The sequence below is a fragment of the Podarcis bocagei genome, assembly GCF_964188305.1.
Source record: "Podarcis bocagei genome assembly, chromosome: 8".
Lineage (NCBI taxonomy): Eukaryota > Metazoa > Chordata > Lepidosauria > Squamata > Lacertidae > Podarcis > Podarcis bocagei.
The window spans coordinates 55,453,200-55,525,288 of NC_138133.1; the positions used below are offsets into that span (position 1 = coordinate 55,453,200).

At 41.5% G+C, this 72,089-nt stretch overlaps 1 pseudogene across 1 annotated transcript; it reads right to left on the reverse strand.

Annotated features, from left to right (window-relative positions):
* Positions 1-9,254: 9,254 nt before the first annotated feature.
* Positions 9,255-9,946, reverse strand: LOC308593626 (V-type proton ATPase 21 kDa proteolipid subunit c'' pseudogene; annotated as a pseudogene). Its single transcript has one exon. The product of its transcript is annotated as a V-type proton ATPase 21 kDa proteolipid subunit c'' pseudogene (transcript).
* Between the last annotated feature and the right edge of the window lie 62,143 nt (positions 9,947-72,089).

Sequence of the window (72,089 nt, forward strand, 5' to 3'; positions counted from 1 at the left end):
TTTTGTATGGAACTCTTGGCTTCAGAAAGACTTCACTAGTCATATGTGGCAGTGGCATAGGGTGGGGGGTCTGGGGGGGCATGGACCTGGGTGTAGAATCTGGGGGGTGGCACAAACCAGGTGCCCACCAACTGATGCACTGGGGAGGGGCAGGGTGCCCACTCTTCACCCAGGCAAAGGTGAGGACTGTGGTATTGCACTGGGGGGGCACACTTGGGGGGCATGCACACACCCCACATACCCTGAGCATTACCGGATAGTGCTGCTCCTGATTTGTGATGGGAAAGCATATTGCTTGGGTGGAGAACGTCAGGTCCCTGAAATTCCCCTCAGGAGAGACTCCCTCTTTCCAGGCCACCTCTCTCACTAGCCCTGCTTCACACTATGGATGGTTTTGCCTGGCTGTAATGCACCCTCGAAAACTGATATAATGCCTCTTGGTTGCCTGGATGGGGAATAGAGAGGGGTGCAAAAGTGTGTGCAGAAACTAGGCTGGTGTGAAATATATATTAATTGCTCCACCTTTGCCTGTGCCTCTGCCAGAGATACCAGCTTGCATCGCAGATTGCGGAGGCGGTGGCTGTGCATGCACACATGACATCACACATATGCCACATGATGTGCGCACATGATATCACAAGCACGACAGCAGCCAGAGACTCCTTCCACAGCAGCAGCAGCAACTGGCCACAGAAGCCACACTGAGCTCAGCTCCACGTTCGGTCTCCTCCACCCCCTGACTGGAACATTGGGCCTCTACCCCAAATGTTGCGGGGCCAACATAGCTCAGCGCCCATGAGACAGCACCCCTGGACTTTGCTCACCCCTGCCATATGTTGACCATCTGAGAACGCAGCCTTCAAACTGAGAAATCATGTCCTCCCTAAAAGAGGGCATGTGTCGCGGTGAGACCTGAGGACTGACCTCCTGGTTGTGGGTGGGTCTATTGGGACAGCCACAACACCCAATTGGTAGGTCCCTCGTTGCTGGGTTTAATCTGGCCAATGGGGTGCAGTCTAAACGAACCAAGGGACCTATATATACCTAAGCATGTGACCCAGAGCTTCCTCTTTTGGCTCGTGCATCAGAACACCCGCCCATTTCTCCCTATATTTAGGGCATTTTGCTATTGACCTTGCTATGCCGTCATGTGTCGTCTGTCGTTGGGACAGGGGCACGGCAGGAATTTTCCCCACTTGGCTGATTGGCTGTTGCCATTTGGGTTTCGCCTGCCGCGTAGCAAATCGTCACAACTTGTAAGGTTGCAGATAGGCACTGGTTCAGGAGATAGGGATGGGAGAATGGTCTCGCCATCCCTATGTGAAGGGTATTCCGTTAAAGGAATCCAGGGACTCAACTTGGTTTGGTCAACCCCCAAGAGGGGGTTGTGCCTGTGCCTGAGTCCAGGGGAGCATCTGGAGAGTGGACATAGTCCATTCCCAGGCTTTCCACCTACCTCAGGTGTGTCGGAATCTCTGCTCGGCCAAGCCGATAAAGCCTCATCTTCCTCCAAGCCGAGCCTTCAGAATTGCCTCCGACGTGTTTAATGACCTGAGCCTTTGATAATGCCTCAGGCACATTCTATCCAGCAGAGTTCCCAGCACAGGGAAGAGACGAGAGGTTTGGCTACATGTGGCACTGTGGGTTAAACCACAGAGCCTAGGACTTGCTGATCAAAAGGTCGGCGGTTCGAATCCCTGTGACGGGGTGAGCTCCTGTTGCTCGGTCCCTGCTCCTGCCAACCTAGCAGTTTGAAAGCATGTCAAAGTGCAAGTAGATAAATAGGTACCACTCCAGCGGGAAGGTAAACGGCGTTTCCGTGTGCTGCTCTGGCTCGCCAGAAGCGGCTTAGTCATGCTGGCCACATGACCCGGAAGCTGTACGCCAGCTCCCTTGGCCAATAAAGCAAGATGAGCGCTGCAACCCCAGAGTCGGTCACGACTGGACCTAATGGTCCCAGGGGTCCCCTTTACCCTTATGCTTTATTTCTAAGCTACGCAGTCAGCAAATAAAAATACATCCTCTCTCTATGGAAGCAGAGAGCAACTGAACAAAGGAACAAAGGAAACAGGAAACCACTAACGTCACATCCTATCTCCTTTCCCGTGAGACTCCAATAGTATGGAATCTCAGGAATGTAAACAGAGTCCTGTGACTCCAAGCAGCTGCTCAATGATAAGAACAGAAACTAACAAGGTGTTCACCCTTGGCTCACCTATGATAGAGCTCTGGGTCAGCGCTACCTGTAAGGGTGCAGGGAGCTAGTCGAACCAGAGCCTATGCAACTACTCACTTTTCTGTAATCAATAAATTTGTGGCCTAAATTCTGCCAAAAACCAAAACTAAAATTTGAGTCAAATGTGTCTTTATTTAGGGGGGAGGTCTCTGGGTCTGAATACACAAAGGTGCATCACCCTGCGTATGGTATATGACTCTACAGCCTTCCTACTCTGTGGAAGATGCTTTTGTCTTTCTGCCCTAGCTTGAAGCAATATTCAGGGACATTCTTTCCTGGATAACTATTTGGCAATTGACATTTACTTCTTTTACTTCTACTCCAGCTGCTAATTGCATATTTACAATCCTTCAATCAAGAGGCAAAAGAGAAATAGATTAGAATTTTTTTTTTTAGTCTGTCACTGGAATGATAAAACATAATGAAACATCCAGTCATTAAACAGAGAGAACTTTTATAACGTTAATAGTATTATAAAGTGCACCAAGGTATTATTAATTTTGAAGGGATGCAAGACTGGGAAAACACTAAGTCATTTTGACAGTTGCTATGAAGTCTATTACCAAATATTATGTTTACTTGTCTAGGCTCCATTTATAATAGAATAACTATTTAAAATGGGGTGGGGGGACCTAGCACCTAATCAATTGAGGTTTTTTTCTATTAGAAAGACTGGCCAATGGACTAAGATGCTGGTACATTGACTAATGATTGACTCTGGAATGTGGATTTTTTAAAACAACAACAACAACACCAGAATAATTAGCAACTTGGGTTTATGACTGCACAGAAAAAGAAAAACCCGCATCCAAGAAGTAAAAGTGTAGCAGGAGATTTTAATGAGACTATTAAATGCTTCTTTTTATGTTAATGTAGGCTAAGAAGCAAGTCTTTTTCAATATGTGATTACCTTTTTGGAAGCTATTGGCAAAGGTATTTGTTTATCATGCAAATTGAAGCACAATAGTTGTCTTAATTTCTCCACTGTAATCACCAATTAAATCCTTCCTCTCACACAGGATTTTAATTCAGGAAAGCACACAAAACATTGTTCAGCTTTTGTCTTTGTTGGTTTCGATCCTGGATGCAATCAAGCGAGTTGACAATATATGATTATATATGATCTCTCGCTGCAGGAAGCTGCTCCAATATTATATTTGCACCTTTCCATTCATTATTAGCAAGCATGTGCCTGTGAACTTATATTGCATTGTTGCAACTGGCATTTTGAAATACTGTAATTCTTTCCTTCACAGAGTCAGATCTGGGATTCATGATAGGATTAATGCACCCTGGGCTATTTTATTCAATACATGTTCATAACGCCAACATTTTGGGGAGTTATGTGTGCATACTGAAAGGCGACTAACGCTTGTAGTGTGCTGATGAAAATATAATATTACTATGAGATGTGAAGGAAGCAAAATAGGAACAGAAATGCTGCTACAGCAAGCAAAAACTACACACACAGACACACACACACATTCATTGCAGTCCTGGTGCTGAGAGCTTAATTTGAAAGTGGAGCTAGATATCAGGCCTCTCAGAATTTTGCAGTGTTGCCACTTACAAAAAAAGAGGAAAGAAAAGTATATATTTGCATAAAATATGCATATTCTAATTTATACATAAAGATTCAGGTTTTAAAATAACTATAATAATTTAAATAGAAATACAATTCACCTCACCAAAGCAGGGAGAACTGTCACCACTGCCTGCTCAGGTGCAGGGCCAGATTAAGACCTTCAGAAGCCCTAAACACTTGGAATATTTTGGTGCCCCCATTTATATCTTTTAAAATATAAACAATAATAAACCGTAAAATAAAATTTTATTTATTGAAATTTTTATAAAACTTACAATAAGATGGAATATAATGTATGCAATATATGTATGTATTGTATTTTATTTTTCATTTTTGTGGCACCTGGTTCAGCTGCGCCATATGGTCTGTGGTAAATCCAGCAAAGGAAAAATTGAGTGGTGCCCCCTTTCCCTTGATGCCCTAATCATGTGCTTATTTTGCTTAGCCCTGCTCATGTGTCAAGGTGGTAACAGTAGATAGGCTGCTTCAAGGCCCCCGTTCTCCTTTCATTCTTTATCTTTCAACTAGACTTGGACAGACAGGCCCTCAGAGAAAGGATACCTTCAAACAGAGGACTTCCTTCTTCAAAGTAAGACACATGGTTAGCCTTTGTCTTCTGACCCCTGAAGTCTTACATAGTAACCCCAGGTTGGTGGTTAAAACAGAATGTGCTACGTACATGCTCAGAGGGACCCTAATCATGAATGATTAAGCTGCTGAATTTCACCTTCTTAGGCTGGATCTTAAACATGCACCCCATTCATAATAGAAAATTACCTGTCTAATGAAAGCTACAATGAAAGTTCCCTGAGAAGAGGGACTTATTGTTAAACTGAAGTTCTGTGATAAGAATAAGATGTCAACTTGTATAACCTGGAACCTGTTTTTAGCTCAAACATGTATTTGGGGGTCCCACTTCCTCCTTTTTCAGCCTTCTATTTGCACAGTGCTAGTGCTGCCGGTACACCTCAAAGTAACTCCATTTATGCACCACTTGTGGGTTCCAGTCCACCATTGGAAGACTGATGCTCTTGCGGCTCCCGGGCTGGTTTCAAACGGCCCCCCAGGCAATTTTGAAAAAGCTATCTCTTGCGACCCCTGAGCGCCTGCCCACCAAAGCCAATTCCTTTTTGCGGGCTTGTCACAAGCTCGCCCCTCTGCACGGTGGGGGGGGGGAGGGCCACAGCTAATCCCAGTGCCATTAGGGAGTCCCCAGCTGCGTCACTCCCTGGATTGACCAATCTGGTCGGCCGGGGGTCGGGCGTGTGGCTAAATAAATAAATACTACAGTACACGTTTGGGACGTTGATGCTGCAGCGATGGTGGTGGCAGAGGGGCGGCCACCGCCTTGACCCAGTGCTGGATTTATGTATAGGCTAAGTAGGCAGAGTGCTTGGTATCTGGTGGGCAGACCAAAGCACTCATCAGGAGAGCTATGAGATTCAGGTGAGGGTCAGGTGCCTTGTCAATCCCAGCAGGTATATAACAGGAAGAACCGGCCTGCCCTGGCCTGCGGCCTGCCCATCATTACATGTTAAGAGTTTAAGTCTTTGCAACTGTTGAATCAGTTTCAGAATCAACAGTAAACACTTCCACAGACATTTTCTTTTTTAAAAATGTTGAAATTCAAAATTTATAGTAACTAATGTGGAGTTAGATCGCCTGCTGAGCTTTTGACATCACTGGTACTTGCACTGAGTGAAGGTGAACAATCTGTTCAATCCTTTAATTTTTTTGAATTCACTTGTTAGAAACTCAGGTTTAGGATCCCCTCTGCTTTTTTCCCACTGAACATATTGGGGTTTTTTTTGCATGAACAGATTGCAAGGAGGAGAAATTGAATGGCATATTCTGATATACTCTCTGTTTCAGAACATCCTTCCAGTTGTCAGCATCTGCACCCTCTAGAAGTATGGTTTCAATTTTACTTTTGAAATCCAAGTCAAGCATTGTTGCCAACACATATATTTCCCTGTCAAAACATTTCACTTATTCCTAGGTCTGCAGACAGCTTTTGGGTTACATCTTTCCCTTGGTTTTATTGAAACAGGATCTTCATTCCTTTTGAAATCATTTTTCATTAGTGTGGAAGCAGAAGTAGATTCTATACCTGATAAGTGGCAGCACCTGGTTTATAGATGTGCTATCAGTTCTTGTTTTCTGTGTGATCATTTCTGATAATTAGACGATGAAAAAAACAAAGTAGCAGTCACATTCAAATCAGGGTAGGAGAATATGCAACCTCCTCCCTTCATCTTCCCTCACACACTGCCTACATATATATACATAACAGCTGTTTGATGCCCTGGGGCATAGAGATGGGTGGAATACAGAGTAAGTTGACATCATAACACACATTTTCAGCAAGAGAGGTTTTGTGCATTATCTGATCATCATGAAACATGAAATGATTTGTGGCATGGGTTGCCAACATCCTTGGGCCCATGGGCACATTTGCAATCTGGAGAAAATATTATGGACACCACATACACTCTAAATTTTGTTGTGCAGTTCTCACGTGAAGTAATGTATACAAAAATGCACACACTGCGATAGGGTGTGCATAAAAATGCATATACTAGTGAAAGCAACATACCAAAATGCATTCAACTTGGGGGAAATTACCGTGTTTGCAAAAATGTGTATATTAGGCAGAATTGCAGAGGGATGTATATATTAGGAAACATTAAACAAATAATTCTTATGAAGACTTAAAAAAAATCACAAACTGGTGTGAAAATGTGGGGAACTGAACTTATAATTGCAAAAGGGAGAAACTGAAACTGTCATATTTGACTATCTTTAACAACAAGTAATACATCTGGTCTCCTACCACACCTGTAGATATATATATCTATTGAAAGGTCCCCTGCTATCCCACTCAAAGGGGACAAACTTTTATAGCCTTTTTGCAAAATCAGCTAATATGAGGATCCTATGATAATAATAATGATAACAATTAATAAATACTAAAGATTTAGTGTGTATGGAAGTGGAGGGGGAAAGCAACAAGTTTGTTAAAATGCAACAAAGAACAGAATGGAAATATAATAAAATGTCATTTCTGCGAATCAATCATTCGCATCTGGAATACTTCTTTCAGAACTGGTAACCTCATCTCAAAAAAGGATATTGCAGAATTGAAGAGGTTTCAAACAAGGCCAATAAGAAAGATCAAGGATATATTGAAACTCTCAAACAAATAGAAATTGGAAAATTGGAATTGTTTATCTTGAAAGAGAGACAAATAAGACAGGACAAAATATGATCATATAAAATATCGAATAGTATTTAGAAGGCATATCAAGATTATAGTTATTTATACTGTATAGCTCAAGAATAGGGGGACAATAAATGAAACTGATAGCAATACATTTGAGACCGATAGAAGAACATGAAATGAGGGTCTCTGCCAAAATATGTAATTAGGGACATTTCTGCTGAATATTATTACCCAGCTGAAACAAATGGCATACAGTGGTACCCCAGGTTACAGACACTTCAGGTTACAGACTCCGCTAACCCAGAAATAGTACCTTGGGTTAAGAACTTTGCTTCAGGATGAGAACAGAAATTGCGTGGTGGTGGTGCAGTGGCAGCAGGAGGTCCCATTAGCTAAAGTGGTACCTCAGGTTAAGAACAGTTTAAGGTTAAGGACGGACCTCCAGAACGAATTAGGTTCTTAACCTGAGGTACCACTGTATTTAGCTTGGACCATAGGAGCGAAATCCTAGGAGTTCGGGTCCCTTTGCCCCCCCCCCATAAAATATTTGAAGGGGTCAGGTCCCCCCAAATTTGATGGGCATTGCCGTTCAAATGGTGTGCATGCACTGTATCTTGGCTTGGACTATTTCCCCATATTTTCTCACAGAACCAAGCCTTTTTAGGATTCAGTTTTCATGCATACCTTCCTTTAGGGGTGCTTTAATGGCTCCAGTCCTCTGGGAAAGGCATACCATGTTGTGAGCATTAGCCACAACACAGGGCAAGTGGTGACGTATTAACTTCCTCCTCTCTCAGCTGGCTTCCAGAAGACGCTGCTCCAATTGCTTTGATACGCCCCACTTGGTGGAAGATATTACAATAAACTGTAACAGAGAAAGGAAGAGAATGGATTCACAGGGGCAACCATCCACTTTGCTAAGAAGTCAGGCTTCTCCCTCTCTCCACCGTCATTGGCAGCAGTCATTGCATCCGGCTACAATAGACCGATGGAGGAGGGATGCAGGGTCACTCCATTGAAACAACTGAGAGACCTCCTCTTCTTGAACTTTTCCACCCCAGGCAGCAATTGCAACAATTCTCAAAAACATGAATATTTCCTCTTCCCTCCCAATCAGTTTTCCTTTTGTGTCATTTCCCCCCTCTGTAAGCCTGAGGGCAGAGACTGTCCTTTTTTAGTGATATGTATGCTGCTCTTAGAGCCTTTTATTTTGGCTGAAGAGCAAGATTTGTAAAATCTCTAAGGGGGACTTTTGTTATCCCTGTTTTTATAGGGAATAAAGACCCTTTGGGCTGACTGCATCAACAATATATCCTATGAATGTACTACAACTGTGTGTTACCTTTCTTTCCTCTTTCAACACACAGAAAATAAAATGTGGAGACAATTCAAAAGCACCCGAAGATAAGAAATGGCACATTCCAAGATTGAGAACACTAATAATCAAGAAATGGATGGGTAGTTGATTTGATTTGATTTCAATTGGATGACACATATCCAAGTTTGCATCATAAATGCACATACATATTTTTTGCAATTTATACTGTAAAACAATTTTCTTAATGTATTTCTTCTTTCTTTCTTTTTTGTAGAACTCAAGGAAAGATTTTGGTCAGCATGAGAAAACAGCTGATTGCCTGCAGATCATGCTGAGAATGTAACCTGGAGTTTAACATGTGTACAGTACACTGATATATTGTATATTTAAGGAAAAACACTTGTTTTTTGTACAAATCCCCAAAAGGACTCCTGCCCTTGAGTTGGAAATGTGCCAGACCTATGCTTTTTGTTAAAGAGCAGCAATATAAAATGTATCCATTTTTAAGGCCAACTGGCATGCAATATTTACCAAAATCTGAACCACATGTTTGCAAAAGTTTAAATCGTAGAAGGTGGCTCACATCTGGAAGTGTCCATTTCTCAGAGGAAGGCTTTGGTAAATATATATGAAATGCACTGTCTCTGAACCCTGAGTTGTACGGGCAGGAATAACGCACTCCTCCATACTCTCCACACTGATGTAATCAAGTGCTCTGACACACCATTCATAGGCTTTCCCACTTCTTTGGGGATAATAGCTAGGGCTAGTTCACAGATGCATGTTCATCTAGTGAAGATTTGGATGTGCAAAGGAGCTAGAGATCGGACAGAGAGAACTCTAAAATCACCTCCTATCACCTCAAAAACAGTGCCTTTTGGTGGTTTGGGGTTTACATATTCTGCTGAGAGTTACCCAGAAGGCAAATAATCAATATGTACAGAGTCTGCAGCTGGCAGACAGACATGTTGCCCATTTTCACTTTAGACACCTGCAGGGTAGCCACGATGACTCCAAAGAGTCTGATGGCACTGCCAAAGATTTCCACAATGAGGATCTTGACAAAGAGGCTGGCATTCTGGGCATCTGTCAATGCTGCACCATTGCCCACAATGCCCACACATATACCACAAAAGAGATTGGACAGGCCCACAGTCAAGCCCGCCCCAAACATGGAGTAACCTGCATGGTAGTTCCGGGAGCCAATCTCCTTAGGAGTGCTGCCAGAAGATTGCTCAGCCATGTTGGTGATGACGATGGCTATGATAATCCCATAGACAACCACAGCTTCACAAAAGATGATGCTAACCAGATTTTTTGTTTTGATCCTAGGTGCTTTGACACCACTGCCAAGGATGCTGGATCCGGTAATGTTAATGCCCCAGGCAGCACCCACCACTGACAGTGAGATGGCCAGCCCCCTCCCTGCTCAGGATGGACCACAAGTACTGTGAGGTCTCCATCAGGAACCATGCTACATCGAAACGGAAGTCAAGGTCAAATATTGTGTAGCAGATCAGCCGTGGTCAGCCCCAGCCCTGAGTACAGCAGCGAGAGCCCGGCAGCACAAGAAAGAGCAGACATGCACTCCTAAGGAGGGATTGACAAATAAGGTTTCTCTCAATTTATGCATTATTTTTATTTTTGACTCTTGTACATTGCATTGGTGGTTTTCAGGAAAGCAATGACACACACACACACACGTTAGAATAAATATTTTTTCCTAGAAAGTGCAAAGTCATACTTTTAATAAATGACATGATAGTTTGGGTGTGGGAGTGCATTCCTTTCTCATAAAGTTTGTGATGGGTTAGTGGAATTCCCACAGCCCAAATTGTTACCCTTTGTGCATAGCTTTTCTAGCTTTGTCCTGCAAGTAAAAAAATATTCCTCCCAACATGCATAGGCCACTTTCCCACCACAAGGCCCCCCAAACAGGTATGGTCATGCATTAGCATTTAAGCCAAACTATTATATTTCCGTGCGCTGCTCTAGTTCGCCAGAAGCGGCTTAGTCATGCTGGCCACATGACCCGGAAGCTGTATGCCGGCTCCCTCAGCCAATAAAGCGAGATGAGCGCCGCAACCCCAGAGTCATCCGCAACTGGACTTAACAGTCAGGGGTCCCTTTACCTTTACCTCTTACAACATTGTGTCCTTTCTTGATTTTCAAAAACTTCTTTGGGGTGACTTAAGAAGTAGAGGAAACAGAGTTCAATCTTCTAATGCCAACACTCTACCTTGACTAAGCTACTTTATTCCCCAATGAATATTTTTGTGCAACCATCTTCTTGACACGTTCTTCACCTGTTCTTAGTTACATTTTTTTGAAATCCCAGCTCTTGGCTCTGATCTTTCACCACCATCTATTCCTTTAAGTGAGTTTTTTAAAAAAATAAAAATAAATAAAAACCAACATGGAAGCAGAATGGACCATTTATGCATAATCTCACAGTTCATATCTGTAGAGCAATAACTCATTCAGGCACCTTAATGTGGAAAGTACAGTAGCAAACGTAATCACCAGAGTTTAAACTTTGTAAATGCAAAGGAGGTATATCAAATTCCACAAAGTGATCCCATATTTTTACAGAGTGCTGACAAAATCTACAAGAGGCAGCAGGTCATCTGAAGGTTGCTCACACTCTCGGCAGCATTACAGTCACTTTCATTACACAAGCTGGAACCTTTAGCAACGTGGAATTTTTAGACTAAGCACTGGAATCCGCAAGCTCCCATAAATTCAGATTGATGTGCAAGAACTCTGTGAAGAAAATGACTTCCCAAATTTTACTACTGTTGAAAAATAAAATTCTTACCAAAAGAATTATTAACCAGGAAATGCTTTTAAATTAATTGTGTGCATCTTTCAAGTACATGCATTTTTTTCCTGCAGCATATCAAGTACTATCAACTTATTCTGGAAATATTGCTGTATGCTGAAGGAAGGACACTGAAAAAGCACTCTTAATTTTGTTTTAAAGAATATAATTATATTTGTCTTCTAAAGCCATCTTATTGATAAATAAAAACCCAGAAGCTGGACAACTTAATTTTGATGCTCCAGTAGGCTGCCATTCAGCTAGGAATCTTCCTGTCTTTAAATAAAGGACAAATGCACATCTAGCTCGAAAGAAAGCTATGCTTTCAATTAATAATCTTGAAAACATCTTTCTTTACATGCTGTCAGAAAGAAGAAATTTCAAACCCTGTGTTGTATGCTCACTTAATTTCTAACATCTAGTACTGATCTACTGTGGTGGATGGAAATATGGAGGCCTATAGTACCAAAATACACTGAGAATCATGGGGAAAGATTTTTACTCTGTATATCTTACCATCCACAAGGAACTGAAGAGCAGTATCTGTCCCAAACCTGATTTGGAAACCTGGTTGAATTGGGTGGCCTATGTTCATTACCCTAAATGTATTCTTCTCATCACTGTGCCAAGGAGGTTATGGAAGTACTGAACAATTGTTTGACCACAGTGATTTATTGGATGTGGACTAATAAATAGATGCCTGGTCCTGACAAGATTGAGGTTCTGTTGGTTGGTCAGTAAAGACACTAATCAGGGACTGGGGGCACAGTTTGTTCTGGATGGAGTTACATTCCCTTTAAAGAACCAGGTTTGTCGTTGGGGGGAGGGGCGTTCTGGATCTGGCATTACTCCTGGAGGGCCGGGTGTCTCATCCAAGAGTGCCTTTTACAGCTTTCCTGGAAAAGGTGGATTTGGCCCCAGTGATCCATGCCTTAATCACCTCCTGCTTAAGCTACTGAAGTCTGTTGTCTGTGGAGCTACCGTTGAGGAGCGATAGGAAACTTTAGATAGTGCAAAATGTGGCAGTCAGATTATTGCAGATTGTAGAACACTGGTCTTATATCAACTGCACTGGCTTTCTGTTCGTTTCCAAGCAAAATTCTTACACAGAGCAGACACTACAATAAACCTGCATACATGCAGAGTACTGATCACACCACAAGCACCCATCTTGAAGCACTCTAAAACAGGAAAAAAACCCAGTATTAAAACCAGAGAGCAGAATTAAAAACCCATCAAAAGCCAGGGGAAACAAACTAAGAGTTACAGCCTGCCTCAAAGATGCAGCCTAAGGAGGGAGTTACACAACTGGGACGATGCTACAAAAAAGACTACAAAAAAGACTCTGTCCTGGGTATTCACCAGCCTAGCTGTTATTGGGGAAGGGATATATAGCAGGGCTTCTGATAGAAATTATAAACACTGATAAGGTTCATATGGGAGATAGCGGTATTTCAGGTATCTTGGCCTAAAACCATTTGTCATCAGAATGTCAGTCACTATTGTCCCCTGTTTAATCCAGATCTACGCTTTCCAGTGAAAGCACCCTTAATTGGGCCTTCTCGGTAGTGGCGCCCAAGCTGTGGAACACCCTCTCATCCAATGCAAGGAAATAAACATCTATATGGCTTTTAGAAGACACCTGAAGGCAGCCCACAGGAAAGTTGTTAATATTTTTTGTGTTTTAATACTTTGCTTGAAGCCGCACCGAGTGGTTGTTGTTGTTGTTACTACTACTACTATCTACATTGTTGTTTTAATATTGTGTATTGTTTGTTTCTATATTACATACTACTCTGTGGGCCCTTGTAGGCAGAAAGATAATTAAGAAATACTTTTAATAATTCTATCATAATCAGTATCATCTGTAAGTGATGGTCTAGAAACACACAGAAGCTGTTTTGATCTAAAACATATTGGATCTAAAACCAGTGGTTACTCTGTAGGTCATTTAATAAGCAGGGAGAATCTTAGACATGAAAGTCAAGCAATGATCACTGACTGTCAGAAAAGCAATCCATAATGCAGATCACACACAAAACAATAAGTACCCAGTATTTCTTCTGTAAATAGGACTAATATTTAATCAATACTGTCTTCAACAGCAATGTGCGTTCTAATGAAAGCACTTCAACTTCTCAGGTTTTGACAAATATCATTGATTAAGCTGGTATGGGAGGGAAATCCAAACTACATTTCAAATTAAGTGCTAGCATCAAGCATTGAAAATTGTGTTTATGGTAAGTTTCAAATGTTATTAGGACATATTAGCGAAATCCAATGTTTGAAAGTATTGTCAGTGGTCAAAACCAATTGATTCCATGTTCAGAAATGGCCACCAGTCATTCAAGCATAGTATCGGATGCAAGCACCATTTGTTGTTGTTGTTTTGTTGTTGTTGTTGTTGCTGCTGCTGCTTATCTGTTTTAGAATTTGTTTAGAACCTTTTGCACTGGAATGGTACCCCCTGCAAAACAAAAAACCCACTTTGTTCTTATTTCACAAATTCAGGGCCAGTCCAACCAGTGGGCAGAATGAAGCAGCTGCCTCAGGCAAGATATGGTGGGAGGGCAGTGGCAGCAGCTCTCCAACCATTCCTCCTATGCTCCCTAGCAATCCTCCTCTGTTGGAGGACAAATCTAGGAAATAGATTTTTACAGGATGATTTGTTGCATTCCTCTAGAATAAAATAAAATAACAATCAACTCAATATAGTTGTCTATATATCTTTGGTATTATTTTGCTCCAGAGGGGAGAAGAGAGACAGAGCTGCTTTTTTCTACTTTTAAATGGGAAACAGCATTGCTGCAGCCACGAAGCATCAAATTTCCAGGCACAAAAACAGTCATTTTAATTGGGTCAGCCTATTGAATCTTTAAATCAAATTCTGTACTCATTAGGATCAGAATTCCGCATCATTTTTGGACATCATAGCATAAATGAAAACAGGCAAATTTAGCAATTACACCCTTCTAAGAGCCACAGAGAGAATTCTTTTTATTAGATATACCATAGGAATATCAAAAATAATTTACCTATAGACATGGTTTGGGGGTTTTTGGTTTTTTTTACAATTTGTTTGAGATCCCTTTGCAAATCATCTAATTAAAGCCATTTTGAAATGTGGACATTTTTGTGTTTGTTGCGCACTGGCATTTGCAGATACCTGCTCCTCCTGATCTGAAATAATGCACATTCCAAGTTCATTCCAACTGCAATCCAAAAGGGATAGATGACACTATGTCATTTAGCCTAGCACTTTGTTAAGTTCTGTGTGGGGTTTTTTTGCCATTAAAAACTGGGGGCTCATGAAGCCCCCATCTAGTCTTCAGATTCATTAAGTATATATATTTCCATTTATAGTGAAACCTCCATCTTCGGAAACAGTATACCTCTGATTAAAAATGCTGGTAACAAACATCAGAGGGTGAGGTTCTTTCTCTGTTTTTTTTGTATATGAATTTCCCAGGGCACCCGGTGAGCTGCTAATACAGGCATCCCCAACCTGCAGCCCTCCAGATGTTTTGGCCTACAACTCCCATGATCCCTAGCTAACAGGACCAGTGGTCAGGGATGATGGGAATTGTAGTCCAAAACATCTGGAGGGGTGAAGGTTGGGGGTGCCTGGGCTAATACAGTGGTACCTCGGGTTAAGTACTTAATTCGTTCCAGAGGTCCGTTCTTAACCTGAAACTGTTCTTAACCTGAAGCACCACTCTAGCTAATGGGGCCTCCTGCTGCCGCCGCGCCGCCGGAGTACGATTTCTGGTCTCATCCTGAAGCAAAGTTCTTAACCTGAGGTACTATTTCTGGGTTAGCGGAGTCTGTAACCTGAAGCGTATGTGTCAGGGGTACAGGGACAGAGGCACAGGGAAGGCAGGAAATGGAGAGCGATGGAAAGGAATCCCAGGACAGCGAGGAAGAGGATGGCAATGACGCAGGGGATTCTATGAGTCTCTCCAGCGAATCAGAGGATTCCCAGAAGGGGGCGCCCGTGGTCAGGGCAAGGGGAGCCCCAGGGGGAGAGTGTCAGGAGCGGGGGGCCAGCAGGGGACCCCAAGACGGCAGCTGGGAATCAGGGCCAGTTTCCCCACAAGAGCGCAGCGAAGGGGGGGGGGAGGTTCCAATGTGCCAGGGGAAACAGCTCCGGCAGCACAGAAAGAGGAGGGGTCAGAGCAAGCCATCATCCCGGAAGGGGAGGAGGGCAGCGAAGGGAGTAGTATAACTGTCAAAAGGAAAGTTAGAGGTTGGGCGCGCGCGCCAAGTTCAAATGTGGAGGCGCGCGGAAGTACAGGGAGTCCGGAGGAGGAGCCAGGTCCCAAAGCCCGCAGGAGGGAGGAAGAGCAGTCTGGGGATTCAGCGTCAGGGGAATCCAGGAGGAGCGGAACCCCAGCGGGCAGAAAGACCCTGCGGAAAAGGAAGGAGAGAAAGAGGTGGAGCAGCGTAAGCCTCTTAAACTGGTGCAGGGGAGGGACTGATTCAGAGGGGACTTCAACGGTCTAAGGCTTACAGACGTGGGGGCTGCACGCCTCGGTGCTGGAACCAACTATGAACTGCAATAAACATCCTTGTATATAAGAAGAACTTGGCGTTGGTCTTTTGTGAGCTGAGACCTGAGGCAGCCCTGACAGTATGTAACCTGAAGTGTATGTAACCTGAAGCGTATGTAACCTGAGGTACCACTGTATATGAAAGGGAATGCTGAACAAGATGGATCTTTGGTCGGGTCCAGCAATACAGTTCTTATGAATAGACTTTCCAGCCTGCTTAATAATCCACAAATAATGCAACTGTTCATCTAATATAAGCAGTACGCTTTGAAAAGCACTCTTAATTCCTTTACCCTTATGAGCTTTATTCCGATAGTGAGTATTTATTGTTGCAACCATAGCAATAAAAATATTTATTGGCAGCAGTGATGCAAATTGTAAACAACCATCTGTCTTTGGTTTCTTTCACTATGTTCCTTCAACATTTTTATAACATCAGTGTAATAAAGTTTGGGAAGAAGATAGCACTGAAATAACTCTTTGAACAGCTTTCTGGCATAGGACTTAGTACGAACCAGTGTTTCAAAACTTCTCTTCTCCTCTGCTTCTTCCATGAACCTGTCTGCTCTACTGTGATAGGAGCAGGTAAAGCCCTCTTTCATCTCTCAAATAAGGAATATTGTGAAACAACCCTTCTGAAACTGTTCCTGAACCCATGCAAACTCATCACTATGATCACACCTGTCATCATTCTGATTTGTAACATAGACACCATAGCTTGGGTGGATCCCATTGGAAATGTTATGCTACTGGATCTACACCAGTGCAGACTTTTCTTTCAGTGCAGATGTTGTTAGACTACAACTCCTTTCATCCCTGTCCATTGGCCAAGCTTGTCGGGGCTGATGTGAGTAAGAATCCAACAACATCTGGAGGGCTACAGGTTCTACACACTTGCCTTTAACTATTAACTTTTTGATGTTTGTGTAAATACTGGCCCAGTTCAGATGTATAACCAAGCTATGGTTTAGGGTTACAAGAAGGAGACTTCAAGAAGCCTTGTATTCATGCAAAGCAATTCTCCCTGTTCTTCTGTTCCTGCTTTGAGACAAATTGTAGCATGTATGTTTGTGTGGCTGATCTAAACCTGCAGATTATGAGTTGCACTTGTCCTTCAGACCAGGCTTAGAAATAATGGTTTGATCTTGATTTCTAATCTTGGACTGCAGAGCTAGTCTAAACCATGGTTTGAGTGAACGGGCAAGCCATGATTTCCCTCAAACCAAAACAGAGAGGAAATTATCATAAATGAGGGAATGGGAAATGCCCTGAACGCTTATTCTTGTAGCATGGCTTGGTGTTATGTCTGAACCAGTCACTCTATACTGAGAAAAATGCAAGGGCAAGAAAGATTTTACATTATAAACCAAGCCTGAGTTGAAATCACATTCCTTTCATTGGTATATTGTCAGATGGCATGATTTACTTGAATAGGTGGAGAAGAAACTTTGATCAAACCATCAAATTTTATCAGCTGTAGACAAAACTGAGGTAGATTTCTAATTAAATCATTTGATTCCCATATTATCCAAGCAGCCATGCAGACTGCAGTTGATAGAAATTGTTGTCGAAAACATCTAGATGACACCAGGTTGGTAAATACTGATCTAGAACTCCAACTCATACATAGCTTGAGTTCAACAATGTTCCTGAAGTCTCTCCCCCAGTATCAACCCGAGAAGATGAGACCACATTTAAAGCTCAGCAGGTGTTACCTCAGCAAATAGTACAGTCAGGGCTTTCTGAGATGTGGCTTCAGCTATGTGGAAGATGTATATTTTAAGAAGGCTCTACAATGTCCTTTTCAGGTGGGGGGGGGGGTGTTGAGTTGATTAAGCTGTTTTACTGAGATATTACCCAAATGCAATTTAATTTCTGTTTAAACTTTTATCAACCTTTAATGTTGTGATGATTTTTGAATTTTGAAGCTTGCAAAGATTGAGCGTTTATTAATAAGGAAAAGAATACATAAAGAGAGACCACAGAAGCATAATCCTTGTGGAAGGTCTCCTGAGCAAGCTCTGTTGGGAGGCGTTCATTTCAGTGGGTTTATACAGCAGAACTCCCAGGCTGATAGTGCCATAAATGAATAAGCAAATTAGCACAACATTAAGAGTGTCTCACTAATTTTTCCCCTTTGTATTTGCTTCACGGTGTGGCTATGAACTCCACCTGTAAACACTGCATGTGCAAAAATGGATCAGAGAGACCTCAGCAGTTAGATCCTCAGATTGTGTGTACCATGGTAAAAAGACTGAGATGCATGGGAGAAAGCAGAGGCATTGTTCAGCCCTTAAAAGACCCAGGACATAGGCCCATGACACAAAATGCCACAAAACTTGCATGTGCTAATTTATACGTATAATGAACATTTAGGGCAACATTCAGAGTGAAAATTTCACTTTAAGCAAAAGAAAACACTATTACGTTTAAGAGGGGGAAGGGGGAGGAAAGGGCAGAAGGTCCCAGGCTTGATGCAAAAGGCCTTGGCTTGGCCCCTAGACAACCTGCTGACAATGCCCGCGAGGAAAAGAATTACTTTTCTTCTATTTGTTTATTCATTACTAAAGAGTTTCTTTTGCAACCATTTAACTCGCTATATGCAGTGCGTTTTTCAGTCATGTCTATACCTTGTGTATCCACTTCACTCTTTTCTGATTTAATTGACTTGAGTTAATAAAATTTAACAACAAAGCATAGATCAAGTGGAAAGAAGCACTTTAGGAGATGTGTTTCCCTCTTCGAGCATTTGATATATAGAGAGCACAGTTTAGATAGAAGAGCAGGGAAATGTAGCTTAAAAAGTAGACAAAGCACCTTCTCCTGATTACCCTGACAATGGGAGTGAATTTGAAAAATGGAGGAGATAGGGATTTGGAATGGTAAAAAAAGGCAAACAAACTTGAGGAGATATTAAACTGAAGAGTTTTTGAGCTTATATGCATTTGAGATGCTTGGATAATATAGCACAGTAGACAGTCCTGATATCCTGCAATAATATTTTTTAGTGGTTTGGCTTTGCAATAGCTAGTTGACAGCTTTGAGATCTTACTGTGTTTTAATTTGTTATAAGGAACTACTGTATATTTATATCTTGCTGTACTCCACGCTGGGTTTATTCACAGTGAAGGTTGGGGTAGAAATGTCCAGCTCTGAGGGCCTTCTGGCGGTTCCCTCATTGCGAGAAGTTAAGCTACAGGGAACCAGGCAGAGGGCCTTCTCTGTAGTGGTGCCAAGGAAATAAACAACTATCTGACTTTTAGAAGACATTTGAAGGCAGCCCTGTTTAGGGAAGTTTTTAATGTTTGATGTTGTCGCTTTTTTATTATTAATATTCTGTTGGGAGCTGCCCAGAGTGGCTGGTGAAACCCATTATTATTATTATTTATTGTTGTTGTTGTTGTTGAATTAATCATTGTGTGACAGTACATGAGCTTATCGAATTATAGAATCATAGACTTACAGAGCTGGAAGGGACCCAAAGAGTCATATAGTCCAAACCCCTGCAACGTGGAAAGCTTGCTGAGGGGGCTGAACAACTTACGATGATAGGAGGCAAGAAAAATAAAACAAATCCACCGTGGCTATTGGTCATTGGTTTTTTAAATGTTAACTGGCCAGTCACCATCTCTCAATCGAACCATGCTAGGGGTTGTTAGGAAACGAATAGGAAATAAAACCGCTAATATCATAATGTCTATTATACAAATCTATCATACAAGCACCTTTGGAATACTGTGTCCTGTTCTGGTCACTTCACTTCAAAAAGGATATTGTAGACTTGGAAAAGATTCAGAAAAGGGCAACCAAAAGGATGAAGGGGTTGGAGCGACTCCCCCAGGAAGACAGGTGGCAGCATTTGCAACTTTTTAGCTTAGGTAAAAAGTAAGAGGTGACACAATGGAAATTGCTAAAATTATGCTTGGCATGGTGAAAGTGGGTAGAGAAAATCCCCACCCCAGTCTCATGACCCTATAACTCATGGACATCCAATGAAGGAGAATGTTGGAAGATTCTGGACAGACAGAAGAAAGGACTTCCTCCCTCATGACATTGGTTAAACTATGAAATTTGCTCCCACAGAAAGCAGTGTAACCAAATAACTGAGGCCCAGTAACTAGCATTTACTGGTTGGTGCCTTTAAATCCATCTCTAGCTTATAGCCTTCAAAACTGCAATGCTGAAGAGGTAGATATTTCTGAAGTTTAACTTTGGGGGTAGGGATCAAAAGCGTATTCACCAAAAAGTCTGTGTGGCTATTCCATTTCAAAATAAGAGTTTCAGAGGAAAAGATTCAAGAGGAAAGACTGAATCAATAGCGGATCCAGAAAATCCTTTAGGAAGGCATCAATGTATCTGTGCAGCTTTTCAAACTGCTCACGTTTCTAACGCAAAGCTCAGAATGTTTTAAATTGTGACTGAGCTTATTCCATGATTTCCGTACATTTAAATAGCTGCTTGACGAGAACTATTAAGAACTGCTGAAGTCTCTCGGCGATCACTCATAGCCAAGTAAGATTGTCTTCCATGCATACAGTCTTAATAGTGTGTCTGTAGGTGACTGGAGGCCAATTCTGGATCCACACTTCCTTCCACAGTGGGGACAAAGGTTTCTGTGCAGGAGTTGATCATGGTGAAGTTGAAGGCCTTAGTCAGGTCAATTAACACCATATACAGGGGTTGGTTTTGCTCTCTGCATTTTTCTTGAAGCTGTCAAGCAGTGAAAATCATGTCCACTGTCCCCCTAGAACAGAGCCGCATGTGGCTCTTTTACACCTTTGCCGCAGCTCCGGGGCGGATACTAGCGAGGGGAGGAGGCGCATTGTTTGCCCCGACACTCCCCACTGTTTTAAATGTCGCAATGGTTTTGCGGCTCCCAGGTTTTTTTTCTTCGGTCCAAGTGGCTCTTTTTGTCTTAAAGGTTGCAGACCCCTGCCCTAGAAGGTCAAAAACCATTTTGGAATTGAGGAAGGGTAGCCTCGGATATAGTTAGAAGATGGCTTGCTAAGATCCTTGCAAGAATTTTAGTGGCTGCAGCTAATAAAGAGATGCCTCAGTAGTTTCTGCAATCTGTTCTATCTCCTTTCTTAAAAAGGTTGATAATTTTGGCATCTCCTCTCTCCCCCAGATTTTTTCCATGAGCTTGTGTTGCATCTAAGGGGTTAAACTTAGTATTCAGGTTTTTTCTATGAGCTGGTGCTGCATCTAAGGGGTTAAACTTACTATTCAGAGTTGAGCCAATTTTACTTGGTGTTTTTCTGCACTGCAGTGAAAGTTAATTCATTCTAAAGCAGAGAGCTTTCCAGCAGCATTGTTAATATTATAATGTTCTTTTGCAGCACAGGCCTAGCTAGCTTATTAGATGGAGGAAAACCTCAAGATGTGCTGACAAGCAAGGTTCAACATTCTGTACTGGCAGTGGACGGGGGGGGGGGAGATATTTTTAATCAAAGTTGCTCTGTTTGATTTTCTATACAAAATCAAAAGTGTCTTCCTAAATTCGAAAGGCAGAGTTGTTAGCGGTTCAGCTAAAAGGCAGCTTATGTACATCAGCATTAAAAAATAAAAATGAAACAAGGCCTTTTGATGAGAGTCTAACCTGAAATTGTTTAATTAAAAACAAAATATGCTAGGGAATGGTACAAAGCAAAAGCCAAGCACCAGTTTTGCTGCTTCAGACAACAGAAAACGAAACGAACAGTTTCAGAATGACTGCTGCAGAAAATACAAAAAAGAGTGGGGGGAGGTTTACACTGTAGCGACGGTGCAACAAAATTCTGCAGGGATGAAGAGAAAGCTGACAGCATACTTGAGGTGTAATTCATTCCTTGAACATTCACATTCCTATCTCAGCACTGGCAGCCTGATAAAAAGAGAACCAGTTTATTAACAATACACACAGGTTTCCAGGAATGTCATCTCCCTGGGTAAATCTGAGCAGTAGGTTAGTAGGCAGTAAATGACTCATGGGCCAGTATATTTAACAAACCACATGGCCTGAATTGTGCACGACCTAGCATTAACTTAAGGCTAATTCGCACATGCATGTTCAACATTTGATGGCTCTTAGCTGATCGACTAGCCTCCATCAAAAAGAACTGTGCTTTGAGGGGCAACAGATGACACTAACATCTTCCCCACTCCTGGCAATAATTTGTCTGTGATGACTAATTTGGAAATAATTGACATGTGTGCAAACAGGTTCTTATAGTGACATTAGCTGAAGATTATGTGCACAAATGTGGTAACAAATCTATGTAGCTCTAGCAAGCTTGTTAACAGTGTAAGTGTAACCAGCCCAGGCAGGCTGAATGCTAAGTGCAATATTTCCCCCAAACAGATTATATTTGATTCTAAAACTAATTAACTTGAGGAATTTCACAGAAGGGGAATGACCATTCAAAACTGGGAAGAGAAGACCTCAGCTGATTTTTGCTGTTTCTCCCATCCATCATCAGTCTTCTACTCCTCATCCTGTTCAGAAGGGCTCCTCAACCCCACAAGAGGCTTTCGAGGGTTTGTAGGTGACTATTTGTGGGGAAGGAAAAGGAAAAGGGAAAGTTTTCTTCTGTGAGCTTCCTTAAATTAGCTAATCTTAGGATCAAAGCCAGTGGTCTTAAATGAGCAAGAACAAGACCCCAAGCATAGATTGCCAACACGGTGCCTGTGAGTGAGATGGTGCCCTCGAATCTTTCTCTGGTATGCATGAAGCACATTGAGGTCCCATCTCACTGCCCCGTGGCCATGTGTGGTTACAATTCTTCTTCCTTAAAGAGGAAGTAGAACTGAAGGAGGAAGTTGGAAGAGTAACATTCTTTCCAACTTACTCTTTCAGCTCCGTATGCTTTTCAGAGCTCAGATGAATCCCAATAGATCTAACTTTAACTCAGCCCCCTCAGAAAAGTAAATAAATGGCTGAAGTTACAAAAAGATGACAGAGGGCAAAACGTTTATGGCACTTTCACAAAACACCTCTTCCTCAAAATTTTAACAAGCAGGATACATATTTTTTTCTGGATTGTAACTGACAGCATACACAAATATCCACAGTCAAACCCTCAGATCTCTCCCCTCCGGCTTTGCCTCATGGGTAAGGGCACAATTTATGAAGACATAAAGTGCCCACAACCTTGCCTAACCTATTGCGATATTAGCTTTAGCATTTGTAAGCTGCCTTGGAAGGAGTTGTTTCCTGAAAGACGAGATACAAATAATAGTAATAAGAGTAAGAGCAACATGACACAAAAAAGCTACATATACTTGTATAAATCTGAAGCAAAACATAGAAACGTTTTTCCTTTTACACGTTGTTCTCCCAGGGAATATGATAAGTAAGATGGTGTTGTCCATCATGCAGTTATTTTTATCTCTTCCTTTTCCTTCCATGCTCTAGGCAACTCTAGCCATTAAAGTTGATGTTTGTGAATGATAAATATTTAAATAATATGATTAACTATTCAGTGTAAAACTGGGGAGAGGGGACTCTAATCAGTTGACAGGTCTACCTAAAACATTTTAAGCAATATTTCATTTTCCCATTACTTGTATTTTTTTCAAAACTCCCTCCCCAGCTTCCTGTTTCCTTGTCCTTCCAATAAATGGACAGCACAGTTCCACAAATCTTGGTTTTTTAAAAAAACTTCTTTCAGTTAATTTAGATAATTGTGCTGTTTGCCAGATTTTCCTTACCCAGCCTTCCGAATCAATATTTTTACATTTTCCCATTTTTAGCTATTACCAATATTCATTTGGATACTACCAGCTATTATACTACCAGATTCCCATTGGGATTGTGACAATAAATCATCACTCAAAAGCGTTCATATAATTCATTTATTATTCATTTTGCAATTCATTCATTTGTTTCCCAGCCAAAATCCCCAAACATCTTACAAGATAAAACACATGAAATAAATTACAAAACATAAGCAAAATACAACAAAAAATAGCTCCTAGGGATGAGCAAGGGGTGCGGGATCAGTTCCATTAAACTTGGATGTAGTACCATCCAGATATTTTGGATTAAAACTTGACTATTAAGCATGCTGGCTGCAACAGAAGGAAGCTGTTGTTGGCATAATTTCTAGGGCAGCATGTTGGTCCCTGCACTAAACAACTAGAACTCAAAAGTCTCCCTAAAATTGAAGGGCAAAGGCTGCCCTATAAGCACAGAGAGTGACATGGAATCTAGTGGGACCTTACTTGGGAGGGTGTTCCAAACAGTGGCTATAAGAAGAGATAAATCCCTCTGCCTGGTCAGCTGTGACTCTTCAGAGGAAATGGCATCAACAATAAGGCCTATCTTGGAGAGATTAAGGGATGGGAAAGGATATACTGAAGAAGTTAAGGGGTGAGAAATGATATGTTGAAGGTGATGTTCCTTTAAATGTCCACTATTCGGATAACTTAAAGGAGGAGTGGGAAGCCTATAGCCCTCCAGATGTTGTGAGAGTGCAAATCTCCTCAGCTCCAGCAGCATGGCCAAAAGGTAGGGATGATGGAAGTTCTCCAGCAACATCTGGAGGGCCTCAGGTTAAGCGTTAAAAAAAGAAAACACCAGGGGAAGACATCATGCTGCAATCCCACTTACTTAATTTTTTGAGAACGAAGTCTTATTTGGATGTCCACTCCAATGATCAACAATCCACATGATTTACATTAACAGCCATGAGGAAGGGAGAGTGGAGCTGCACCAACTGGCTTCACTCCCCCCTTTTGTGTTATAGTGAAGGGCCATGGCTCAGTATTACAGCATCTGCATTGCATGCAGAAGGTCCCAGCTTCAATCCTGGCATTTCCAGGTGGGGCTGGGAGAACCTCGCTGCCTGAAACCCTGGAGATCTGCTTCTGGTCAGTGTAGACAATTACTCAGCTAGATTGACCAATGGTCTCAGCCAGAACAAGGCAGCTTCCTACATTTCCCATCAACTCTGCTGTCCACACATTGAAGAGAAATCCTTGCAGAGGAAAGCCTGTTGCAGGCAGATCAGGCTTCCCCATTGCAATGGGAGTCTACTCAGATACAGCAAACTCGCCTCTACAGATGTTGGCAGGAGAGAGTGTGTTCTCGTTCAAAGAGAGCACGTGTTGTGGTGGGGTCTGCCAGGCTACCCCTCTGTTGCCGGGCAGGAAAGTATAGATGATCTTTGGCAGTTATTGGTCTATTGAGTTGCTGGGGTAAATTCGATGTTGCCAATTTGGGGGAGGGATCAGAGGTTTCATATGCAGGGCACGCAGCTTGGGGCTTCCTCTTTCTCTGCGTGCACCGGATCACCCGCCCACCCTCCCTAATTTTAGGTCTTGTGCGTTGACCTTGCTATGCCTGTCATGGGGTCGTCTGCCATTGGGGCAGGGGCCTGGTAGGAATTTTGTCCATTTGGCTGATTGGCTGGTGCCATTTGGTTTTTGCCTACTGCATAGCAAATCGTCACAACTTGCAAGGTTGCGGTTAGGCATTGGTTAAAAAATTATGCCAAAAACCTTAAACAAAAATTCTGTGTGAATTTGTGTTTTATTTGGAACCCCGAGGCTTGGGGACCTCGACACGCAACCAACAGAAATGCAAAGAAGGCTATCAGGCACAGTCCCTGTCTCCCCCTCCAGTCACTACTCAGTTGCATTGAGTGCATGTCCAAATGGGACATGAAGATAAATGAAGAAGGTATTGGTGGTGCTGGTTAATGTTTTTTTAAAAAAACTAAGGTACTTGGGTGAACTGGCACTTTCTCTGCCCATTGCCCACAATTACCACTGAGTACACTGCAGGGAAGGTTTCCTGAGGCCGGCTAGATACCTGGGAGGTTCTGCTTCTTCTGCAGAGCAGGGCTAGAGGGATGATCACACAGAAAGTGCTGCCTGAGATACTGCTGCAAGCCAGCACCTTGAAAGCTTTTCAGGCTCTCTCTCTTTCCCTGAGCATGTCAGGGAGGGGAGGGGAGGCCGTCTGCAGTGACATCTCTCAGAAGCACAATTTCTCTCGGGAGGCCAGCACCACCGCACTCCTTGTTACAATCCTTCTTTCAGAAACTGATTTGTTTTGTGCTGTTTTCTATTCACATCACAATCCAATCAAACTGTAGAATATAGGAAAGATCAAAGCAGTACAGCATACACATCTACAGTAATTCACAAAATATATGAGGCATTAAAATTTTCATTTCTCATTCTTGAAAGAAAAAACATAAAGGTAACAGAAAATGATGCGGGATATGAATCTATCCCTGAGACAATGATTGCAGCAAGAAGTAGAAACTGTATAAGCCAACTGCTCCTTTCTTGTTAGATCCCCTTTATCACTAAAGAGAGGGACTTTTTTCTTAAAAAAACAACAACCCTCCTTTCCACAGTCACCTGGCATGGAGATATAAAATCTGGAAAGGCAAAGTTCCTATTACAGCTGGAATGTGTCTTAAAAAAAACCCAATTCCACTAGATAAAACAAATTTTCTTACAAGCAAATCAAGAAAAATGTTCTTACACAATTGTGGGGCATTTATTTTGGTTTGGCAAAGAAATTAGTGGAGATTAAGCATATTTCCCATCCTGCTGCTGTTCCACATTCTTAGCCCCCTTACAACTTTGAATACTTATAAAATCATTTTTGCAGTTGCAACGAAGGGTGGACTGATATGTCAATGTTGACTTCTCTCGGTTTCTCATTTTTCCCATCTTCAGTTTGCCCCTTTTTTAAGGTTCTCGTGAAAATTCACCCACATTGTAGTGCATATTTCTCCCAAAATACAAATTTCAGCAAGCAATCTTGCCTAAAACAATGCATTTTTGTATGTTGTTTTCACTGTTTTCAGATCATATACATCTTTTGAATTTTACTACAATGTGCATTTTATGCACACATTCCCTTAATATATACCTTTTTGGACATTTTTGGTGCATTGCAAAATCTGGAGAATTTCTAAGGATAGCTGCATTTTGATTCACATATTGTTTTGTGAACTGCAGATTGGGTAGGTCCACATTGAAATGCTCAGTGAACAGAGTTTATCCTCTATTCCCAACTGCAATGTCTCTAATTTGCCACAATTTCCAGTTTTTCCTCCCACCTCCTTTTCTTTTAGGATTACCAATAGGTTGTTTTGATGTTATGTTTTAATGTTGTAACTCACCCTGGGATCTTAGGGCGAAGGCTAGGTAAATAATAATAATAATAATAATAATAATAATAATAATAATAATAATAATAATAATAATTAATGAGTGCATCTGCCTGTTGATTGTAAACACCTGAAGAAAAGAGAATTTTGATGACATCACATTGGGATTCCTTTGAATGCTGCAATGGGAGGGAGGAGGAGAACGAGGGATTCCACTTGCAGCTACCAGGACTGAGCATGCGCTTGCTGAACACAACCTTCCTGCAACCAATGGGCTGAACATACGCAACCTGTGAGAATAAAAATGCCTAGTGAATATTGCAGGAAACCTCAGAATGATGTCCAGCACTCTGAACAATGTCTGGAAACTAAAAAAGAAAGTGTTAGTAGGGATCACTAATGAATTGGTGTCCAGAAACAAGATCTGGTAATCCAGAACACTAAAATCCAGATTACATTCCCTAGCTATCAGTCATAATTGCTAGATATTAAAATAACTTTATATGAAGGCTAGTTCCTTGGTTGTTTGACCAGAGAGCAAACAGACCTGAATTGAAGCATAATGAAGGAGACTGCACCACAGAATTCATGTTCTTGTGGCTGCTTTCTGGTTGTATGTCATTCTTCCATTGACAAGGTGGGGGAAGAAAAATTGTTTTTCTCTGTGTGGAGTTGAGCAAGAGCTTCTCAAGCATGTGGCTGCCTTGCTTGTTTCTTCTACTTAGGTTTATGTCTAACATTATGGAAGGGGGAAAGGTTTTACCAGCTGGAGGATGCAAACCAGCTACCTCCAGAATGTGCTTTGGGCTGCTTTAACAAACTGCACCACAGGACTATCTCGGCTGTGGCTGCTGCATTGTTTTCTGTGTTTCTTCTGTGTTGTCAGGGAGGAAATGTGACAGATTTGTGCCCAGCTCGGTCTATGTGGATTGGCTCCCTCAGTGTGTGGGAGATGCCACAGAAGTCCCTCATTGGTGGCCACCAGTAGTATTTCCAGGTACATGGGGCGGGGAGAAGTACCTGTCATTTCCCCACTCTTTTTGTATTTTTGGGCTGAATGTTTCCCCCTCCTCTCCCCTCCTATGCTTTTGCAAATGTTCCACTGCCGTTATCTACAACTCTAGCATAATGCAAGTGTAGGATTTGTCTACCCATTAAGTGTGATTGTTTCTGCTAATTGACTAGCAATTTGTTTCCCCATATAGCATCTTGAGCTCATGATGAGCATGTCTTAAATCTACCCAATGTTTCTGAATGTTGTGAGCAACCTTCTAAGATAATAGTCTTTGAGCCTTTTGCAGTTTTCTCCATTTGCTGTTGTTTCAGTTGCATTGTCCTCCTCATTTCCCCTTCCTACCCCCCACTCCCACCCTGCTCCCCAGTGTTGAATTTAATATGCTGAGCTTTCTGGATAGGTCTAGTTAATCTGTCCAAAGACTGTGTGATCTTTGAAAAAGATTGGCTGTGCACTCATAATTTACAAATTGCTCCCATATATCAGACATCATCAGCTTTCTATTTTTCATATTGCAGCAAATACAAAAGGTGAAGGAGACATAAAAGGTAAAGACCCTTTGTAACATAAAACAGAATGCAAGGTTGATGTATCCTTTGCTTATTTGTGTGTGTGCGTGTGTGTGCGTGTGCAAAAGATACAATAGTCCAAGGATCTTTCTGATTGATTAAAGTATTGAAGCGTATTTTTTGCTTCATAAATAATGCTCTATTACTTTTCCTCAAAGACAAGCAAACCTTGACAGACTGACCTTTTTCAGGGCAGGGAGTTGTTTCGGTGCCATAAATTATACTGTAAAACGAGGGGAAATGCTACTGAGAAGTGTGTGACAAAATAAGATTAAAGATTACTACACACAAAAGATTGTTGTTTTATTAATGGAGTCCTGTCAGAAGGATGAAAAATCCTCAGCTTTTTACTGGATGCTGAGATCACGTCAAACAGGAAATTATGAATGCCTTTTGTAACAGGAAAACAAATGTGTCAAAACAATATACTCATTACATCTTCCCCAGCCCCACCTGGCACATTTCATGTTTTCGTTTAGAGCTGTTTCACAGTTTTTTAGTTGAAGTTTAAGAACTGGAGTGCAATCCTATAAAAGTGGGACCAATTCAAAGCGCTGGTTTTGGTGTATGAAGTCCTTCATAGCTTGGGACTGCAATGTTCCAAAGAATGTCCCTTCCCCCCTAACCTAAGATCATTAGTGGAGACCCTGCTATGAGGGCTCCGTCCATCTGAAGTACAAAGGGTGACAAGGAGAGAGAGGGCCTGAAGAGGCCTGCCTGACACCTATGCTGACATCTCTGGGGCAGCAAGTGAAGACCATTTTGTTATTCATGCAGGCCCTTTTCCTGTTTTTAATATTAGGCATCTCAATTTTGTTTAAAAGCTGACATTATGAATTTAGTCTAGTCAGACAGTGTCTGAGCACTCTGGGGTTTTTTGTTTTTGTTTACCCCTGTGGGATCACTGTACCCCCATTTGATGTATTCACATTTTTCATGCTGATATTGTATTTTATCTGTTTTGATATTTCTTTGATTCGCCTTTTTAATTTGGCTGATTGAATTGCTATATTTTGACTACTAGAGGGTTAGGTTAAAAGGCAACTCATAAATGTAAATGATTTCTAAACTGTACAGACTGCTGTCCCGCAATATTACATGAAAGTTTGCCATCTACCTGTTTCTTCAACCACAATCTTATGGAAACACAATCACGGGTTTGGTTGGGACTCTCAGACATCATCCAACCTGTCCCCACCAATCCTATAACAATATTTAAAACAGATTTGACATTCCTTCGTGTAAAACGAACAACTTTGTGAGCATTGAATAATGACACAAATGCAAACATACACACAAACAACTTTTTCTGTAAAATTTCCCTTCACTGACTTTCAGACTAATGTCTCAGAATGGCATGATCTTATTTTGATGGGGGGGTAGGCAGAATGCCTGGACCCCCTTCTAATTCCTGGGTCCAGTATGGATTCAATTGCTGGAATAGCCAATCTAGCCTGGGTGATGAGCCATTAAGAAAACCAAGGAAAGGGGTATCTGTGCCAGATAATAAATGGGTGTTCCCCTTCCCTCTCTTAGATAGTTAGTAGGACAAAGCAGGAGTTTTGAGGGGAAAGTTGGCTGTGATGTGACCTACTGGAAGAAGCTGCAGACTGGAAAAGCAGAGAGAAAGCCATGGCTAATTTCTGCTTTAAACAAAGGCTGTGGCTATCAGTGTAGCAAGGCTGTCTTGGGGTGTTGGTGCTCTGAACCCTTCTATCAAAAGCTCAGGTTGTATATATGTGTAAATATACCATTTATCCTAAAGACGTCACAGTCTCTGCCGTGCCTCATTTCCAAAAGGAAACACAAATCCTATGTATGCATCTGGAACTCCCAGAATCTTGCACCACTCAGAGGTGGTGGTGGCATGCAACAACAGAAAGGGATGCACTTTTGAGAAAGAGAAGAGAGTGCAGACATGTGTTTGGGTTTTTTAATATGGGTATTTTAGTTACTACCTTTCAGTCACGTCATCAAGTCACATAATAAAAACATGTTATAATCCCATCCAATCTATAACACATTGTTATAAATTACTTTTCAGTCATGCTCATTATTTAGACAACTGGATAAGATGGCCCTCTTATTAGTATTCATTCCAGCAAACAAACAAACAAAAATAGCCAGTTATCAGAAATGTGCTTATTATAAAAAGTACTGTAACCAACAGTAGGATGTACTTCCTAAGTCATAAACACATTTCAAAAGACATGGCAGTTCTGGAATACAAGAGCTAAAGGCTAAGATAATGAAAATATATGATGTGAGCACCTGCAAGTTGCTATCTGATGCTAATGTGACTTTATACCCTGAGCTGGCTCCAAGCCTTTTAACTGCCCAAGGCAAACTACAATCCATGGTTGTGCTCATTCTACTCCATCACATCATTATTTTCTATAGCTTTATTTAATTTAGAATTTTTGCATCACCTTTTGTTTTTTTTAAAAAAAATAAAAATTTATGGTACATTTTTTTTGCCCCCCTCCCCCCACATCTGAATGATGTAGGGTTGATACACATAGCTGGGAGTCAAATCAACAGATGCATAAAAGTTTACCATATCATATCCTATCATATCTGTACCCATGTGGGCAGGTAGTAATCGGTAACCTCGCATGAACACAGTAAGCATTATAACGCCTCCACTTTCACAGATTATTGAGAAGTTGCAGATGAGAGGAATACTGAGTTTAACCTTCTGGGTAAGATTCACCTAACATACCCTATCAATGGAAGCAAAGCTTGATCATGGATGAGATAATACCTGCAGATATTACCAAGACCTGGGAGAGAGAAAGCAGGATTCCTGAATGCCCTAACTGGCTCAAATGGATCAATAATAATAAGAAAAACCCCACTAACTACCCATTATTCACTTTTAATGAGAATTTGGCATGGCTGAGAAAAAGTGCTATGAAATAGAGTTCCATAAGAAATGAGCTAAAGTGAACAAGTGTGAAATTACCGTACATTCCACATTCCAAATACAGTAATCCTGTATTCTAGTTCATCTTATGTCCCAAAGTTCTTGATCATGAAATGAAAAGTACTAAAAAGATTGACAAATTGATGATATATCATTTAGACAACTTTTGTGTCTGTAACACCAGGCATAATTTTGACCTATGCAGAACTGCTCATTTCACAGGAAAGTTCTGGTGAACAGTTTTGTGCAAATAAGGATTATGGCTTCACCCAAAAATCTTGTTACCCTGAAATCTCTTACCTTTCCCCCTGCCCCTTACAAACTATAGGGAATCCCTCCCCAAAAAATGTTTACAAATAAAAATAAAATATATGTGAAAGGGAAATTTTGATAGAGCAGTGTATCATCAACATACTGATGGCACCACACCCCCTAAATCAGGATGATTTTTCTCAGTGCTTTCATATATATGTTAAATGGCATGGGGGAGAAGATGGAGCTCTGAGGGACCCCACATGTCAATGGCCACAGCGTTAAAAAGGAATCTGCTGGCACCACACTCGCCTCTCCAAGACCGACCAGAGTCACTGTAAAATATTGCCCCCAAGCCTTATCCTAGACATGCAGTCCAGAAGCATGCCATGGTTGATGGTATCAAAAGCTGCTGAGAGGTCCAGCAGAACCAACAGAGGTAGATTCCCTCTGTCCAATTCCCAGTGTAGATCATTTACCAAGGTGACCAAAGTAGTGTCTATTCCATAACCAGACCTGAGATGAATCTATCTGTCTCATCCAGGAACCCCAACATAAGTTGCATTCCATTCATCTTTCTCTGACGCTGAAAGTGGCACAAATGGCAGGATGTTTTCATATGTCAGTTATGAGACATAGCACCAGGGTGTCAATCAGAAATCCTTGGAAGTTTCCTGAAAGATAGATGGAGGAATGCAAAGACATCATCTAGGTTGCCAGGACAACGTGGGACATCTGATACCGAAAATGGGCAAAAGACTTACACACTTCTGGTCAATCCCAAGGTGATAGTGGAGGAAGTGGACATCAGGAAGATGACATACATGTCTTCTATTCCATGGCCTGTAGCTTTTCTTAATGTATGTGAAGATGTTTTATGACTCTTTGTTTGCTGTGTTTGAACAACTATATAAGCTTTTGTTCTGAAGTGCCTTGAGGCACTCTAACTGGCACATTGAGTTGAGTGAGCTCTGTCTTATTGCAATCGCTATAATAAATGTCAGGTCCCTAAATCTGGATACTGGACTTTAAATACCATAGTTTCTTTGGTTCTGTGGTTTATTTAAAAGGTGGTCCCTCACATGGGTAACAAACAAGGTGGTGTAAGTGAATTCTTACCACACAAGTCAGAGCTAGTCCAAGTGATTTTGTCTGTGAAGTGTCATGCAAATTCTTTGCTATCCAGTTGTCATATTATGGACAATAGGCCATTGACCACCCATAATAGCTCCATTAGATGACTCTGTGCAGTTGCAAGGGTGGCAGAGAAAAATAATTTCTTTGCTGTCTCCATTACCATGGAATAGGCCTTCAACTGGCTTCTAGCTCATGTTCAGTCACGTTTCCTCCAAGCATTAATAACAATAACAAATACACACACACACACACACACACACACACACACACACACACATCCCCAATCTGGCTGGGTTTCCCCAGCCACTCTTTTGCCATATTTGACTTTGCTGTTTTTCAATATTCATGACTCAGGAATATAGATTGATAAATGTGCATGTACAACTAATGATAGCAGTGACTCACCATGGAGTCAGAAAAAGAACATGATTTCTCTCTCTCTCTCTCTCTATATATATATATATAGGCCTGCTGTTTGACGGGAAACGGATATTACTTGGATAATGACAAAGAGACATTTTGATTCTGGAAATAATAAATGCCAAATCTAATATTCTATGGAGAAAAGGTTACAATTTACAAAAAAGCAAGGGAGAGAGCAAATACTCAGATCCCAAACACAACAACATAGGAGCAATGTCAGGATCTTTATTCAGAGCTTAAGAGGCAGAGGGGGTAGGTAGTGCTTAACCCTTTCCCCACTTCCTGTTCTTCTGCTCCGTATGACTTCCCCATCAGCTGCTTTCTTCTCTGTGGGGTTCCTGGTCCATGCTGACAAGGGCAAGGACATGTCTGAAACCTCATATGGGTTCAAGCTACTTGAGGGAAGCCATTTGGAGCAGAGAAAAGGTGGGGGGTTCCCCTCCTCTACTGTTTATCTGGTCCTGTCACCTCTGCAGCCCCACCTCCAAAGTTTTATATGGGTAATCAGGCTATAGATATGGGTAGGTATTCCTTTACATCTTGTGCTGCTAGGGACTGAACTGGCATTTCAACCATAAGAACTATTCACTCCAATACTAAGCTACAGCAACTCCTCATACAAACCAGCATTCCTTCTAGTCTTCGTTGAAATAAACATACAATCTGTGGCTAAAAGATTTGTACTTTTATCAATGCAAACCTTAATGCTCATCCTATATTTTGGCATAGGGAAAGAGAGCTACTTTCCTGTCACAGGCTGAAACCTGAAATGCATGGGCAGGTGCTCTAAGTATAGGGCATCAGTTCAAAAAACCCCCACATACATACAAAACATATATCAGTGCTCAGTTATTAATAATAATAGCGAACACACACCTGCAGGTGATTCAAAGACCAGGGATCAAGAGTGAGGATAGGAAGACACCACCACAAATAGATCACAAATTAGGTGGATGCCAAGGTGAGGTATTTTTGGTCTGGTGTCTACAGAGGAAAGAAATACTGACCCTGTCTCTCTGGAAAAGATCAAAGGCACTCTGGTAATTACTCTGATCCTGAGTCCTGCTGCCTCTGATAAAGGCATGAAAGCATAAACTGGATGTTAGGAGAACCAAGGGAGCATCTGGAGAGAAATCATTGGCATCAGTGACACATTGGAAGGGTGGCTAGGATCCACCAATCCACTTTCACAGTGGTTGGATGCACAGTGTTGAGTGCATCCAAGCCACCACACACATTCCTACCCCGGATGTCTCACTTCAAATGAAGTTTCTCCACAGATAAAAAACAGCAGGTGCCCCTTCATAGCATCAGGAGAGATTCACTGGGTTTCTTACTTTTGCACTCCACCTTTCTCTGTAGCTCCATCTGCAAGTCAGAAGATTCAAGCCAGGAGATCCAACAGTGCTTTCTTTAATGTAAGTGTGCTAGGCTTTCCCAGTGATGGTGTCCTGACTTTTGAATATCCTCCCAGGAGAGGTGCATCTGGTGCCTACTTTACAAAAAAACACACACCAAAAAACCAACAACCCAGGCACTAGGTTAAGAAATACTTATCTACCCAGGCATGCTAAAGCGAATGCAATATCTCAGTGTACATTGCACGCTTTTACATTAGTTTTACACTGCCCTGAAATCTGATCTGATAGAAGGTTTATTGGACCAAGACTATAACGTCTGAGCCAGTCCTAAGTGGCAAATGTTGACGTGCGCAAGGTAGCTGGGCCACACAAAATACTGCCTTCCTCTTTCCATCCTCTGGGTATGCAAAGAAATGTTTCTTTTCATAAGGTAATAACTTTACACACACACACACATTATTGCATGGTGTACATGTGTGGAAATAGGCAATATAAAAATTGTTATGAAATTTTCAGTAACCAGCATTTAATCCTTGGCTCCTTGCTTATTACAAAATGTTATTTTAAAAATGGTACTGTTGCTTGTTATTGCATGAGCATGTAAGCTGAAGTCCAATATAAACTCGAGGGGGAAATGAGCACTAGAAGAATGTATATTTGTTTAATGTTCAGCTGCAGCTTATCCTGCCTTCCCAAGACATTTGTTCCTGCTGTACATACAACAGCCAACCAGGTATCGATCTCGCAGTATTTGGCAACTTCCAATTTTTCCAAAATATTATCTGGATAAATGGAAGCAGGGAGAAGTTTAGGTAATTAAAGGGTTGCATTGTAATATTAGGGATAGCTGGTCCAATCACTGCCTTGTTTTCTATAACTAGAGTTTTATTGGTTCCAAAATATTTGCTCTAAATAAGTTAGTAATATGAACAGGATAGATGTTCAAACAGCTTTCATAGGTACAATCCATTTAATTTCCTCACATTTGTTCAGCAAAATAATAATAATATTCAACCTCCCTTTATTTTATATACTGTTATAAGTTTGAAGGTGCTAAATGCCTGGGTTTAGTTAAAGTTGGGATATAATTAGAACTTGTATGTTAAAATGAAGTCAGAACTTGCTTCAAAACAGATATAAAACAAATGTTACAGCCAAATAGTTGTATAATATCATGCACAGGCAAAACATCTTAGAAATATTAATTTCTTCAATCCAGAGGTAAAAAGCAAAAGCTCTGTCTCTCCAAACAGCCTCCATTAGCCCGAGGGCTGTTTTCCTGGAGAGAGATTAAGCACACGTCCTTTCTTCTCGGATGCTTCAGAGCAAGACCAACTAACACACCCAAAATGAAGATCTGCAATGTGATCTAAGTAGCCCTGTGAGAGCTAGCAAAGATACATTCTCAACTAAGTATTGAACTTTTGTTTAGCTCGATGGAACTTTCCATACCATGCTTTCAGCAATATGCATACAGACATACACAGAGTTGTTTTCCATTTCAATGTACAATTAAACAACTGCACTTAACAAGAGAGACAGTACGGTACTTTTTGCTGTTAAGCTGCAAGGCTGCAGTTCAGAGAGGAACAGAAACCTCGTGGGGAGTAATGATGTGGACTTCTCCATGTAGGCCTTAGATTGTATATATGTGTTAATAAACCACATGTCATAAAGACAACACAGTCTCTGCTGTGCCTCGTTGTCCCAAAGGAAACATAGACCCTGGTTAAGTGTGCCTGGTACCCCTGAAATCTCACACCGCTCAGAGATTGGGGTGGCGTGCAACATTATGTTTGAACTCTCAGAGGCTGCTGTGTTACATTCTAACAAGAATATGGCAGGATTATTTTCATAAGATTTCTTTGGCTCTGTCAAAAAAATTATGTCCACTGAAAACTGAACAGTTACTATGAGTTGCTGCCAGATAACACACTAGGCTTCATTTCTGTTTTGTTCCAAAAGACTCTATGTGTCTGGATAGCATCATAAAGCCCAGCTTTGTTCTACTGATATATTAACTTAGCATGGCCTATGGAAGAATTGTGAGGAAGCTGCTCAGAGGGGGGTTGGGGGGCAATACTGGTTGATTTGTGGTTTCTCTGGCTGGGAAGAAAAGTGTAGCATGTAATTCTGGGTAAACGTATATCAGCTGTATTTCTTGCTATAAATATTAATGTTGTTAGAACTAAATTACAAACATGAATGGCACTTTATTGCATCAGACTCCTATATTAAAAACCCTTATTTAGAATGCAGATACATGTAATGTAACTGCAATCAAGTAGACAGGTTTAAGCCTTTGTGTGTTTTGGTATTACAGGCAAATTATGAGTTTGGCACATGGGATTCAGTACCTAGAACTCTCTCTACAACTCAGTAAGCATGCAGTCCTAGACAAGCATCTGTGAGGGTGGGGGCAAAACCTGACACAGCTGGAAAGAAGCGTTTACTGAAATGGATTACTAGGCTGAACAAGAAAGCTGGTTCCAAATGAAAAGGTATACACCTATTCCACTGAGTAAATGGCAAAACTTCCCCAAAATGTCCAGCTACTCTTGCGCTTCTTCTATACCTGCATGTCTTGCTAACATGTGATGTGAAATGATGGCAATGCAGCCTACCTAAGAGGCATTTCTCTGCATACACATTCACCTTCATATTTGGAAAGGTGGGGATCACAGACCCTTGGAAGTTGCAAAAATATTTGTTTTAATTATTTAATTATTTACTTCCATTTATGAATTACTTTCTATGAAACAACTCAAAGCGACTTAACAACAGTAGGTTAGCAGAGCTATCGTGTTGGATACAGTTCAATAATTTCTTATATAAAAACCATTTCAAATCCAACACAGATATAGGGTATGATAATTAAAAACAAAAAACTGGAGGGAAACTGCTCCAGGAATTGGTACTTGTAGCATGTTGGTGATCTCACAGGAGGTAGCCAATAGGTACCATCATGCCCAACAAGCATGAAATATGAAAAATCATATAATTTTACCCCAGAACTTGTTTCAGGAAGAATGTCTGTGCTTGTTTTCAGGGCTCAAAGATGGTATCAAGCTACATCTGCAATGGTTTTAAAAATATTAACGTGTCTTCATGCTAAGGCTTCATCCTCTGTCTCATTGTAACTTGTCTCATTGAGCTTGAAACAATCATGCTATTTGGAAAGGCTGGATAGCTGCTAAGTCAGTACGTAGCTGCCCAAGGAAAAAGACATCTAGTGAAGACATTATTCCCATTATTATTCTAATATAACTATAGCCATAAAGATTAACACAGTTGGCAGCGGTATCAAGAGAAACACCACCAGGCAAAGGTCAGGAGTGCAGAGGTACAACATGGAAGTTGAATACATAGTTAGTAGTCAGGATTTCTTACAACTTTAGTAAATGCCAAGTCTCACACAAGTGTTTATGTGCAGTATTCTGGATGAGGCACTCTTAAATAGCTCACACTTCTACCTGTCATAGCACCTTGCCACTTTTGAACTGATCACTTGCACCTTGGTGATGCAGGGCACGAAATTTCTGGATCATGCAATGGAAGGGAAGTTCTCATACTGTAGCGTACTATTTGCTGCTGTTATGGGGTGGGGCACCCTGAGGATTCATTACTTCTGGACAAGCATCCAGAGGCCGCATTTCCAGGTGTAGGGGGCCAGGCAAAAGTGGGCAGAGGAACAGTTGTAAAGCTTACTTTTGTATGGTAGGCTGGTTTCTACACACTCTCTCACATACCCCTCACTAGGACCAGGCAAACACTGTCAGAGTTAGGGACATACCCCAGCCGAATAAAAGCACCCAAGGGTGGTGAAAAGCAGAATTGATTAGAGGTGTGGTCTGGGGAGATGTAGTGTGGCTGGGGAATGGGTGCAGTGTGGCAAAAGTCCCACAAGTCAGAGAAACTTAGAAAAAGGCATTTGGTACTATTACACTATGCCATGCTATAGTATATCATATAGAAATGGTTTGGACCTCAGAGGCAGCACAATTTCTTAAATTGCACCCCCTTTTTCCTTCTGCATTGTGTGCCCCCCCTTCCCTTTCATTTAAGAGATTTGTCTTCTTAGTTGCTGAGTAACCCAGGCAGGAGGAAATGAGCTAGATACTATTCATTTTTATGTGCTATCAAAAATGTTATATTCCAATTACCTGGCCTGAGGCCTTCATCTGGCCTGCAGAGAGTTTATTACTGATGATGATGCATAGAAGGGAAAGAACCCAGCTTGACTCTCCGATATCTGGTTGAAGCTCTGGGGAAGGTGGTACATTTATATTTGTATATGAATATATCTGAATTAGAGGTAACTGAGAGACTATCAAGATACATCACAATGACTCTGGGCCTGCCTATTGGGGCTTTATGTCTGTAACATTTATTTTATCACAGACTGTGCCTTCAGGCTTAAAAGAAGCTTTTTATGAAAGAGAGAGAGAGAAGGGGTTATTTCATAGCCATTGCTATTAGCTGCATAAAACTACAAAGATCCATGACAAGCTTGGAGCATCAGTTGTCATTAACCTCTGAAATAATAAATGCACTGTAAATCAACCCCAGGAGGGGTGGAAATATAAAGCATAGATTGAATATTTTAGTTCTGCATAATAATACTCAGTTTAGTCTTCAATATAAATGTACCCCAAACAATCAAGAAGTATTTGCATACAGGCAGGGATCCTCCAGCTCTCAGCATCAGGCCCTGCCCTTGTTCAATCCCACTGGATTCAATGGAGGGAAATTTATTTTACTGTTATTTCTGATTAAATTGACACCTCAGCTTTTCTCCAAGGGGCCCAAAGTGGTATGCATGGGTCTTCTTCCCTATTGAGCTCACAACCATGTGAGATAGATTAAACTGAGAGACAGTGACTAGCCCAATGTCACCCAGTACTCTTTTTGGCTGAGTGAGGATTTGAATTCTGCTCTCTAAGGTCCTAGTCTGCCACTCTAACCACTATGCCACACTGGTTCTCAGTGTGATAGTATACTCCCACCATGCTTGTTAGTGTGTTTGTCCAATGAATCCTAGGCATCCTCCACCATATCTCCATGCTCTGTTTTCAGATGAGCCACCAGCCAGACTTGGCCTGTGGAGCCTTTTGGTCAATTGGCTCTGATGCAGGTCAGGAGAAGCCCCAGAACTGTGCAGAAGGAGAATGGGGGGATTGTTCCATTTGGCAAAATGAAACGCTTGAACATAGGGAACTGTTTTTCATAGCACAATCTTGAACTCTATCCCTTCTGTCCCTGAATAAGGTCTGGGCTGGGCCTATATTTAATAAGCATATATAATATTTATATAAGGAATGCATATCAGTTCACGTTATGTACATGCTGAGGCAAGGTAGCTCTGGGAGTAGGTAGATCAGGTGTGTTAGGGATAAAGAACTGCAACTCTCCTGCCACATCCCTTTGTCCAGCATGTGAACAAAGCTGAAGAGCACTGAAAAAAATTGTGAATGCCACTTTATTTTCAAATAGCATCAATTCTATCATACACATGTTGCAAACTCAGGTTTCTTAGGAGGATGTATCAATTGGGTTCACTCTTTTTAGGGGGAAAGAAAGAAGGCATTTCTTTTTCCTCCTAGTGTCTGGTAATCGCTTCTGTTGAATAGGTGATTTCATTGCCTTCTCAAACTATTTGTAATTCTAGGACAATTGCCAATGGTGCTCCCCACCTCCCTAACTATTCAAAGCGATCATTCAAACCTTGTTTACACAGAGTCTGCCAGACAAAACATTCACCTGAAATACAGTCATTCTTTTTTGGTGGTCAACATCAAAAGTGTTAAAGGTTTTTTTTTTAATCGAAATTAATAGGAAATTGCCACCATCCATCATTTTTAATACAACTGATATTCATATCCACTGGGGAAATATATGAAAAGACAAATATCCATGTTGCTTAAGGTTGATCTCAAGGTCAGTCAAAATGATCCACAGGAAACATTTACAGGCAGCTGAAATTGCTTATAATTTGTCAGTAATCTTTGGAGCAGTCTATTGTAGATAAGTTGTGTCTCAATAATTTGGAGTGGCCAACATGAGTTCTGATTCAAAGAGACAGGCTTTGAGGAGGTTAAATGAAAGAGAACGTGTTTATGTAATCTTAAGCCTCACAAGGCGGGGAGATCAGTTGTAGACATCTCCCAGTAGTCTTTTCTTGCGCACTGGGTTTGATGCTCTAGTTTAATACCAGATTACAGAGCCATAACCTTGTACTTCTCTGTTTTCCCAAAATAAAATACAGTGTTTTGAAAAGGTGTCATTTTCTGGTGTGCGACAGATCCATCAACTGAGCATTTCCAAGAAACATTGCCCAGCAAAACCAGAGTGAATTTTTAAAACTGGGATCTTCATCCATTTTTACAGTGTGTTTTGGAAATGTCAAGATTTAAGATTTTTCCTTCTTATGAAATGAGAGGCTAGTACCATACAAACTGAACTCCAAGTAAAGCCAGCTTACTGTATAATGTCCGGTGCTTTTTTTCTGGCGGTACTCAAGGTTACAAAGTGCCTTATTTTTCTTTTCAAATCTTGTGATAAGGTAAACGGAGGACTGGGAGAGCAAGCAAGCAAAGGGGGTTTGTGAAAAGTAGCAGGCTGAGGCGGCGGTGAGGAAAAGGAAGCCCCTTTTCAGGGCTGCAGTAGCCACTCCCAGTCAACAGGTTGCACCGCTCCCCCTCAGCTGCCTGCAGTGCACACTCTCCCCCTGGACATGCTGTTGTGCCACTGCCTCACTGCCGCATGAGTGGCCAGGCGGGCGCAAGCGCCACTTCCCTTTCATCTCTGCTTGCTCTTTTCATGCCTGCAAGAATGACGAGAGGGAGAGGGGGGGGAGAGAGAAGGGGGAGGAGGCAGCTGCCTCTGCTGCTAGCGCCGCTGTCCTCCATTTTGTGGCTGGAGCAAGCCATAGAGACAAGCGCAGGTGGTGTTGCTGGTGGCTGGGAGGAGCGGAAGGGGGAAGAAGGAGATGTGGGAGGGTAGGATGCTGGGTGGGTGTGAAGAGCAGACAGGGCAGGGTGGGGGCGAGGTTGAAGAAGGGGAATGGTTGCAAAGATGGGCTTTAATTAATTGAGGGGGGACAGGAGAGATTGTGTGTATGAGAGAGAGAAAAGGTGGGGGGAAAGGAACATGGTGAGTATTAGGCGCCTAGGGGGGAAAGCACTGCTAATGACTGTACCAACAATGACACCTCTGAAAAATATGAGGTTATTATAGGTTTACACGGAGTTGTCAAGAGGACCTAACATATAGCATTTAGAACTGAGGTGTTACTTTCTGTTTCTTTTACTCATTTCAGTTGTTAATGAGCTATTGCAAGAAAAAAGCTTCACAGTTCTGACACAATTACAATTTGGAGGATAAACAAAGTTGTGGTATGTACAGCATGGCTGTGGAATGTGTGGCCCTCCAAATGCTACTGCACTCCAACTCCCATCAGCGGTCCACACCGTCAATGGTCAGGGATGATAGGAACTGTAGTCCAGCAACATCTGCAGGGCTTCTGATTCCCCACCCCTCATATACATACAGAGAGAGAGAGAGAGAGAGAGAGAGAGAGAGAGAGAGAGAGAGAGAGGTTTTACAATTTATTGAGCTGTCTGGATAACAAAAATTATAACACAATGAAGTGTGACACTTGAAAAACATTTTGCAGATCCTATACAGTGGTACCTTGGGTTAAGAACCTCATTCGTTCTGGAGGTCCGTTCTTAACCTAAAACTGTTCTTAACCTGAGGTAACACTTTAGCTAATGGGGCCTCCCAATGCCGCCGCGCGATTTCTGTTCTCATCCTGAAGCAAAGTTCTTAACCTGAAGTACTATTTCTGGGTTAGCGGAGTCTGTAACCTGAAATGTCTGTAACCTGAAGTGTCTGTAACCCAAGGTACCACTGTACTTTGAAATAATTTACCCTGGACATTGACATACAGTATATCTATCCATCTTGACTATCAATTATTTGTTTAAGTTAGTTTAATGTTGTATATTTACATTGTTCTATCCCACCCTGGCTATACCTTTATGGCAAAGGGCAGGTAATAAATCAAATTAAGAATAATAACAGGTGATTTATCTGAACGTACAAAATATTTTGGGCTCGATGCAGCCAAATTCTGTAAGTTTAAAGTCCCTTCTGAAGCAATAGGGCTTAAATTAGTCAGGACAAAATCCTTTCTCAGGGATTCTAAAAAATAAGAGTTTGGATTTGATATCACGCTTTATCACTACCCCAAGGAGTCTCAAAGCGGCTAACATTCTCCTTTCCCTTCCCTCCTCAACAAACACTCTGTGAGGTGAGTGGGGCTGAGAGACTTCAGAGAAGTGTGACAAGGTCACCCAGCAGCTGCATGTGGAGGAGCGGAGACATGAACCCGGTTCACCAGATTACGAGACTACCGCTCTTAACCACTACACCACACTGGATTCTAAAGTAATGCATTGGGGACTGAAACTGTGAAGAGGATGGGGTCAAATGCACTGCCCCTGCCCACAATATATTTGCATGCACCTGCTCTCTCCCAAATTTTCTATGTTGAGACGGAAAGTCTGTAAAGTACTTTTAAGTGTATTCAGCGGACTGTTCATGAAAGCTGCATTATCCAACCCTTCCACTCAGTGAAGGAAGATGGGTTGGATCTGCTCCCATCACTTGCTCAGTTGAAGTCCTCACATGTTCTTTTTTTATATATGTATGAAGGGGTCTTAAAACTTTATATGGTTTGAGGCTTCTGTTTTTACTCCACAACTCAGATTTCAAATAATACCCACCAAATAGCAAAATTATTCAAAGGAAATTAAATCAATATAATAATTTCCAACCTTCCTGAGACTGAGAAACATAGAATTATCAAAGTATGTTCTGGAGGCTTTTTTTTCCCTTCCTTCAACAGAGAAGTTTGCCAATAAAAAAAATTAATGATCTTTTCTGACTAGCAATCTTGCTATATCAAATTGAATCGCTGCACACAGATAACTGTACCTTTGATCTTTTCAGAGGTAGCATTGTCAATTACCTTTTGCATTTCAGTTCATCTGAAATGGGGTACAGGAAACCATTTTGGTCTCATTTTGATCATGAGTTATATAAATGATATGAAGAATTTCAATCTTTTTCTTATATTAAACAACCCCCCTCCTCATATTCCTGGAGTTAAATCATTAACATTTAGAAATGTGAAACGACAGCACTCTGATTCAGTCTTTTCTAATTGGTACAGAGTTACTTCCAAACAGTGCCTTTTGCATGAAGCTCCATTTCATACAAACTGACAACTTGATCACTCTGATGTTGTAGCATTAACTTGTTTTTTTGGCAGGATGACATTTGGCAAGATGGCCTGTCTTGTAGCATATATATATGTGGATAGAGCAAGAGAGAAAAGGAGTATTTGTTTGGGTTTTATTCCTAATCCTAGCAAAGTGGAATACTGTTCGCTTACAGAGTGAGCAAATAAGACCTTTTATTGAAAGCATTCATTAAGACTCATGTTGCACAAATGCTACCTTAATGGGAACGTTCTGGTATTGCTTTTTGTTTTCATTGCACATATGTGGGTTCTGGGAGAAGGCACACTGGCTACTTATAGACTCTCTCTCTCTTTCTCTGTCTTATGATTTATTTAAGTAATTACTGCTCCATCCTAAGAATTGCTGTGCCAGCAGATAAGGTGCTTAAAATGGGGCATGGGCCCACAAACCCAAAAGCAGGCTCTTACAGCCAAAATTAATATAGTTGTTGTTATTATTCCTATACACCATGCCCGCTCCTAAGTGTTGGTTTCTGTTTCCCTCACTGAGCAGCAGCTGATAGTCACAAGACTATGTTTTCATTCCACAGTTCAGTTACTGTTGGGTTCCCATGGGAAACGGAGACAGGATGTGACGTTCACTGGTTTCCTGTTTCCTTTGTTCTGTCATCATTGGTGTGTCTATAGGGTTAGCATCCATCAGGTTTAGTTTGCTTAACACATCAGCAATTTTCCGTGACTGGTGTACTAGAATATTACCAAGATGGTAATGGTCTTTCAGACCTGCGAATTAGGCGTAAGTCTTCAACACTTAGTACTTACTCCTGCCTTCCACAGCTCCATATGCCTGTTCCATTCACAGAATCACAGTACACTGTATAACAATTGTATCAGAAATGGCAGAAAATTGAGAAGAAGGGAATAGAGCTGGTGGGGGAAATTCAGGGAGGAAATTAAGGTGGACATGAGGCTTGTGACTCTTGCCCATAAATCTTTAGATGAATGACATGTGCAGAGGCGATAAAAGGTCTGGGAGTTAAGTGCAGGTGTTTCCCCATTTGCACGGGGGTTACATTGCAGCCCGGTGCATATAAGTGAAATCATGCAAAATGGGGAGCCCCCTCTAAAAAACCTCAAACACCCTTTTTTCCTGCTCTCCAGCTCTCTCTCCATACAACTGTCACTTCAACATGCGTACTGCCTTGCCCCTGCGATTGAGGGGGCCCAGGGCCACAATGTGTGTGCATGACATCAACATGCCTCGTGGTGTGCTCATGCTGTGTACACATGTCCTATGACATGCTGCTGTCACAGGTGTACCCTGTGGGGAGTTTGGATGTATCATGCAGACACCCTGTGGCTGGTGTGCATGATGTGAGCATGCCCTGAGGTGTATGAATGGCTGCTGAGGAATTTTGAGGGTGCCCAGGCTCTTCACTGATTGGAGGGAGGCAGAGCCCCTCCCCCCTGCCCCACTCTGCACACCTGCTCTTCAACTAGAATTCAACCTCTGGGGCTAGCAGGAAGCTGGAGAATGTGCAAGAAAGTGGTGGTGGTGGCTGCTGCAGTACCCCACACCTCAGCTGTTAGGCAGGGAGGCTGAGCAGCCTAAACAAAGCCACACTGCGCCTCAAGTCTCTTCAGGGCTTCTTCTGCCCATGCTGATGCCCTCTTTGGGCTTCAGGGAAGGTCTTATCATGAGTCACAAGGATTCTTCAGCTCTCTCCTGCCGTTTCCTGGTATGATTCTATTTATTCAATTATTTCCTGTCACTGTGCCAAGGCCTGACAGAACTGTAGGGCCAAGCCCACCCCACCTTCCCATGGACTACTTAAGACCTGTGCATCCTGAGGGGAGGCAGAAGCAAGAGACCCCTCACCTCGGCACTTGTGTCAATAGTTGGCCTGAGAGGACTCCACTGCTCTAGATTTGCTTTATTAATCTGTTTGCTTTAGGATGTTAAAATTGCGAGCTGCCTTGGTTGTCTTGGCAGGAAGGTGGTACATAAATGCAGCCAATCAATCAATCAATCAATCAGCCAATCAATCAATCAATCAATCAATCAGACGTTATCTGGAGAAGTAGCTACTTTCAGGACTGAATTTTGTGCCCTTCCCTGTCCTGAGAATTTCCAACACCACTTCTTTTCCAGCTGCCTCATGCTGAGAGCGGAATTATTTTTTGCTTCTATAATCTGCTGCGGAACAGACACTGTTTCTGATGCAATCCTTGCTGAGCGCTGTGTTTGCTCACTTGAAGAGAGGATCAGTTAGCCAGAGCCAGGTTCCTTGTCTTTATTTGTATGGGGTGCACTGTATGATGAAAGTCAGCAAGCAGCACTCAGAGTCACTGCTGTTATGTTGGTTAAGGCCTTCATAAATCCTATCAAGGAAGTGTGAAAGCACTCTGCCTTGTTGTCTGCTGTTTCCAGGAACACTGACAGGTTGCATTAGCCTCTTCCAAACACTAACCAACATTTACAGTGCATGTATTTGCACTGTAAGTGCTGTGTGCATGTGTTGTGTTGCGCAGTCTTGATTTAGTACAGTGGTTAGTCTATTTTTATTTTTTTTTTGCTTGTCCAAAACAATATGTTTAAAGACAGTTGCAATCACATGTGTTGTGATGATTAGGTAATTAGTGGCTGAACTCAGATGAGTCATGGAAGCAGAGAGGAAAAGATAATGGGTGGTATGCAGAGCTCTCTCCTATGATGATGGGAGGAATGGAAATGGGAAAGAGACAATTTCCAGCAAACCCCCACCTGCCAAAAAACACACAACCCCACTTCTCGTCTAAGGAATCCAGAGGAAGAGAGAATTGCTGAGAATTGACTCTCACCTCCTCCACTGATGGATACCTTCCATAAACAGACCAACTTGCTCAAAACGCAAACAAATTTCATAGCTATGCTTTCCCCTGAGATTCCATCTTGGTTCCACAGACTTGAACGGCAACATAGAAATTTCTTGAATGAATGAAATGTCTTCCCAGCTGGTGGTCACCAGTCAGTTACAGCCCTTCGAGTTGTCAAATGTTTTCTCCTTATAAGACCTCCTGATGCAACTCAGGAAGTGAGGTTTTTCCTTTATCCACCCTCAACAAGTGAAAAGTAAGTATTCCTGGAAAACAGAGATCCACTGCTCCCAGACATCATTCCAGTACCACTAGTAGCATACAGTGCTACCAAAGTGTAGTGCTGTGACCAAGCCCACTACTGTGTTTTCTTTATTAGATTTTCCCTCCTCTTCTCTTTTAGCTCCTTCCAAGCTCTTAAGTGAATAAACGCTTTGAATGCAAATGAAGGGGTTCTCAGATGGTGATTCCAGCTGCTTTGCTTGTGATTCTGAAGGATTCGTACTAGAATCAATTGGAAAAAAGTCTCCACAGTAAAGCTGTTGACAGTCTGTTTGAAAAGCATATATATTATTGAGCAAGTTACATGGAAAGTCATGTGTATTGATGAAAAACATTCTTGTTAACTCTCAGAATAAATAGCATCTTTAAATATTGGAAACATGCAAGTTTCAGCTCTGTAGAATATAGGTTAACTGCTGAGATGATATACAGGTCACTTTCTGCAATACAGCATTTCCTTGGCCATTCAATAGGGCAGGTGGGGCTTTTACTCTAAGGGCATGAAAGCAGTTGGCATGTATGGTATTTTTTTATTAATAATATAATTTTTTTTTAATAAATTCATCCACTGTAGGGGAGCCCAAAGATTGCAGTTGACAATGAAGGAACATTTAACCCTTCCCGACTGCTGGAAATGCAGTGAAGCCCACTCTCCTTTGGCTGCTATTAGCCCTGGGAGGGAATGTCCCATTGACATAAGTGGAAGCTTTCTTCTTCTGGCAAACATGCAGAAGCAGTTTCATTGAATCATTGAATTGTAGAGTTGGAAGGGACCACCTAGTCCAACCCCTGAAATGCAGGAATCTTTTTTGCCCAATCTGGGGCTCGAACCCCCAATCCTGAGATTAAGAGTCTCATGCCCTACTACAAGAGCCATCCACCATACAAGCATGATGTAGCCATTTTGCCATGTCTAGGAAGTGCATTCCTGTAGCTTCTAGGAAACTGTAATGTGGAATAGCTGAAATGGTCATAAGAGTAGGGAAGTAACAAGGAGGGGTTCAAACCCAGCTTAAGTGTCAGAATGTATTTCAGACAAGGGAGCAACAGGCAAGAGAAGGAGTCTTTGGAGCATCCTTGATGATGTAATACAGCCTTTCCCCATCCTGTTGCCCTCCAGATTTGGGGAAGTACAACACCCATCAGTCCAAGCGAGTATGGTCAATGGTCAGGGGTGATGGAAATTGTAGTCCAAAATATCTAGAGCAGGTATGTCCAAAGTCTGGGCTGGTTTCAAATGGCAATTTGGAAAAAGCAATATCTTGCTAAAAAAAAGCCCAACAACCTTGGCCAGCCCTCACGCATGTTCACTTTATCAAATCTGGCCCTCTTTGAAAAAAGTTTGGGCACCACTGAACTAGAGGGTATCAGCCAAATGTAGCATGCTTAACTTCACCATCAAAACATGCATTTCAAGAAGCTATCTGCCACAGGGATCAGAGCATCGGGGGGCAAATTTTCTAGCTTGTTTCTGTTCAACCTCCACTACGTTCCACAAGATTTCAAGCGCATACAGATCAATATAGGAAGCCAGTATAATTTATGCCAGTGTAAATTGCGCAAGTGGAATATGCCCTAGTCCAAACTCCATTCAGAAGTGGGGCTACTGCTGAGCTGGCCTTAGCCTGGCAGAGTTTGACTTAGAGCACTGTTTTTGTCAGTGTACATTCTGCCCAGTTGTCAGGTCATGTGACTGACCCAAAAGAAGTTTCGGATAGCTGAGCCAGGTTCAGGAAATTACAGCAGCAATGCCCCATCTAATCTGGGGTGAGAGAGTTCTGCCCCAGCTCAGCCAGGACAGCCCAAGATTTGCCTATTTCAGATACCAGATCTTGGGTTTAGATTGGGCTAATCGTGTAAAATTATGCTATTGCTAACTAAAGGAAACTACTTGCAATTTTTTGCCTTAAAATATTTATTCATAAAAATGTACAAGGATATTTGCATCCTAGTTCATTCAAGATTGCCATGAAGTAGTTCACACCTTGTATTCAATTAAGTTTCCAGTCACACATAATATACTTTCCCATGTAATTCCTGGATTATTCACATAGTGTTTTAATTCTGAATTATCTCAATTATTTGCATGTTCTTTAATTGGAACTCATCACGATGTGTAAACAGTTTCTTTCTACTATATTTGCTGAATGAGTTCACACTGATCTCCTTTGTAAGCTAAATAATCCTGACACTAACAAAATAATAATTGGTATATCCCTCACAAAGTAATATGCAGTGAACCATCTAAGGAAATGAGGTATATTCAGTCTGTCTACATCCAGCTATTTCTTCATTTGACAATTCATTAGTGGAGTCCTGTTCATACATCTATAATATAAATATTAGCCACAATCTGTAAAGTATGCAACACCTATCATTTGGGATACAAATTGTTGTCTTGAGAATAAGGGAAGCAAAACAAATTATTATTGACAAATTAGTAAACTTGGTTTTTAACACATATTTATCATAGCAATGAAAATGGAATACATAATAAATTAAAAAGATGGAAAACATCTGGAAGTCTTTTGTGAAGTTATTATCAGAAGTTTTGCATGCTAAGGGATGCTATTTAAGCAAAATGGCAAGGGGGGCGAAATCACTCTCTTTCCTGCTTTAGATCCCTTGTGACTGTTCCTCGGGGGGGGGGCTTGTACTGCCCCCCACCCCACCACTTCCTCCACCTTTTGCAGAACTTGGCAAGAGGAAGAGCAATCCGCAAGGCCTTGCCACTCATCTTCCGTGCTCCAGGAGAGGGGAAGATGAGCAGCAAAACTACTCACCAGGACATTCCCCTCTCGCTGAAACTTGGTAAGAGGTAGGCATTCTGACAGCAGCGGAAATGGTGGCATGGGCGGGGTGCCCCTCTTGTGGGTCTGCCACCTGTGGCAGTTGCCCAGACCCTCCAAATGTCCCTACGCTCCAGGGACAATCCCAGATTTACAGAAGCCATCCCAGTTTCTGATTTCATCCCAGAATGTCCTAATTTTTCTCAGGACGTCCCTATTTTCATTGGAGAAATGAGTTATGTGACACCCAAGCCAAGGAGAGAAGTAACTATACAACCTTTAGAAGACATCAGAAGGCAGCCCTGCATAATTTTAGTATGTTTTTATATAGGTTGGAAGCTGCCCAGAGTGGCTGAGACCACTCAGTCAGACAGGTGGGGCATAAATAATGAAATTATTATTATTATTATTATTATTATTATTATTATTATTATTATTATTATTATTATTATTGAATAGGACATCCCCATTTTCATCAGAGAAATGTTGGAGGGTATGGCTGCCTCACCCCACCTCACAGGTGGTCTGGGTCTGCATGCATGCCAAAGTCACAAATCCCTTTGCTTTCAAAATAATAAGAGGTAATTGTCTGACGTACATTTCCATAGCTTTTCTAAAACAAAGAATATCTAGGAAGTTTCAACCTGCTTGTCACCACCAAAGTTTGGCAGGCAGACAAGTATAACAGATAGGGCCTTCTCCGTAGAGGCACCTAAGCTATGGGGTTCTTCCAAGGAAGACCTCCCTGCCTCCATTGTCATTTGTATTTCACAGAGTGATTAAGACTTACTTATTTCAGTTGTCTGCTAATAGATTTTGACTCAGCTTTTTAATGCTGCTATTCATTTTATGTATGGTTGAATGTGATTATATTGCTTATGTTTTGTACTGCATGATATAAGTTTCTTTGGACAGCTTACATTTATCAAAACAAGCAACACTACAACACACCACTGCCAGCCCTAATTGGCTTGCCCCCTGGTGCATGTACATGATTATCTTCACATTTCACATGCTTGCTGCAGGATACATTGGTGCATAGTGCTACCACAGCAGACTTGGTACCTCTTTAAGGTGTGGGGCTCCTGACTTGTTACAAAATAGAGTGGTACCTCAGTTTTTGAACATAATCTGTTCAAGACCGTTCAACTTCCGAAACGTTGGAAAACCAAAGCATTTACTTCTGGAAGCATTCACTTATGGAAAACTCAATACGGAAGCCGCGTGGTATGTTCAACGTCCGAAAAGCATTCGAAAACCGAAGCAATTACTTCCAGGTTTTCGGCGTTTGAAAATAAAAATGTTTGACTTCCGAGAACTTTGAAAACCGAGGTACCACTGTAGTTTTCAAAATGTTTTTGTAGGAATTTTGCAACACATTGTATATATTGCATATCTTTTGTATATCTTTTTCTTTGTAAATGTTGCAGGGCCCCTCAGGAGGTTGTGGACTCTCCTTCCTTGGATGTTTTTAAGCAGAGGTTGGATGACTATCTGTCATGGATGCTTTAGCTGAGATTCCTGCATTGCAGGGGGTTGGACTAGATGACCCTTGGGGTCCCTTCCAACTCTACAATTCTATGATTCCATGATGTAATTGTGTCTGGAGTCCTACACATACATATTTCCAAATATGTCTCATTAAACTCAGCAGGGCTTACACCCAGGTACCATTGTGTAGAATTTGGCTGCCAGTCTTTTAAATTGATGTATCTTTCCCTGGTTTTTCCATCCATTGTGAAATCTACACTAAAACCCAGATGTTTGTCAGAGCTACTCACAATTCAAACATTACACAGTCCTTCCAGATAAATGTAAAGAGAAAGCAAAGCAAAAAGGGAAATCACTTTCAATTATTCCAGGAGCCCTTTCCCTCTTCCCAATTTTAATATCCACTGATCTGGATAATTAGAGACTAGAATTTCCCCCCCTACAAAAGCTGTCCTATCTAGTCAGTCACACTTGAGTACAAAAGTATCTTAATATTATTGGAATAATTCTCTCCAGTTGTTGTACATAGACAATATAGAACATAGAATGCTGGCCTTATTTCTTTTGAGAAAATGGAATCATCCCAGGCATGGGCAGACTTCAGCCTTGTTGGAGCTACTTTGCTTTTTTACTAGCATCCAACTATCTACAAACCACAACTTCTGAGGGGTGTCTGTAAGCACATTCTGAACATACCGAATTTGTTTTCAGAACGAGAACTGAATGGAGCTCATAGTAATTTCGCACAAAAGGCCACTCTTGGTTAACTTTCTTCATTTCAGCTGCACAACTGGCAAGGGACCAAGCAAACATCTCCAGTTGTTGCTTTCAGGAACCGGTTATATAGGGAGGAACAGGAAAAACTGTAATAGAAATAGTAGGGTCATGCTTCCCCATGTTGCGCAGGGCACCCTTTTGCACCCAATGCTATTTAACATCAACATCAAGCTGCTGGGAGCAGTCATCAGAAGTTTTGGAGCATAGTGCCACCAGTATACCAATGACATGCACTGTTCTGTTTTTTCTTGACCTCTGAATCAGCAGTGGCTGCACACATCCTAGACAAGTGCCTTAATGCAGTGGTGGGCTGAGTGAGTGCCAATAAACTGAATTTGAACCTGCTGTTGGAGGCAAACAGCCAGCAGCATGTGATGCCTCTTCAAAAACAACAACACCAGCTTCTCATGTGCTACTGGGCCACATTCAAGGTTCTTATATTGATATACAAAGCCCTGAACAACTTGGGTCCAGGGTACCGGAAGGATCACCTGAGAAGACAATCACATTCCTTTCACCCATCTTAGTTGAAAGACCTTGTGAGGGGCACCTTCATGCGTTTAACAGAAGCCACACAAGAAATCACTAGAGCAGGGGAAATGTTTTTTGTTCAATTTTTTTTGCTTCAGATCACATTAGCAAATATAGTTAAAATAACTGACACTGATTTAAGCAGGTTTTGAATCTGGAATTTCTGTGAAAGCCTTAAGTCATTACAACTGCAACAATTAACCCAATTGCACAATTACATAAATGGAAATTCCTTGTTTTGAAATAGATTTTCTCCTTTAATTTTACATTGAGTAGTATCCCAGGGATCATACTGTTTGATTGGATCACTGAAGAACATTTGACCTTGGTAAGAATATAGAGATTGAGCAATTGTTAAAGCAGTGTGTTGTCTGAACAGTTAATATTATATCCATCCCTGTAAAAATCCCTGAACTGTCACACAAGGAAGACTATATAAGCCAAGATATACATATACCAACACTTTTACTTTTATGGTTTTGGAAACCATTAAATGGCTTTTTTTTTAATAAAAAAAATTGAAATGCAGCCAAGTAGTCATGAAAAGGGGACTCTGTGTCTTTAAGCTAGGGAGAAAAATAAAACCCAATCATTCCAAATGTATTGCTTTAGTCATCTGGTTTCATTCTATTAATGACCTTTAACATCTGCAAAAATATTGTGAGAAGCTAATTTTGTTTGTACTGAGGTGGTGCAGAACAGTTTCTGGCTGTCAGTCTAGGATGTGCTATAAAATAAAATTGTCTTTCTGGGAGCCTGACAAAAACCTACTGTAAAGGTTCAGTTTATTTACAACAGGCTGAAATGAAAAGGGAATTTTACAGCATTCTAATATTCCCCTCTAAAATGAATAGTACTTACATATTTATATACTTTAAAAAAAATACTGAAGCTTCCAAGATAACCAACAAGATTAAGAGCCCTATTTTGTACTTTGTGGTGCTCCACAAACATTCTAACTTGCAAGAAAATAAGCATTTCTCTGTAATTGCTCTTCACTTATATTGTATGAACGCTTCTTTTAAATAAGCCATTACACTGACTTCAACAGTCCTTTTATTAAATGGAAAAAGCCCTCTCTTCCTACTCTTGTTGCAGTACATTTAGTGCAACATCATTCCTACACTGATCATGATGAAGTATGGAAAGAAACAGAGCAAATAAATTCTGCTTCTAGTTTGCTCACTTAATAACACTTAACATTTATATACTACTTCAGAGCGTTCAGATGGCAGTACTTAAAACAGCCCAATCCTTGGCACCTTTATTTGCAAGTAACTGTCACTGTCTTCAATTGTACTTACTTCTCCTAAGCAAATCCCACCGATTGCTGTTCTCATCCCATGCTGCAGATGGAAATTAGATATCAGCACCATAGGGGGGAATCCAATATGGCAGAGGCAGGCAGACTTCAGAGTTGCTGGATCTAGATTATTGCCTTTACTAGACCCCCAAGATCCACCAAGTTCTACCAGTCACAGCCAGCTGCAAGGGACACCCAGTTAGAATGAATAAGCAGGATGCCTGAAGGATTTTGTTTTCAGCATCAGATCTGCAGTGATCACACAGTCCAGTTCATCAGCCTAATTCACGTGGGGAAAGTTGTTTTGCTGTTGCTATTATTAAATGACTGGCAGTCAGAAACCCTTGCTGAGCCCCTGCAAATCACCCAAAGGTCTACATAAATCATGATCTACCTTCTACCTCTCCCTGCTGTACCGGGGGCAAGTGGGTGGTGGGAGGTAGACTTTACAAGGGGCCATGGGAAGCATGCCTGAACTTCAAGCTAAGAACATAGGAAGCTACCTTATGCCTACTCAAACTATTGAGCTCTGTATTGCCTACACAGTCAATACAGAGCTCAATAGTTTGACACAGTCTGGTCACAGCTGTCCAGTGTTTCAGATAGGGTTCTTTTTCTAGAGACATAAGGAATTGACTCTGGGGTATTTCTCTTTCCTCTTGGTTTTAATGTATCTATGTTGAATTTGTTGTCTGGTTGGTTGGTTGGTTGGTTGGTTGGTTGGTTGGTTGGTTGGAAGTCGCTTTGTGTCACTCTGGGCAAGATAAAGTGACTAACAAATATAAATCATCAACACCATCATCATTTATCCTTTGCCCCAGCTATGCTCCTGATACTAATCACATGCAGGGAAGATGAGTCTGCTCCTTCCCCTGGGTGGAAATTTGACAATGGTACCAACGAAAGCTTTCCTTCCAGGATAAATAGCAGGTGCAGGGGGTGATTTTGGCTTGGAACCATAGGAGCCAACTCCTAGGGGCCAAGGTCCCATCACCCCCCTCTAATAAAATATTTGAGGGGGCTGGGAGTCCCCAAAGATCATGGTCTTTACCATTCAAATGGTGTTTGTGTACTGCATCTTGTGATAGATTATGCAGAGGGTGGCTTACCTGGGCCTCCCCCCTCCCCCCAAATTTTAATCAAATTGGCACCCTTGCTTGGGACTATGACACCACTGAAAGGTTAAAGCCCTCCCTAACCTCATGTAACAGCCTGAACCATTTTGTGTGTTCCCCTCCCCAGGCTGCTATCTTAAAAACAACAGCCATGAAGAGTTAATGATGTGATTAACATGGCGTTCTTTTACCATTTGAAACTCTCCAACCTCTGTGGAAGAACCTATTTGATCACTATTCAGTGGAAAGTGGCTAAGATACCCTGGAGGAGAGGAGCCTTCGTTGGAACCAAACTCTCTTCAGCCTTTGATGAAAAGGGTACAGGTGAGGAAGGAGCTTTAGGTGGAATGAGACCCAGCAAGTATAGAAAGGGAACAGGCATTGTTGTGTTAAAAGCTGAACATTCAGTTCTGGTAATGAAAGCAAATTACTGGGCTGAGCAGAAAGGGATGGGTGGATATGTCACTTTTGGTTCTCTCTGTATCTCATTTCCCCAGTCAGCTTTCCACCTTTCTGCAGTATTCAGTATTCTTCATTTTAGTGCAAATTTCTCCTTATAAGTACATTTTGGTAAGCAATTTTGCCTAATATGCATGTTTTTTGCCAACCAGCTTTATTCTAATGCAATGCATTTTTGCAAATATCTTTGTATGCAATTTTGCCGAATATATACCTTTTACCGTGATATGTGCATTTTGTAAACATTACCAAGCTAGAGAACTTGCACTGCAAAATTTGGAGAAGTTCAATTCACACATTATTTCAGAAAGTGTGAATTTGGTAGGTTAGCCTTTAAATGTGACATTAATCAAATTCCTGTGGTGTAGTGGTTAAGAGCGATAGACTCGTAATCTGGTGAACCGGGTTCGCGTCTCCGCTCCTCCACATGCAGCTGCTGGGTGACCTTGGGCTAGTCATACTTCTTTGAAATCTCTCAGCCCCACTCACCTTACAGAGTGTTTGTTGTGGGGGAGGAAGGGAAAGGAGAATGTTAGCCGCTTTTAGATTCCTTCGGGTAGTGATAAAGCAGGATATCAAATCCAAACTCCTCTTCCTCTTCTTCTTCTTCTTCCTTCCCCATTCCTAATGTAGTGGAAAATGCGCAAGAAAAATTGAGGTGTAGCTTTGGCCTTGAGCAGCCAACCCTTCCTGTGAGTCCTTGCAGGAGCACTCCTGCCCTTGAAGGTGGCCTAGGTGTGGCTTGATTGACCATATTAGGAGCCCTAATTGCCACAGGTGGCAGCTGTGGAGACATCTAGCCCCGCCTGATTGGGACAGGTACATATGGTGCAGGGCAATGTAGTTGAGTAGGATAAGGATGATGGACCAAATACTGCTGAGGCTCCCTATGGCTGGAACTGGAGCTATGTGGGTCAAGGTCTGGTGAGGGAATTGTTTCTTTGGAGTTGAATATGAGGGTCTGGAGAAGGCTGATCGCCAAAGAATTGATGCTTTTGAATTATGGTGCTGGAGGAGACTCTTGAGAGTCCCATGGACTGCAAGAAGATAAAATCTATCCATTCTTAAGGAAATCAGCCCTGAGTGCTCACTGGAAGAACAGATCGTGAAGCTGAGGCTCCAATACTTTGGCCACCTCATGAGAAGAGAAGACTCCCTGGAAAAGACCCTGATGTTGGGAAAGATGGAGGGCACAGGGAGAAGGGGACAACAGAGGACAAGATGGTTGGACAGTACTCTCGAAGCTACGAACATGAGTTTGACCAAACTGCGGGAGGCAGTGGAAGACAGGAGTGCCTGGCGTGCTCTGGTCCATGGGGTCACGAAGAGTCGGACACGACTAAATGACTAAACAACAATAATGAGGGTCTGGAGAAAATGTCTGTGATTTTCTGAGCTATGCTTGGTAGAACTAAACTAATATTTGCACTGAATTAATGTACCCAGTCTTCTGTATTGGCATGGTGATCTGAATTTGAATGTTTGTCTAAGGAAACAAGTAGTTTGTAAAATTGCAATGGGTAGGGGTTGTTGTTGTTGTTCCTATTTGCCTTTACATAATCTAGGTGTTGCTAATGATTTTCCTAATTACTGCTAAAACCATAAGTTACACTCTAATAGTCTGGAGGATCCAACAGATCATTTGTCCGCTATATCAAAAGGTTAATTGATTTATTTTAATTCTTTCCTCAAGGGACTATATTAATGTTTATATTTCTTTTAGCATTCAAAGGCCACTCATTATCCCACAAATCTGAGGATGGCATATTTATTTCTTAACTCTGTTCCAGGTCACTAACAGCTTCATCAAAAATGTATTTAGACAGAAATTATCCCTTCAGCCCTGTGACATGTAACTTCATTTGGTATCTGCAGAGAATTTTTCTGCACTGAAACCATGGAAACATTGAGGTACAGAAAACCAACACTAATTCTGATCAGGAACTCCAGATTCTATTCACATTTTAACATATTATGTTTATACAGTCTTCTCAACATGTACAGCACAATAAACTATACAAATAAAATTGCCTCCTGTCTTCACCATTCTCCTGTCCACACCTCACTTTCCTCCCATCATAATACTTACCTCATACATTCTGTCAACCCTGCCCCAATCTCCACTGACACTCAAATCCATCTCCTCCAACTCCCTATACTACAATTCCAGAAGATCAGTCGGGAGCCAGGACAGGCACCCACTACTACACAATGGTGTAGTGCGTTGCTAAAGTCAGCTATGATTGTATATCTCAAAATGTTAGATGTTTCCATGATTAAATAATTGATTGATATTATATAGTACCTAAATACAGTAGTCTCTAAGTGGTTTAGAAAGATACAACACACACACACACACACACACACACACACACACACAACAAAAATCAGTTAACACTACAAAATCAAACTTCAGTTAAAATGACTGCTTGAAGTTCTGTTGGGAGGGAACCAGTCTGACCTCAAGTAGAAGGGAGCTTCATAATACTAAATGCATGGATCCTGATTGGTACCAGCCATGAATCCAAGTCATGGGGGACCATTAACAGTGACTCCCCTCAAAGATGTCTGTGACTGGGCAGGGATATAAGGGGTTAGGCAGTCCTTGAAGTATTTTGTTGTTGGCATCAGTCTGTGTTGAGAGACAATGAAGTGTGCCTCCAGAGTGGTTTAAGTGAAACTACTGGAGAATCAGGGACGCGGGTGGCGCTGTGGGTTAAACCACAGAGCCTAGGTAGGACTTGCCAATCAGAAGGTCGGCAGTTCGAATCCCCGCAACAGGGTAAGCTCCCATTGCTTGGTCCCTGCTCCTGCCAACCTAGCAGTTCAAAAGGACATCAAGGTGCAAGTAAATAAATAGGTACGGCTCCAGCGGGAGGGTAAACAGCATTTCCGTGTGCTGCTCTGGTTCGCCAGAAGCGGCTTAGTCATGCTGGCCGCATGACCCGGAAGTTGTCTGCAGACAAACGCCGGCTCCCTCGGCCTATAGAGTGAGATGAGCGCACAACCCCAGAGTCGGTCACGACTGGACCTAATGGTCAGGGGTCCCTTTACCTTTACCTTACTGGAGAATCACAGCGACTGCTGTGGCTGCAGAGGTCAGTAACTCATAACTGCTGCCTCACACATTGTTTTTGCTGTGTTAGCACCGTAGTGACTTCTCTGGAGTGTAAGCCTGGGCAGTGTATTGGAGGTCCTGGGCTGCCCAGACAATATGCCTTTTTTTCTCTCGAATCAGCAGGCATGGAATTTTCTTCAGGGTTTACTCCTGAAGCCTTTCTCATGAATGAGTATAGCCACAAGGCAGTCAAGGTTTATGACCAGAGTTCTTCTCCATCATGGGTTGCCTTCCCAGATTGATGAGTCCCATCTGCCCCTCATTTCCCTCTACAGCATGTGCTGTAACCCTCTTCTTGACCATTGGACCCACTATTGATCTTATCCACTCAATCTGCTGGAGCTTGTCTTCACCTGCAAGGGTTTAAAACCCAATGACTACCCAGCCAGTCAAAGCCGTTCCCAGGCTGTGGCCGCTGTCACATGCTGACAGCTTCTAGGAGCTGCAGGTGAGAGTTGAGTGCAGGGTGGGGAGCAAAGGTGGACAAACTACCCCGGAAGGAGCGTGATATTTCCCCCACCAGAGGTACCACCCTTCCCCTAACAGCCCATACACCCAAAGTAGGGCCTTATAAATTAATACAAAATAATACAAATAATTGAACATGACCCAGTAATCTATGGACAGCCAGTGCAGTCTTTGGAGCACTGGAGTTATGTTCTGGTGATAGTCTGTGCCCATTAACAGTCTAGCTGCAGTGTTTTGCATCAGCTGGACGAGGCCCAAGTGTAGCGCCAAATAGAGTATGTTGCAATAATTAAGTCTTGAGGTTACCAATGCAAGAATCACCATGGGCAGACTACTCTTGTCCAAGAACAACCGTAGTTGATATTCCAGAAGTAGTTGGTAAAAAGTGCTCCTAGAAAAAGCAGACTCGCACTTCCCCTGTCCTGCTATACAGGTCTTCCATTCAGTTCCAAAACTGCACCTGAATGCAGATTGAAACAGATCCAAGTAATTCATATTCTCCAGAAGCTGCTTGGGTATTACCCCCTCCACCACCTTACCCAAGAAAAGGGTATTTGTGACCAGATTGTGTATAGTTGTTATAAACAATAGGACCCAGGTGACTTTCTACACTATCAATGTTATTGTCTGTTTATCTCTGTGTGCATCCCACTGTATTTTGTCCATACTGGGTGGGCCCATGCTCAGCACATAGTCATTATAACACTTGTGGGTATCATTTTATATTGCTTTCAAATATTGCTGAAGCACTTTTATGGCTACAGTCTGCTATAGTGCTGTAACTGCTATAACATTTGTTTATTAAGGTGCAATTGCACTGTAACACCATACTCCAAAGATGTTACAGCATTATGGTGTTGCAATATTGTACATCTCTTTTCTCTTTTATTTAAATGTCCGGGAAAACATTTTAATAATCATTGAAAGATTGACTGGGGAAAAACAAAAACAAGGTCATGAAATGCTGCTCACCACAATTGTTACAGTATAATGAATGTGTGACGAGCTGGGGCAGGTCAACTTTCCTGATGTCAAAGTTCCACCCTTTTGAAAAGATTGAGGAGTAGCACTAAAAGCATCTACAACTGCAGATATCATGCTAGTTTCCTGTTCCAGTGAAAAAAGTTGGATTTTCTGCAATCTGAAAAAAAAGATGGAAGAACCACAGGGAAAATACAGGATGACAATACATGGATGATGGCATTATATGGATGTTGCATAAAAAGTGATTGAATGAAGCATGGCAATTCCCCACAAAATACCTAGTGTAGAGGCACCCTTACTCCTTAATAGGTGTGCACAGGTTTGAAGCCTGAGGAATGAATGTGCTTCTGTATTGTTCAAGCTGTTTTTCTATAGACTACAAACCAGCACAGCTGTATCAGCTTAACAACAAAAGAAGTTGTTGTGGTCTGTAATATGTATGTTTTATTGATAGTATTTGATTTGCTTGAAATGGTATGTTTGGACTCAAGTATTTTGGAAGATAGAGAAAAAGATGACAACTTATTTACTTCTTTCTTGTCCTTGTAAAATAAAAGTCCGTAAGCATCATTTTTGTGCAGAGCTCCTCAAGGGCTACATTTAGGGATATTACAGCTAGTTTTTCACTGGTGGTTGCATATTAATCATAGTATCATGACAGACATCCCCTGGGCTAACGGGCTGTTCCAGCAATTCAGACAGACAAACAGCGCAAGCAAGTATAGCTTAAGCTCTTTGTTGCACTGGATCAGCCCAGAGAAGGTTGCAGTTCATCCATCAAATGAACACTCAGTTGCAAATCTAAAATAAAATTCCCTAGCCCAGATCTCATCGAAATGCCAAATCTAGCCTTTAGCTGAAACATATATGTAGAACTACCCCCTTCCCCAAATGCATTCCAGTGTTAGCTGCCTCGAGAGCTCTACTTATATCACAGAGGAGTGGTTATAAAGACTTTTTTTAAGGGACTGGAAGAATGGCAGCTCTATGAAATGTCAAATGTGAAACCTCAGCAACAGGAGCTTTCAGCTGGAAATACTTTCACCATCAACCTTATTTATGCACTGTCCCGTTATATTTGCTACGCTGCCAGATTTGTTTCTAGAACAAAGTATGCATTAGAATTACGGTGGAGACATGCTTGAAACAGCGGTTCTGAAACATCATGATGCTTAAATGCAATTAGCTTTTGGCTCTGCCAGAGCGAATACTGTCAAATTACTCAGTGTGGCCTCCCACCAAGAAAGCTTTAATTGTAAGAAAATCAATGAATTAATTATTACTGAATAGATGCTAGTGTGTTCCTTCTGAAGCAAACTCTGCCACTGTATGTAGCGTTTGTTCTTCGCGAAAACAACAAAACCCTCCAAGCCCAAATTTTCATTCCAGCCTATTTTTCCCCTTTGCTAGCATTAGCTTTTCATAATGTAAAACATTTCTTCATTTCCAACAGTTTCAGCTGAAAAGTAATTTTTGAAGTCTATTACTTGCATTCTTAGTGAACAGCACAATGTAGCATTTTGTTTTAATATGCCATTGAAATTGTTTGAGTAGATACACCATGGAATCAAACACAATATGTCAAAATGGTTTCCATTAACGATGCACATTTGCACTGCTTCAGTTAATGGGTATGTTTTTGTTCTTCTCCTTCATCTTTGCATTCGTAAGATGAAATGATTCAGTTAATGTAACTGAAAAGTACATTGGGAAAGGTAGAGCAAATTACAAAAGCATCAAACCGCAATTCCACCCACGTACGTTATTTTATAATGAAGTTTAATAATGACAGAAATTGTCTTTAGATTTGAACATCAGTCATTCCTGCAATTGTAGTTAATGTGAAAATCTCACCCACGGTAATGTTTTATGAAAACATGGAAAAAACAGTACATCATATTTTAGACTAAAATGTCACCATAAAATCTTAACTAGATATTATTGAAATATATAGTATGTTAAAAGTAATTTGCAACAATTCCAGGAACTGAAATGGGGGGCTTTGGTTACCATCAACAATACAACAAGGGTGCAGAAATTTTTAAAACCAGTATTTATTTCATGAACCCGATATTGTGCTTTTCTGCTATTATGGCAAAAGAGCCTTTGGTATAAGGTATAATATAAAATACTGTTATAATATCTAAATGACTTGTTTTGTGCAGATAGTGCCATAAAATGGAGAGGCTTTTTATGGGACTGAACATAACTATGATATTATTTTCTAAGAAAGATACAAAATGGGTGTATCTATTATTATATTCAGAAGAGAAATGTCTTGTCCCTGCAGTGTTTTCCAGAAATTGCCTTTGCTCCCCCAGTGATGTCTGTTACTAGGCCATGTGGGCTGATTTAAGAGGAAAGATTTGTAGCCATCCTTGGTCTCAGACCAGGCCTCCATATCTGGTTAGGTTATTAACAGGAACAACTTCAGAATGTTGCAACTCTATAGGCTTCTCATGCAAAACGCAAACCAGAAGTGGAAGTTCTTGAGCAATTCTGTGTCCAGTTCAGACGACATGAAGATTGCACTTATTTGGCCAAATGAAGTTTTAGCTATTGAAATTTAATTTGGGTGAAGGCCAGATTAATGCCACTAGCTGAAATTAATGCTCATTAATTTCAATGTGTCTACTCATTACCATTCCTTAGTAACATAAACGCTAAAGAGGGGCCATTAACTATTGCTGTGCATCCTATATAATTGTGCCCAGGCTATTGTTTCCATAATATAAAGACAATAATTATTGTCCTTTGCTCCAAATAGACCAAACATCCATGAGCATCTTACCACCAGACACCAGATGGCAGGGTGAGAAAATGCATGTTATTTGTACAAATAATACAAAAATGGGTTCAAATTACTCTTGAACGGTACTACTGATCAGTAATATGCTGAAGGGATAAGTCTTGATTGCTAGCTGAAAAAAGATGTTTTTCATATATTCCTTATTCAAATATTTCTTGTGTTTACATTCAGAAATCTGGCTGCTGAGAAATTGCAATTGACAATGAAATGTATTCCTTCAATTGCCACTAAATGGATTTCTGAAAAGTGGAACTATCATATGTTTTTAAAAGACATGATTTATATTCTTTTGATGGAAATAGTCGTAATGTCATGGACTGGCTGGATGCAGAAGGCTAGTAGGAGGCACCAGCTGGGGAACCCCCAGGGAAGAAAGCTCAGAGCCCGGGAACTGGTGGTGGGATGATGATGAGTGGTCAGAGGGAGAAAAGGGAGCAGACAGGGAGGATGAGGTTTGGAAGCTGAAGAGGTTTAGTGAGGCTTTAATGAGAAGGAAGAGGCCACTCCAGACTCAGAGGCAGGAGAAGAAGGGGGCCAGGAGACAGAGATGAGACAGTCTGCTGAAGAATCTAGGGAATCTTCCCCTCCTGCTGCAACTAGCTCCTCTCCCTCCAGTCTCCCAGAACACACAGAGAAATGAAAAGGGTGGAGTGATGAGAGGCAAGATGGCAAAGCCTTGGGCTGCTGGGGGAGGAACCGGGGGGAGGAGCCTTAGAGAGCAGTGGGAAGGTGGGGACCTTCAGTCCTCACACAGCTTCATTGGGGCAAGATCTACTGCGAAGAGTTGCTGTGACCACTAGGACCGAGCTGTTTTGTTACTCTGGGTGGCTTCCAACAAAATATTAAAATACAATAGTCTGTCAAACATTAAAAGCTTCCCTAAACAGGGCTGCCTTCAGATGTCTTCTAAAAGTTTGGTAGTTGTTTTTCTCTTTGACATCTGGTGGGAGGGCATTCCACAGGGTGGGTGCCACCACCGAGAAGGCCCTCTGCCTGGTTCCCTGTAACTTGGCTTCTTGCAGCGAGGGAACCGACAGAAAGCCCTCGGCACTGGACTTCAGTGTCCGGGCAGAACAATGAGGTGCTTTAGTGTTTTGTTGTTGACCCATGCCTGACTCCAGATCCTGGCACCTCTCTTGGCCTTTCTGTGCTATCACAAACTAATAAATGATAAAAACTGACCATATGTAGTCCCATCAATGCCTCCTGAAACATGTGGTTGGTTGAGAAGCTTCTCAGTGACAGGTGAAAAATAAACAAGCTGTGTGGTTACAGTTCGTATAATTTTAAATACGATGATGTTTCTATGAGGTTTTTGCTTTCAGAACTGCATTACTCACCCACACACATCATCTGAGGGATGCTTACACAGCCACTGCCTTTTCTTTACAATTATAACTCTCACATATATGATTGATGCACAACTCATTTCTTCAGTGAAAGAGTAAGAACTTGATATGATTGAATGTAGGGACAGTGTCATTGCTAGGAAGGCTCCCACCAATAGGGTGGCCCTGTGTCCTACTTTACAGAGGCAGCCCTCTATTTCATTGGCTGTCAAAGGACAGTTCTCTGTGTCTGAAGGTCTGCAGTTTTCTTGTTCAAGTTCAGTTTAAGGATATCCATAAGAATTAACAGCAGAGGCCTTGAAGTTGTCACTCAACAATCAGCACTTGGACAGCAAACTGAGCAGCCACACAGATCACCTGTTGAGTTTTACCTACTCTAATAAGTTTATTTAGATTATAGCAATTATTTATAAATGTGTTTCATGCACATAAATTAGAATATGAACATTTTATAGGAATCTGTGTGCCATTTTTGCTGAGGGACTCACATTGACTTTCCCCAATGAGGCCCCTCTTCCCTGTTGAGAAGCAATTAACAAGAAAGTAACAGTTCACTCTTTTCCATATGTTACGACCTTGTAAATCTGAAGGATAGACAGTTAGAAGTAAACCTCCCTTTCTTTTCCCAGACTCCAGTATTTATCATCTATGAATGAAATAGTAGTCCTTTGTTCCATGGGTCGCTCCTCCCATCTTGCAGTGTAAACATTGTTTCCTACTCTATATGAAAATCACTTCCCTGATTAATATCATTCTGTTTTCTTTGTTTTGCACCTTTAAAATATATGTTAAGGAAGGAAGCTCTGAGCTTTGGTGGGTGGGTGTAGTTCCTCTGTACCTTTCCAAGATGGGCAACTAAGAATATTGTGATAGTAAAGTATGTGTGTATAACTGTGTGTGTGTGAACCTGTTTTGATTTATATAGGAGGTGATGGGGATTTTATTCTGTATCCCAACAGTATAACACTCTTTAAAAAGGTGGGGGGGGAGGGTAATAGTTCAAATGTCTTAAGGCACTCAAAAGAAATTGTGAGGGCTCAAACCGTGTAGGGCAGGCAAGCTGTCCTTATAACAAACAACCCTATGTCCACTAATTCTGCTTCATCCTCTGCAAAAGTTTTGCACATTGAGAACAAAGATCTGCAGTGAGATTCTGACCATATTCAGTCGGACATGGTTAGAACCCTCCCTTTCATCATGAATTCTGCATGTTCCTGGTTGCAGATTCCGATATTAGAATCTCCTGCAGACCTTTGTGCTCACTGTATGAAAGCTCAAGAGAGGGCATGAAGAAGTAGGTGATGACAATGAGGTGCAACCAACCTGCACATCCTTGTGCTTCTACACAGTTTGCACCCTCATCTGTTCCTCTGAATTCCTGAACGAGGCTTCTGTGAAAAGTTCAACTGCTTAAGACTGTACAGCCCATGGGGGTCATTTGCACCCAGAAGGCACATTTTCTTCCGGGGGACTGGTAGTTGATGAGCAAGCTCCACATGAGAAGACCCACCCATAGTTATCAGAACTGAGCTATAGGTAACTTGGGTTTCAGATGGATGGAGCTCCGATCCTGTAATCATGTAGGTTCTACACCAAATGCCTTTCCACAATAAATCCTGCATTCAACAGCAAGGATTCCATTGACCTCAACAGAGGCATGCTTTTGCTTCATGTACTTAAAAAACTACTACAGTAAATTACAACTAATTTAATTGGTTTAATTTTATGGACATTACAAACTAAATAAATCCCAGGTGCCGTGTAGTTTTTGAGCCAATGCTTGGAAACATCTGGGGCCAACTTTCAAGGCACAGTAAATGCTCCTGCTTTCGGGCAGCTGTGGCCATGTTTCTGCTCTTTGTTTATGCCACTTCAGAAGGGACGCAGACATCTAAGAGTCGAGTATGTAGAAGAGCCATTACATTGGCTGGGGTCTTTGTTATTTACTCCCCAGTGGTTTTAAAGTCACAGATTGTACTGCTAATCTTATTAAGTATGTCCTTTTAATGGAAGTATTAGGTAATGGGAGTTAAGTGAACAGAGCTAGAGCTAGCTGGTTGCAATTTCAAGTGTGTGAGGGTTGGATCGCTGAATACAGGCAAATAACCATTTGCAGTCTGTTGTGGGATGATAGCAAAGATTGCAGATCCAGAGAAAGACAGACTTTGAAATCTATGGTGTCTCCAAGTACAATAAAATATGGCCCTGGTACACAATGCATTCTGGTATCTGGCCAGCTTTGATAGTTTTATCATTTATTCAGGAATCAATGGGAGTATGTCAAAGTAAGTAGAAATATGCAGCTTAGGTAGACTAGTGAGTTCCATCATGTTATCTTCTTACTAGCACCTGTACTAACTTTGTATATGAAAGTACTCCAAGGGAACTAAAAGGGTGGGCTTTGAGCCTGGTTATGCATTCTGCTTTGTAAGCAACAGAGCATGAAAGTCATCTCAAAGTTACCTCTTGTCCCCTTGCTCTGGCAATGGAACCTAGCCTTGTCAGTTGTCCCCAAACAGCACCAATTCCCAGACCTACATGATCAATGTTGCTACCAGCAAAGTCAGGTACTTAAATGAATATATAGCATTCCCTAACCTGATGTTCTCCAGAAATTTTGGACTATAACTCCCATCATCCTTGGCCATTGGCCAAGCTGATTGGGGCTGATGGAGTTGTAGTCCAAAACATCTGGAGGGTGCCAACTTGGAGAAAGCAGCCCCAGAAAGAGTCTGATCCACCAGTCTGTGTACAAGTGAAGCACAACCAGGAACCGCACAGTTTTTACAGATCAGCTGTTATTTCCAGTTCATAAGCTGTTTTTTTATTTCTGGTTAGTCTGATTTTCCACAATACAAACTTGTTTTTTGTTTAGAATCATATAATTGTAGAGTTGGAAGGGACCATGAGGGTCATTTAGTCCAACCCCTGCATTGCTGGAATCTTTTGTCCAATGTGGGGCTTGAACTCATGACCATGACATTAAGAAGCTTGTGCTCTACCGGATGAGCTATCCACACCTGTCATTGAGATGTATTTCATCTAGCCCATTCAGTGGAGACTGGTATGTTAGACCAAACCTCCATCTTCCATCAGCCATCCCTCACCTGTCTACCTGCTTACTTTCAACCAGTGCAAAGAGTGGCCCTGTCTGTCTGCTTCCTCCTCATGGATCTCACCGTGCTGCCCTTGTAGAACTCAGCAGGCAGTGGGAAACAGAGGAAAGACCCAAATCTACAAGGAAACAAAGTGAATGAGCATAATGTTAGCAAGGAATTCTAAAAAAAAGAGGATGGGAATAAACATACTTTTCTCAGTTCCTCATTAGAGCAATCCTATGCTTGGATGAATGAAAGGAGATCCCAAAATTAGGATCAAGATTTCACTGCCCATGAGAGTTCAGTTCTCCTAATCCAGTAGGCAATAGAGGAATTATCCATTCATTGGTCTGATCTTCAACAAAGCATTAAATCTGTTTTTGAGAGCAATGTGAAGGTGTATGGAGATTAACCCATGCAAAACGCGAGTGGGGGTAATGACATGAAAGGGGAAACAATGGTTTCTATATTGTCAACTTTTTTACTTGTGATGCCTGGTGTAAATTCTTGCATTTGCAGTAAGCAAGTTTTGCCTTACTAAGCCTAAGATGTCAATGGAAATAAATAAAGATCTTCTTTTTGGACATTATTATAACTACCAACACATTCTTAGGCATGTCTACTTGAAAGTACATCCTACTGTTATTTGCCATCCCATTCTCCACAAGCTGGGTGAGATTCCAGGACTTGCAAGCATGCCTTAACGAAGGCTCTGTGTTTCCTTTTGGACAAATGAGGCACAGCGGAGACTGTATTGTCTTTATGATATATGGTTTATTTACACACACATATATATGCAACCTGAACTTAGATGGAGGAGCTCACAGCATGGGCACCCCAAAAGGTCCCTGCTTCTTCCATAGCCGTAGCCTTGCACCCAAAGGCACAGCAAGCATCAGGCCCTGCCCCCTCTCCAGCTTACATCCCTGTTAAGTCAAGCACACTGGTCTAAATCCTTGACTTTTTGTCCCCTGAGGGAGGATGTCTATTCAATTTACACTTTTCACACTTAGTCTCTTTGATGCTCTGAACTTCCTAATTGTTAGCCCATACTACCATCTCCAGGAAGCTCTCCTGACTTAATTAGCACCTAACTCATATTCATTTTCTAGGATTAAGGAGGGGTCATAATTTAAGACTTCTGCCTGACTTAATTAGCTGTCATATCTGCTAACAACAGAGGCTTATTGGGGATCCACCACACCTCTGACTACACCATAATGCACATCCTAATACATCCCAACCTTAATTAAGAATTCAGGGTGACTTGCACCACCGGATTGAGTTCCTTTGGATTTACTCTCACACAAGTGTGCATAGGATTGCAGCCTACAGCATTTTTCAGCTGTGTGTTTGGGGAATAAGCAATTTTATTTTAAACTTGCAGATCAAGAATGAACAATATCTTATTTAAGCAGGGCTAGGCATCCTCCCTAATCTATGTATGCAGTCATCTACCACTCCAAGATACCATCTCAAGTGTTTAATATCATTTGGAAAACAAAAGACTACAAACCTTCCAGACATCCCATTAATTTTTTTCTGAATGGAAACAAGAAACTCTGCAGTGATGACTGATGCATCCAGGTCTTCTTTTTGACCCTTTCACTGAATTCAAGGCAAAATAAAGACCCAAACACCTGTCAAAAATATGACATTTGGCTTTTTATTAAACAGCAATCTCGAAGGTACAAAATAGCACATGCATTCATCTGATGCTCAGATTATATAAAGTACATGAAGCTTACAACAGTAATTATCCTGTGTTTGCTTGACTTTTGTAACCAGGAACTCAACCCAGAGATATACATGGCAATCTGAATACAGGTGCTTGTTAAACAGATTGGTGTTAAACATCTGTGAAGGAACCCATGGAACTGGATCTTGCATAAAGCTGACATTTATCTATTTGGTATCATATTTGGCAGCTGATCCAACATGGATTCGGGTCCCTCATGCAGAAGTTTGTAGCACAGTTTTACACCTGTAGGATGCACTTCAGCAAAGAAATCAAAGCCTGCCTGCACTGCAGCTTTTGCTGGATCAGTTGCATGCCAACACTGTATTTTCATAGATTCCCCTGGTGCATTTTTCTCAGGGCAAACAACTGCGTATGGGAAGAAAGAGACTAACACTAGTATTGCGAATAATACTGTCATTGTTATGTACTGAAGTTCTCACTCTGGGCCAGCAGGGGGATACTGTAGATAGTTATGCAAATAAAGGATTGAAAATGGCGTTCAGTGATTGGATAGTTTTAGAAAGTTGTTACAATTGTGTGTACTGGAGCTCTACATAAGCAGGCTGACTGAACCCTTCAGCTCAGTTCTGTTCTGGCCTCTGAATAAACAAGAGCTGTTTGAAGAATCACTGTGTCATCTGATATGTTCACCCACAACTTAACAGTCATAGCCTTTGTCACTTACAATTACAATAAGTACAGCAGAGAGCACTAGAGTGGGTTGGGGGGTTTCCAAATCTACTTCTTAAACAAGATCTGTAACACAGGTTACAGTCCATAAGTTCAAAAGCAGAGTTCTAAAATACATGACTAGGCACAAGCTAAAACATTGTCTCAACACCTGACACATACCCTGGGCTCCTCTTTTGAAGAGTGGGGTGGGCACAGTCATTTGCTTCGCTCTCGTCCCAAGCAATGGAATTGGGCAAGCAAGTGGGCACTCCCACAAGTGGGCTGGATGCACTCATGATGGCACACCCTTAATGTTGTGTTTCATATTGCAGTAACCCACCTTGCAGTAGCATTCTGGTGAAGGGTGGGGAATCACTGTCATCTCTATGGAAAGCTGCTACTATTCCCAGGGGGGAAAAACCAGTGTGTCATCTGAAAAACATGTGGAAGAAGTTATTTCACAGAGAAGTTCACAAAGGGTTCCTGAAATCCAAAATACAGTATTTATTTGCAGCTTCGATGATGGGGAGTGAGCAAGGCTTGCTGAATGCATTCCACCTTTCATAAATGAATATTGAAACAGCCGTTACATTCATTTTTGCCGCCTGTGTTCTTAAGGATCTAATGTATCATCTTTTTCGCCCTTTTTCTTTTTTTTGTACCTGAATCATACATTAGGTCTGGAAGCATACAGACATCGAAAAGCACGAAGTCCAAATTACAGCAATAGAGCTGTTGCCACCGTAAAAAGTGCATCATTTTTTTAATATAGATTTTTGAAATGATGGAAAATGCTGCTATCATTTCTGGCTTCCTTTCCGAATGGACACTTATTTATAAATGAATGGCTCTGTAATAACCCAGTGGCACCTTCATAAATCTCGGCAATGTATAGCAGACTGTAACACATCTGATGAGAAATGTGTTTACTCTTTCAGGATTAAAAATAGAAAAACACAATGGAACAAGTTCATTGGCAGGTTCAGGTGGCCACTTAGTATATAATAGAATCAGGAAATGAAACTGCCCTGTGGCACAGGAAAAGTAACACCACAAGAACATATTTTCAGAGGGTGCGAGCAACCATCTTAACCGTGTTTTCTTAGTTGCCAGCATAAAAACAAAAAATTAACTCTGCCTCCCTGCAATCAGCTATATATTTATTCAAATCTTCAACTTGTTATTTCTTCATTAGCAAGCTTTTCCCTGCTGCTTGGTGGAATATGTGAGTAACTTTGCTAATGTCAGAAGCACTCAAGTTGAATCAACTGGGGATGTGCTAACAAGGCTCATAATCAAGTAGATGTACAGTAGTAGCACATTTCAAGCTGAGAAATAATTGATCAATACAGAAAGTTCTTCCCCATAGGACAATATTGTCATTTGTTCATATTTTGAGAGTAGTTGGGGGACTTTTGCTCCTCATATCAAGGGGGGTTAGAGTGGGTTTTCTTTTCAGTCTCAGCCGAAATTACTTTGAATCCCCCCCCACACACACACATACAAAATTTTGAACTTTTTTCTTTCTTCATGCTGCTCCCAAGCCTTTGAACAATTTCTGTCCACTCCAGAGAATATTTGGCAAAATGTATTCCCACCCCTGAATCTCGCTCTCTGCAAATAGTATTGAGAATGTTAGGAAGCTATGTTCACATAGCCCTTTTTTATTGATCTACAAGGTTTAAAAGTTTTAGGAGTACTATTTTTTAAGAAAAATACCTGCTGAATGAATGCCATTTTCACATTGCATTCTAATGTAAATGAATTGAAACTGGATTCAAAGGATTTGCACAGCGTAGTAGAGATGCTCAGGTACCTCTGGCACTGAAGCTCCACTTCATACAAGAAATTCCAAGTCCCTTTCATTGGAATGTCAGAAACTTAAATCATGATACTCTACTATGGAGATGAGCATTCAGTGGAGGGGCAGAATGAACTCAGAAATCCTATGCAAGGTCTTGCCCTTCTCAATGTACCACAGGGTTCTCAAAATGGTGCTGGGGGGTGAATCTGCATCTAGAATCTACACACATGCACACACACAACTACCACAACACAGATTATTGACACTATTACTGATGTCATTGATCATTTGTTTGGACTGTGGGACTGAATCTCATCCCTAGCTACCACCTTATTTACAGCAACCTCAGGTGGAGAAGGGCAGATTCTCATATACAGTCAAACCTCAGTTGTTGAACGTAATCCATTCCGGAAGACCGTTCTGAAACATTCAACAACCGAGGCGTGGCTTCCAATTAGTTACAAGAGGTTCTTGCACTCAAGCAGAAGCCGTGTCGGGCTTTTGGGTTCCGAAAAACATTTGGAAACCGGAGCATTTACCTCCAGGTTTTCAGCGTTCAGGAGCTGAAATGCTAAAAAACGGAGCCCTTTGAGAACTGAGGTTTGTCTGTAATGCCAAATTAAATGGACAAAGAATACTTTGGCAGTC